General features: G+C 49.2%; 1 protein-coding gene across 2 annotated transcripts; it reads right to left on the reverse strand.

Annotated features, from left to right (window-relative positions):
- Window positions 1-7,112: 7,112 nt before the first annotated feature.
- Bdh1 (3-hydroxybutyrate dehydrogenase 1) lies at window positions 7,113-29,975 on the reverse strand. 2 transcript variants are annotated; one of them, XM_059277495.1, is made up of 6 exons: window positions 29,853-29,975; window positions 19,417-19,489; window positions 18,322-18,432; window positions 16,182-16,323; window positions 9,899-10,051; window positions 7,113-7,890 (listed from the first exon to the last, which is right to left on the reverse strand). In XM_059277495.1, the coding sequence occupies exons 1-6, from the start codon at window positions 29,936-29,938 to the stop codon at window positions 7,421-7,423; spliced, it is 1,035 nt and encodes a 344-aa protein (XP_059133478.1). In that variant the 5' UTR covers window positions 29,939-29,975; the 3' UTR covers window positions 7,113-7,420. The 2 variants fall into 2 exon arrangements, with proteins under 2 accessions (XP_059133478.1, XP_059133477.1); XM_059277494.1 differs by having other exon boundaries at window positions 18,322-18,435.
- Window positions 29,976-71,548: the final 41,573 nt, after the last annotated feature.

Below are 71,548 nucleotides of genomic sequence, written 5' to 3' on the forward strand. Positions count from 1 at the left end.
GCCTGGGCTACCAAGTGAGTCCCAGGAAAGGCACAAAGCTACACAGAGAAACCCTGTCTCGAAAAACCAAAAAAAAAAAAGATAGCCTAAGTGTCCCTAAAACTCCCCTTTACTGTGCTTAAAAGAAGCCTACAGGGACTGGAGACATGGATGGCTCAGCGGTTAAGAACACTGGCTGCTCTTCCAGAGGACCCGGGTTCAATTCCCAGGACCCACAAGGCAGCTCACAACTGTCTGTAACTCCAGTTCCAGGGGACCTGACACCCTCACACAGACATACACGCAGGCAAGACACCAATACACACAAAATAAAAATAAATAAATTATTTTTTAAAAAAAGGAGAAGAAGCCGCCTACACACTCCTCTCAGGGTTGTCGCCATTTTGTAGAAGTGAACGACCCCCACACGCATGCTGGACTATTAAATGCTTTTTGTTCTCGTGCACTGTTCGAGTCTGGGGTCTTCCTTCAGCATTTCCTCGGACCCTACACCTGATGCCATCAGACCAGGTTATAAAGCTCTCAGCTACTATTCTAGTGCTGTGCCTCTCTGCTTCCCACCATAATGAGCATGGAGGAGCCCTCCAAAACTGTGAGAAAGCCTTCAATTAAATGCTTTCTTTGTGTAAGAGTGGCTTTGGTCATGGTGTCTCTTCTCAGCAATAAAACAGTGACTAAGATAAGAGCCCACACCCTGTCCCTGCCCTGCCAAACTCCAGGGACTCTGAGGGAGTCTCGGAATGGTCTAGAGTATAGGCACTGAGTGTTTTACATCTTTTGGGCTGCCACTGCCGTAGAGCATGAGGTTTCCAGGGCGCCAAGGGTGGAGCAAGGGTTGGGTTTGAATGTCACCTCCATCCCACCCAAACACACTGCTTGGATCTTTTTTGGTTTGGGTTTCGAGACAGGGTTTCTCCATGTAGCCCTGGCTGACCTGGAACTCACTCTGTAGACCAGGCTGGCCTCGAACTCACAGAGATCCACCTGCCTCTGCCTCCTGAGTGCTGGGACTAACGGCATGCGCCGCCACCACCACCCAGCTGCACTGCTCGGTTTCCATGGCAGCCACCATTACAGCATCTCTTCTTGTCTCCAATGTTCTGTTTTCTAGCTGCGCTTTGCAGTTACCTTGAAGAACTAAGGTCCTAGGCCCACACTACGTACCGACTCGAGGTGTTGGCTTATTTCTTTGTGTCTTGTGGTGCTGGGGTGGTACCCAGGGTCTCCTGTATGCTAGGCAAGTGCTCGACCACTGGGCCACATTGCCCAGCCCTGACTCTGTTATTTTTTTTCCCCTCTTTGTTATTTGAACCAGTTTCCCAGGAGATTCGTATGTAGTTAGTCTTGGAACCAGGGACTGGGTGGCTTTAGAGATCCTACTTCAACTAAACCATCTTTGGATAGTTCACCCCACTTCCTCCACCTATTCCTGGTGTTGCAATTCAAGACTCCCCAGATGACGGTGCTTCCCTTTTAAAGATGCTGTCTCCCCAAGTTCCAACACTTGAGCTGCCAGGCTGGGCCTCTGGAAACCCAGCCTCCCCTAGGGAGCACCTGCAGCTCCATTCGCCTTCCCCTTCCCAGGTACTTCCACACACTTGGTTGGCTTGTAGCACTAGGGGTCCTGAGCCCCATAGTTCTGAAAGTGGTGTGGTCTGTCCACTCCATCCCCCACCACATCAGCCCGCGTGGCTACGAACGCCTCAGGCTGGGAATAACACCTCACCCTAGATCTCCTGCGGTCTGATGACAGGGAGCTCTTAGCTCCAGCCCCTTCACCATGAGGACTGAAGAGGCGGGGCGGGGCTTGCTCCTTCACCCCTTCCCATGAGGATGCCCTCACAGCTCCACACATTTCCTGTTTTCCCACTTAGCCTCACGCTTGCTCTTTGTTTTTCTTTTCTTCTCTTGGGGGGTCTTGCTTGGTAGCCCAGGCTGGCCCTGAACTCCTGATTACCTTTCTGCTGGGATGGCAGATACACGGCACGGAGCCTCGCTTTCCGTCTTTGTTTTCCTCCTGAGTACGACCAGTCTGACTCAGCTTAGCTTCCGAGATCAGGCGAGACTGGGCACGTTCAGGGTGGGATGGCTGTAGATCTGTCTTTGTTTCTCCTGGTGGGTCCGGCACCACTTTGGCACAACTTTGGCCAGACATCCTGAACCAAAGCTTTTTGGCCCGACACAACAAGAGGAGGAAAGAGGCAGCCGTAGAACCAGCCGTCCCTTGAGTGCTGGCCAGAGCTGACGCTGGGAAAGGCAGCCGGTCTGCTGAACTTCTGAGGAGCCCGGTGCGGCTGCTCCAGGAGTCGTAATTAAGCTCACTTCTAATTTGATAAGCGAGACTAGCCTGACATGGGAGAGAGTAATTAAGTCTCACCGAGAGCAGGACAAAGCATCTCTGGAATTCTCATTCACATTCTCTCTCTCTCCCCCTCCCTCCATCCTTCTGATACATGTCCAAGAATGTGAAGGCAGATGGCCCCCGAGTCCCGCCTCAGAATCACTCCCGTCCCCACTCTCTGCCCCCTCACATCAAGGGCATGGTCATCTGACAATACATTGGACATGGCAGATGAATGTGCCACAAGACTGAGAAGGCTGGGCCTCCCTTCCCCTCTGCCTTCTGAGAACTGTGGGCTGGGGAGATGGTTGGCTTGAACTCTTCCGCCTGGCCCACCGTTCTGTCACTGAGTTAAGTCTAGCCCGATCTAGGGTCCCAGTGGAGACTAGGGGGGTAGGAAGGAGTCCTGGAGACAGACACTAGAATGCTGGGTTTGCCTTGGCACTTTTTCTGGCTAGGACCTCCCATAAATCATATCACCTCCCCGAGGCTCTGGTTTCTTATCTGCGAAATGGGCATAATGTTTCCTCATCATTAGTGACCTGCTTCCTGTGGAAGGAGATGAGAGACCACAGTTGTGAGGGCACTTGCAAGTGAGCAGTTGTGAGCACCTCGCCAGAGGTGAAAAGTTGTTGGCCGCCTGAAGGGAACTCAGACAGCCCAGAATGTGTCATCCGGGTACATGAGGGATGGGGTAATCAGGGCTGAAATCTCCCGTTCAGATAGCAAGGTGTATGGAAGTCTTGTCAAAAGTGGGACCTGGGCTCTTGAACTTGACTTAGCCACTTCCGAATGTCAAGAGGACTGAGATTTAGGTTGTTCTGTGGAGGTCTGGGACGGAGTCAGGTGCCAACGGCGTGAAGTTAGACGGAGGAGGCAGGGTTAGCTCAGTCTCGGGATAAATCTTTCTGAACCAAGGAAAGACTTTCCCAGGTCACGAGCCCCCGGCCACTAGCAGAGTTCAAGCTCCGAGGCAGGCTCCTTTAGCCCTTGTCCAAACGACGGTCCCCGGTCCCCAGCCTCGGATACTCGCACTGTGCCTCTGAAGCTGTCACTCATGAGTCACCATCCTCTAATGACTGTGCACACCAGAAAGCCTTTTTACGCCTGAGGCTGGCTGGGTGATCTCTGCCAGAGTCCCAGAGCCCCCATCTCTCTTGGTTCGAGCTCTTTAAGCAAAACCAACCCTATCTGTCCCGAGCTCCATGCCCACGCCTCTCAAGTCCCTGGAGGTGTGGGCTCAAGGCTTTCTAGATTCTGTCCTCTGAGATGCCCACTGGGCACAGTATCCGCTCTACAAAAGCACACCGCCTGTAGCAAGGTGGTTGGAGGAGACCTCCAGCCGTCACGCCAGGAGCCACGCTCAGAATGCCAAGGGAGTGGGGGGTGGGGGAGCTGGTTTGTGTGGCCACGCTCTGCCATTACTGTGCATGAGCCTAAAGATTCCTCTCACTGTTACATAATTGAGGTATTTTTTTTTCCCCATCCTTATTTTAGATCCTGGTACCATCTGCCCCGCTTTTCACGCATCGCTGGCTCTGGGCTGGAGGTGAGCTCAGGCTTGGCCAGTCAGCTCTGTCCCTCACGTGATGAGGGACTTGGGAAAGCCTGCTACCTTATCTGTAAAATGAGATCTTGACCCCACCCCTGCCTACCTGCCAGGGCAGCTGGGAGGATCAGGTGAGAGGAGGTCTAACTGGCTGGGTAAGTAACGTCTGGCGCTGTACACTGGAGTCCGCTTGTTAACCTGGTTCCCCAGGCTTGCTCACCTGTCCCAGGAGAAGGCTCACAGCTTTGCAAAGCAGGGTGGAAATACAGGAAGTGGACAGACCTCACCATGGGAGCCTCAGGACTTCCTGCCATAGGCGGTGGCTGCGGGGGCCAGGCTGTCTTGTCACATGCTCACACGGCCTCTTGGCCTTGGGGTGGAAAGTGAAGCTCAGCACATGTTGACTTACCAGACAGAAAAGTCTTGCAAAATCCTTGTCCACTTCCAGCCATCGAAGGCGGGTTCCTGCTAGCTGCTGCAGGCCCGGGGTCCCAGCTCAAGTCCTAGGTGCAGGCTAAGCCCAGCCTGAGTTGCCATCCCTACTACCCCCCTACACCCCACCCCACCCCACCCCACCCCCGCCACACACAGGCTCAAGGGTTTGTTCAAAATGCTTTTCTCCATCTCCACGGAGTCTATTTGATGGTCAAAGGAATGTATTTGGGGGTGAACTCACAACGGGAATAAAGGAGTTGGTCGTGGAATCCTGGAGGGGTCGGGCACGGTCCAACTCAGTTCTCTGGGGAGCTCGGCCTTGATCCGCACTAGCATCCAAGACCACGAGGGTAGCCAAGAGAGGGGCGCGCATACGCGCATGGTGGCCACGCCCACGAATGGTGGCCACGCCCAGGGGCGGGACCTGCTGCCTCACTAGGGGCGGTGCTTCAGGGCAGGGCCCAGACAACCACCCACTACACCCGTGGCACTAACTGAAGTTCAAGGGCACAGCCAAAGGTTTGGCAGATGGGAGCCAGCACACACTGCTGGACCCTCTCCCTGCCTTAAAGGGCACGGGAGAAGGTGATAAGACAGAGAATACTCCGCTCCTGGCTATGCTGGTTAGCTTGGCGGTTACACAAACATGCCATCGATTGAGGATTAAGCAATAAGATACATGTTCACATAACTCTGGAGGCTGGACGTTCTGTCCCCACCCACTGATGCTGGGTGAGTCACTTTTCCCTTTGGGGCCTCAGTTATGTGACCTATAAAATGGGAACAGCCTGTGATCTGCCCACCTCACCTGTCTAGTAAAGATCAAAGGTAGTTCCTGTGTCCAAGCAGGCTGCTGGTTCCAACAAGTGAAGGTGAACTGGGAGGTTTGAATCACCATGGGGATTATATGGAGGAAAGGTACACTGGATTTTTCTTTTCTGAGACAGGGTCTCACTGTGTAATCCAGGCTGGCTTGGAACTCACTACATAGACTAAGCTTATCTTGAATTCACAGAGCTCTGCCTGCTTCTTCCTACCAAGTGCTGGGCTTTAAAGAGTGTGCCACCATGTTTGGTAGCCTGGGGCTTTTCAGTTACTAGACTAAAGATTAAAACTCAGGGCCAGCAAGATATTCAGCATATTCATAAGTAAAATAAAGTAAGAGCCTGACCAGGAAGTCCTCTTTTTGCGGCTTAAGATCCTGGTGTCGACTCTCTGGCATCCAGTTTAGTGCTGCTCAGGACTCAATGTGTCACCTCCAATTCCCTTCTAGTTCCCAGTGACGGATGGACGCCCGAGTGAAAGTCCAAGCCACTCTCCAAGTGTTACAACCAATCTCTTTATTAAGCACGAAAACAAATTCTCCCAAGATGTAAATATGCCATCTGAAAAGCTCCAGCTGGAGGCAGGCTCTGCAGGACAAAAGCATCTCGCTGTTAGGGACGCTCCAGTCATCAGGGGTCCCTCTCTGGGCCCTGAGGCCTTGCCTTCCTCTTTCCTTCCCTCCCAGGCCCTATCTGCCTTGTCTGAAGACAGAGGCTGGAACAGAGCACCCCGGGCTGAACCCAGAGGGGTCAAAAAGCCCAAAAGGCAGGCTGAATTCGCTCTCTGTGGGACGCTCTGCCTCTCAGCACAGCTGTGCTAGCTGCCCAGGTTCCTTCACTCCCTCTTGGCACTGGACTCCAGGTTCAGGCCAGACAGCTGCTTAGGAGTGTAGGATCACTGTTTCCCAAGGGGCTTTGCTTCTTTCTTTGTTCCCAGGCAGGGTCCAAGTAGGTGGTCAAACCCTGTTGGAAAGAGCTCAAGCTTGTGTGAAACAAAATGCCTGTGCAGGCTCTAGCTGAGGCGGCATGGCTCCCTCTAGTGGCAGGTGTGGACTTTGCAACACAAGGCACAAATGATGGTTTAGATGTGTAAGGCTGGCGCTTGGGACCCTGCCCAAGGCTTGACGCTCCAAATACCTAGACCCTGGACAACTGCAGGGACAAGCAGCCTTCAAATTAAACCTTCCTTGATTGGTAACACAGACTGCCTAGCAGTGTCTCAGCTTAATTAAAAAGAAGTTCACAGTAGGAAGGAGAGGTGGACCACCCTGAAGTCCTGTGGAGCAGGAGTGTGTGTGTGTGTGTGTGTGTGTGTGTGTGTGTGTGTGTGTGTGTGTGTGTGGCTGGGGATGTGACTCGGGGTGTGTGTGTGTGTGTGTGTGTGTGTGTGTGTGTGTGTGTGTGTGGCTGGGGAGGTGACTCGGGGCCCAGCCTTGGCACCACTAATCTGTCTAACTGCCCCAAGGATAGCACCAATCCTGTCCAAGGCGAAACCAAACCGCACTCGTTAGCAGAGAGCACCTCCACCCAGATCTAACCTGAGTCTTCAAAGAGGGTGGAGAAATCTCAGCTGGCAGTCTCTAGAGCCTCACCCTCGGCCAGCTGAGAGTCAGCGGCGGCTGGCCCCCAGTCACACAGTGCCGTGGACGTGCAGAGAACACACAGGGGCACCTGGTGTGACCGTCTCAGAAGACATACTGCTGGTCAGAGGATTCAAGGACTGATGGGTCCAAAGTGTCCTTGGAACTCAAATGTGATGAGTTTTTACAGACACGCCAGAACACAAGTAGGGCACACTTTGGGCACAATGGAAGGGGTATTTTGTATTCAGATCGCAGGATCTGCAAATTTTTCATGCACACAAGGAAAAAAAAAATCTGTTCTTTTTACTCGTGAGATTTGCTTAAGGATCAGATGGGATAAATATTTTGAACGGATGTTTTGGCTTAAAAATGATTTTGGATTCTATTCTAATAATCTGTTTTTAATACAAAGGCATTTCCCACAAATCTCTGTATAAAATCAACTTGAGAGAGACAGAAGCACCATGTTGGCCCTGAGGCTTAGGGCCACCCACCTGTGCCCCACCTCTGTGAAGGCCCAAACCATTCACCACGTGAACAAGTAAGGTTAGTGATAAACTAGGTCTTCCTAAGACAGCGGGTAACCCACCCCCGGGTAATCAAAAGGTAACTGTACAAACTCCCTCCCCTCAGCCTTCTCCCTCCCACCAGATTCCCTGGCAGAGGCCACAGGGACCTCTTCAGCTCTTCAGTGTATGTAGATGGCGTCCGAGACGGCTCCTGGGAAGTGGGTCATGATCTGCATCCTCAGCCACCAGTAGTAGTCCATGGGATGGTAGCGGGTGTAGGGGGTGGCGGCTGTCAGGGCGTGTGTGACGGCGTTGATGACGGAGGACGTGTCTGTGGAGCCGCTGTTACAGTAGGTCTCCATCTTGGCGATCTTCTCGTCGAAGTACTTCCTGCCGTAGTCTTGGCGCACGACCTCAGGAAGCTCATCCCACATCTTCTTGGCGATGGCCTGGATACGCTCGGGGCTATAGAGGCTGGTGGCGGCAATGAAATTGCCGGGCTCCACCACACTGACCTTCACGCCCAAAGGGTGCATCTCATAGCGTAGGCAGTCAGAGAAAGCCTCTACCCCGAACTTGGTGATGCAGTACGGCGAGCGGGCTGGGTTGGCCATGCGGCCCAGCATGCTGCTGATGTTAACAACACGGCCTGTAGAAGAAGACAGCAGACATCTGCTCAGATGGCACTGCCCTGTGACACGGTGGCCTGGCAGGGACAGCGTTAGAACCATGCAGAGGCAGGGGGCTTCTTGGACCACCCAGCTAGTCGGTATTCCCAATCTTCCTCAAGGGCTCTGCTGTGTCAGGTGGACTAGAGAAGGGGTGTACCAGGAGGGCGCAGGGGAATAGCCAACACACAGTTAACTGATAACTAGCCAACGCCTGCCTGGTGATAATACCGTGCGGTGAAAACACACTGGGCGCATGTGAGAAATGGAATGGCTAGGTCTCTCTGGACCTGTGCGTCCACTCTAAGCAAGGTCTGATGCTGGTCAGGGGAGAAACACAAACAAAAGCATCCTTCCCCTCAGGGAGCTTCGGCTCAGCTTCCTCAGTTAGATGTGCCGAAAAGCGATGTGGAGAGTCCAGGTGGGTACTGACTGCGGGCACAGCCAGGGGTGGGGATAGAGCACAGAAGCCAGAGTGCCCAGGATGAGGCTGGCAAAAGCAAGCCTCGAACACCCCAGAAGAGAGGAGGATGCTGTGGGATGGTCTGTATGTCAAATGTGTTGTTGATTGGTCAGTAAATAATTCACTGATTGGTCAGTGGCCAGGCAGGAAGTATAGGCGGGACTAACAGAGAGGAGAACTGAGAGAACAGGAAGCTAGGTGAGGGAGACACTGCCAGCCGCCACCATGACAAGCCGCATGTGAAGATCCCAGTAAGCCACGAGCCATGTGGCAAGGTACAGATTAATGGAAATGGATTAATTTAAGCTGTAAGAACAGTTAGCAAGAAGCCTGCCACGGCCATACAGTTTGTAAACAATATAAGTCCCTGTGTTTACTTGGTTGGGTCTGAGTGGCTGTGGGACTGGCGGGTGAAAGAGATTTGCCCTGACCGTGGGCCAGGCAGGAAAACTCTAGCTACAGGAGGACCGGCATTGGCCGGATTTTCCCAGCACCAGATCCAGAAAGGAGTGGGTTGGCAGGAGCAGGGGCCGGGTTCCCAAAGCTGATTTCAAGGCTGGACATGAAGCAGCATAGCCTGACTCAGGCATAGGGAGAATGGTGAGTTCAGAAGCATTGTCACAGGCCCAGTCTGGGAATGTAGGGACCCATCACAACTTCTCCCATCCCCGTAGGACTGGGGTAGACTCCACTCAACCCAGGCTGACCTGGGTCAGTTGCCTAGGGAGTGCTCCCAGGAACATACACCCCCTAAGCGTGAAGTCACTGAAAGGTTGAGCCCTCTCTTAAAGACTATAGGCTGCATCCCATTCATTCGTATGTTGCCAAGACCTTGGGACAGATCTGGGGATCTGGTACCTTCTGTCACAACGGTTTGCTATTCCAGGGGGAGAAGTCAGACGGCCTGACTTCATAGATGGCTTTGCTCACATTTGGCTATTTTATATGCTTTGGGCATTGTGTCTGTTCTCCAAGTTTCTAGTCTTGTTTGAACTGAATAACACAGTGTCTCATTTTTTAGCTATGGAGCATGCATGCTAACATTTGCTTTATATTACACTGTGATATAACAGCATGTAGACACAGCTGGTGCACGTGTGGTTACTTCTCCAGAATCGGTTCTTAGAGGGCAAGCCGCTATGATCCGTAAGCCCTGAACGCACAGACCACTGAACTACCTTTCTTATGTGTGTTTGAGACAGGGTCTCATTATGTATCCCAGGCTGACCTTAACCTCAAGATCTTCCTGCCTTAGTCTCCCGAGTGCTGGGTTTACAGATGTCCACCACCATCCCAGGTCATCTGCTCCACTTCTGAAGGCCACAGACCCCTCTCCCCTACCTGGCCACTCACTTCTGCCCATCACCATTCCCAAGCCCAGCACCGCTCTGAGACTCATGAATTCAGCCCCTTGCTATTATGGACGTTAGCTCTGGCAGGTCTGCTGTTCCCAATCTGAACAAGAATGAAAAGGTTGGGCAGGTACAGGGAGGGGCAGGCAGGAGGAATCTGTCTTCCCAACTCACCTTTGGCTCTTCGGAGAAGGGGGAGGAAGGATTTTGTTGTGCGCACGGTGCCCCAGAGGTTCACTTCCGCCACCTCCTTGTATGTCTCCATGCTGGTGAACTCCACCTCCCCAAACGTTGAGATGCCCGCATTGTTAACCAGGCCCCACATTCCTGGACAAAAGAGGACACAGCCAGTCACCACGGGGGCTCAAATGCCAACACTAGCCAGCTTCTGTCTACTTTGATCCCTTTCTCCCATGACTCCCAGCCTCTGGCCCAAGGCTCTCAGGAAACACTTCTAGAGTTGGCCAAGAATGAAATGGGGGAGAGAGACCCAGCATCTTGGCTGAACAGAATGTCCCTTTGGTAGAACGTCCAGGCTTCATGGCACTGCTGGCTGAATCAATTCTAGCCCTTCATGACTGAGCCTTGGAGGATCTTCGCCTGTGTCTTGCTTCACTCCAACACTGTACTGGTTGGTTTTTGTCAACTTGACACAACCCGAAACATATCTAGGAAGAGGTAATAGTAACTGAAAAGATGCCTCCATAAGATTGGCTTGTAGGCAGACCTATAGGGCGTTTTCTTGATTTGGAGGGGCCCAGCCCCCTGCGGGTGATACAATGCCTTGCCAGGTGGTGTGTAAAAAAAAGCAAATTGAGCAACCCAGGTAGAGCAAGCTGGTAAGCGGCCCTCCTCCATGGCTTCTGCTTCTGTTCTTGCCTCCAGGCTCCTGCTTTGAGTTCCTGCCCTGACTTCCTTCACAGTGACCAACTGTGATGTGGAAGTTTCTATGCCAAATAAACCCTTTCCCAGTGTGCTTTTGGTCATGGTGTTTACCACAGCAACAGAAAAGTAATAAAGCCAGGCACTCCCCTCTCCTGCATATGACCGCAAGTCTCCACCCTGCACCTATTCATTCAACCAGGCTATTGTTTCTAGCGACCCTCTTGCCAGCAGCCAGGGAAACCTCAGGAATTTTCCAAGCCCAGCTCATAGAAGGACACAAAACTTCAAGGTCACCCATGAAGTTATGGGCTCTGCTGCCAAGCCTTGTTCACGGTCAGGCCCCACCCCTCTCCACCTTGGGACTCAATAATTCTCTAGGCTCTCATGCTCCTGCTCTGAGCATGCTGTGATTTGCTGGTGGTCACATATTAAGGGACCTTGGCTCAGTAGCCCTTTTGCCAGGATGTCTCTTCCTGCTGTCTCCTGAGACTGTGTTTTGATGCAGCCTCTGAGAAGATGCCTACTCTCACAGCCTGCTGCAGCTGACTGTTTCGTACAAGAGCAGCTACGGGACAGCTGGCTTTTGGAGACTCAGACAATGTTGGTTCTGGAATGTTCCTGGAGTTTATTTTGTCGTTAACTATTTTTGCAGCAAGGGAAACCAAAGCCATCAAGGGAAAAGACAGATTTAAGTCTCATCATTAAGTCGGAGGCAGAGTTGAACCCGAGCCAAGGGAACATAGCCTGTTTTCCAGGGCTTGTCTGGGGTTCAGTGTTTTGGGGGTGTAAGAAGTGGATGGGTTAGAGCCCCAGCGCAGAGCAGGGTTCTTCCTCTTTGTTGTGGAGACCCTCAGGGTTTGGTCTCCATATGGCTTAAGCTCCTGGCACTAAAAGCTCTGTGCTCCTTGTAGGGGCTTCAGCAGGCATGTTGCCTGCACACCGCCTGTGAGGACGAGACTCTCTCTCCCAGTGCATCATGGGAATGAGTTTGTGTAAATGACAGAGTAATTGGTCTCCAATTGCTTTCCTTCCGTCTTGCCCAAATTAAAGCTTGGTCAGCTGACCTCTGGTGCCTTCTCCTTCAATTACTGGGAATTAAGGGCATTTATTAAGGAGAGGAAATTACTGGTTAACTAAGTGTCCAAAGAGCTCTCTCCCACCCCAGCTGCCGGCTGGGGCTTCTTACCCTCAGCTCTCAGGCTGAAATTGGGACCTTGAGTTAAACTTACACAACCGGAGGCATTCCAGAAACCCTACAGCTCCGAGGTCTGTCCTCTGACTCCCTGAGGCTTCCCTCCTGGAGCCCAAAGCCTCTCTAGCGGCCATGGCTAACCCTTAGGCCCATGCCCGTGCCCCTCTCCACCCACCATGCCAATCCTTCCCTTCCTTTGTAGACCCTCTCCCTTGCCCCACCAGCCATCCTTCAACTCAGTCTCCATTAGGAACTCAATACATGTGCGTTGGCCGATGAATGTCTACAAACACTACATTCCCACATCCTGAAGAGCCTTCTTTAACCACACCACCCGATCTTCCTTCCTTCTGCAGCCAGACTTCTGAGAACATCCAACCTCTCCATCCCGTCACACCACTCTGGACTCCAATCTCCATCTCACCATGTTCTCCTTCGGCCTCCAAGAGGCTACCAACTAAGCCCCGCCCCTATTCTCTTCTTAGATACCATCCACTAACGGCCCGGACACCAGCTTTCCCCTGGTGTTAGTGCCACCAAGCACCCCAGCTTTTCTTCTACCTGCCTCCACCCCTCACAGGCACACCCAGTGTCTCATGCTCAGCCCGACTCTCCTGAATGTTGACACAGTCTCCTCTTCTACTACACATTTGTAGAACTTTCCAGAGGCTTTTCTGATTCCGATGGGACAGTATCACAGAACCTAAAATGTACGCGTGTATGCTCAACCTAAAAAGAAAACAATTATATCTGGCGCTACAGTCCGTTAAAGATGAATTAAACTTGACCGTGAAAGTACCCTGCGGGACAGGCTGGCCAAGTTGGCAAGCAGCAGTCGACCTTGTAGCTCTCCAGAGTCCTCAGCCAGGCAGTGTTCTAAACCAACTCCAACGGCACCCCTGCCAGCCCAGAAGGCAGCTGCTTCCCCGGAACGGCCTCAACATTACCTCCATGTCCACACAAGTGCCATGCACCCTTAGGAAGAACGGATCGGATCCACAACTCCTCCTTATGGTCCCTTCCATCTGAGCTGTATGGTCCTAACTCACCCTGACCACAGGTAACATGCTGAGTCTATTCTGTTAGAGTTACCATGTTCACTCCCCCAACTCCTTCACTTCTTCCCATCCAATGTGTCACCCAGGGCTGGAAAGATGACCAATGGTCAGAGTGGCACTTGTTGATGTCACCTCACCCTCATAACTAAACCGCACAGTAGATGCTAAACCAGCCCATAGCTGAGTGAGGCTCACAGAGGCGAAGTCTGCTCAGTGTGACCAGGGACGAGGTGAGGGAAATACAGTGTGGACCCAGGACTGAGGACAAGCCTTCACGTCTGTGGACCCAGGACTGAGGACAAGCCTTCACGTCTGTGGACCCAGGACCGAGGACAAGCCTTCACGTCCGGCCCCACATAGTTGCTGGTCTCCTTTGCTGTGACAAGGAGTCAGTTCTGTTTCCGTCTGCATTAACTCAGGTCCTGGTTCGCCTCTCTTCTGTGCTGTCAGTGAAGACCCTCCAGGTCTCCCTGCCCCCATCTCTACCCAGGACCTGTAGCCAAGCTAACCGCTCTCCTTCCAGACCCTCCCATTCCTGTAGCTCTCAAATCTGCAATGCAGCACACAAGGCCTTTGCAGACTTCTCCCCGCCCCCACATACTCCACCTCTCTCAGTGTGAACAGCTTGCTTGCTCCTTTAGAAAGCCTGTCCCTTGCCTCCACAGGGGTGAGGTCTAGACTAGGCAAGGGACGGCTAGAAGTACTTCACCACTTCACAGAAGAGCAAGCTGAGGCCCGTACGGGACCCGCGTCACACTCAAGTCACACTTCTCTGGAGAGGTGAAGACCCAGGAGAGTCCAGTCCTTCCCCTCCCAGACCAAGGGATGTGTCCGATGTAAACTATTCCCTGCCCACAGCATAAGGCCCTGGGTGGTTTAACTGCTTCTCAGAGGTTTGTCCTGAGGCCACTAGGTCGATGTCCAGTTCCAGGCTCCTCCTGCCAGATTGGAGCCCTCCAGGCACCAAGGATAGTCCCAAACACACAGCAGGGACTCAGTAAATGCTTACTCATTGGTAAGTAATGACTCCGGGGTCAGGCCACACCCACAGCCTGTCAACACGTGTGTGTGCATGCTTTCCTGGGGTTGGGAGGGCTGGTCACGGCTCCAGATGTCCCATCCCTCGGAGTCCTACAAAGCAGGGGAGGTGGAGCCAGTGGAAGATGGCTGGACACTATAAGGAGAGAGTCCCCTTCACCTCAGCACCTGAGGTGGCTTCTCAGACTTTGGTAGTGACACTCCCATGGAGCCAGAGTGAAAACCAGCATCAAAAGGTGCTCAAGAGAGGAGTCCTTATCCTGTCGAGGTGGGATGTTATACATGACTGCTGAGATGCTCCGTGAGGGCGCCACCTGGAGGTCAGAGCCAGAAGTGGGAGATGTTCCTGATTTACCAGGAAAAGGACCAAAGGACCAGGGCTGGAAGGGAGAGCAGTGGGGATGGGAGTGGGGGTGAGTCACTGCCAGGGAAGAGGTAGATGGGGAGGATGGGAAAGAGTGGGGGGAGAGCCGGCATGCAAATGCTATCTCACAAGTCTTATTTTCTGGTTTTTGAACCCGAAAATTCCAAATCATTCCCCCAAACTGCAGTATGGTTAATAAGGTAGGTTACAGAGAATGGCAGAACATGGCTGTGGATCCCAGTTCTGTCAAGTCGCAAGTCCCACAAGCTGTGATCCCAGGCTGCGTGGTGCTACAGCCTTCTCACTTCCTAGTCTGTGAAGGCAACGCCCCAGCTGCCCAGGGAGGCTGTGTGGACAAAGGACGACGGCTATGTGGCTGGTAATCATCCCACCGGGACCCAGCCTGCCTTTTCTTAATGGGCCAGGGACACCAACTATCGCTGTTAATTATTAAACAGATGTTCAGTGAGTCCACAACACACAGGCTGCTCCTGGAGAACACAGGGCCCCAGAATGGCCTCTAGGAGGGTAGGGTGGCAGCCCCGAGCTGCTGAGGTGACCCCAGTGATGGCGGCATTTTTCAGCCTGGCAGTTTTGGTCAGCCACACAGCACAGGTGCGGGTCACCCGACCCCTGCACGGGACCCCACACCCAGCAGCTGTGCAGTGGGGATCTAACGGAGGCAGCCCCCCTTTTCCTGGCCTACCAAGGGGCTCTAAGACCAACAGCACAGACTGGCTTTTCCACAGGACCTGCTGCATGGTCTAGCTCCATGCTTCTGAGGTCCACTTGAATGGCACACACACACACACACCCCCGAGCTGGAGAGCAGACCTCCTCAAACTAAGGTCCTCCACACAGGCTGATCTGGGAGGACACGAGATGCTCAGGGAGCCTCCGAAACATCCGATCCTTTGACCACTGACTCTCTGAACTTTTTGCCCCTTCAGCATCGAGGCACTCACTCCATCCAACCTCTGTGACATCTGTCTCTCTCCTCCCTGGGTCCTAACTGCTTGGATCCCCTCTGGACACTCCCCGAGAGTGTTGCATGGGCACCTCCGTGCCTTCTCGCCCCTCATCTTGCTCTTGTAGCTGGGGACACCGGCTACGTAGGACAGACACCTCTTGCCTCTTCTTCATCCCCATACTCAAGTCTGCTAGTTTTGTTCTTTCAGGACCACTAGCAAGCTCCAGTACTGCCGGCGAGCTCCACCGACCACCACGTTCGGGGCTGTGCCACCCATACCCCCCTTTAACCCACTCTTCTCCACGCTAATGCAGGCTTCCTAGGGACCTCAAGACAGTTCCATCCCTCTCCAGCACCTTTCACAAAGCAGCCAGTCCCCTGCCTCATTTGCTGCCGCCTCCAGTCTCAACCTTACGATGGGACCATGTGCCACACCCCAGCACACCACAGGCTGCTTCCCATCACTGTTCATGCTCCGCCTTCCTTCTGGCATACCCTCCCTGGCTCTCTACCACATAACCCATCCCTATCATACCCCCGGCACTGGGTCCAGCCCCCTTTAGCCATGCAGCTCTGCCTCTGTCCATGTCCTGCTCCCTGATGGTGACATCAGTCCACTCACTGAACTGTAAGGTCCTCAGGGACAGAGTGTCCCCCACTCAGCCCCATGCCTGGCCCAGAGTGGGCGTTAAAAGAGCATTGGATGAACCGGCCTGAACTGGTATGTCAATCTGTCACTGTACAGGTTGTAAACTTGCCTCCAGCCATATTTTAGTACCCTGTTGCAAAGGTATGTTTAATTGAATCCACTTCCTTAGACTGAGCAGGAGGAAGGGTTTAACCAAAGGGAGAGGAGCCTCTTTCCAGGAGGCCAGCAAATGGAGGGCAGCGTTGGGCAGGATCCCTAGAATAGCGCCACGTACCAACCCCGAGTCTCACGGCGCCCTTACCCTTCTCAGGGTCCTTCAGGCCGGAGCGGATGGTCTCCACTGCTTTCTCTATCTCCTCACTGTTGCAGACATTGAGCTGGATGGTTCTCAGTCGGTCACTGTTCAAGCTGTCCAGCTCCTTAACCCCAGCATCACCTTTGTCCTGGGGGAGAGAGGGCTGCCATCACCTCTGGCCTTCCCACCCTGGGCAGGCTCCGGATTTAGGACCCAGCCTAGCGGGGGACTGACTCTAATCCCCTGCAAAGCCTGAGGCTTACACTGACATATGTATGTGAATGTTCACAGTAACGTTATTCAAGATAGCCAAAAGCCAAGCCAATTTTTATAAATATCCTGAATGCATGTTTATTTTTATTTTTATGGAAGTTTTAACAATGCAGTTGGGGGCAAGAAAGATGGCTCAGAAGTTAAGAGTCCTTGCTGCTCTTGCAGAGGACTTGGGTTCAGTTCCCAGCACCTCCATAGTGGTTCACAACCATCTATAACTTCAGTTCCAGGGGATCTGACACCCTCTTCTGGCCTCTGGGGGCACCAGGCACACATGTGATAAGCATACATGCAGGTAAAACATCCATACACATAAAAAAAAAATCTCTAAAGATTTCATCTGGTTTATCTAGAGTACAAACGAACAAAGCACTGTAGTATATCCATATAACCAAGTAATATTCTGCAGAAAAAACATGAACTATGACACATGCTACAACATAGATAGCTCTCAAAAACATGTTAAAGCTAGGTGTGTTGGGGCACGCCTTTAACCCCAGCACTTGGAAGGCGGAGACAAATGGATCTTTGTGAGTTCCTGGCCAGCCAGAGCTGCACAGTGAGACTCTGTCTAAAAACAAACAAACAAAACATTGTGCTATGCGAGAGGCACATAGTAAAAAGACCCAGTAACTTTGGGTCTAATGTGAGAAACATCCAGAGAAGGCAAGTCTAGGGGGGTGGAAATCAGTGGCTGCCCAGGGCCTGAGGGGTGTGGGGCGGGGAGGGGAGGTATAACTGAAAAGAACCGAAAGGGGGAATATTGAGCCAGGGAAATGTTCTAAAAGTGAACTGTGGAGGTTGCATAACTCTCTGAACTGGGGGACAGTCCCCTGCAGACAGTCACCTCTGTAGTCTCATGTCCTAGTACTTGCCTCCATGTTCCCTAAATGCTGCTTGATGTTCCACAGCAGCTAGCTCTACACTTCCAAGACTGCTTGGGCTGTCCCTTCTGCCTGTCAGGTCATCTCTCCCCGCAGCCCTGAACAAATGTCACCTCCCCTGTCAAGTGAGAGCCAATCTCTTTCTTCTCCGCAGCGCCCCCACCTGAGCATTCTTGAAAGTGCTAGAGAATGTTTTCATTGCAGTTCTTCGGCTGTGTCTGTGTGCGGTGTCCTCTTACCACTGGACAGAGCTCCCTGGGTGTGCTGGCTAGTTTTGTGTTAGCTTGACCCAAGCTAGAGTCATCTGAGAGGAGGGAATGCCAACTGAGGAAATGCCTCCAAAAGATCAAGCAAGCCTATAGGCCATTTTCTTAATTAGTGATAGATGTGGGAGGGCCCAGGCCATTGTGGGTGATATCACTCCTGGGCTGGTGGTCCTGGGTTCTATAAAAAAGCAGGCTGAGCAAGCCATGAGGAGCAAGCCAGTAAGCAGCACCCTTCCATGGCCTCTGCATCAGCTCCTGCCTCCAGGTCCCTGCCTTGTTTGAGTTCCAGCCCTCACTGCCTTCTACAAAGAAGTGTGATGTGGAAGTGTAAGCAAAATCAACCCTTTCTTCCCCAGCTTGCTTTTGGTCGTGGTGTTTATCACAGCAGTAGTCACCCTAACTGAGACACTGGATCTTATTCCAAGGCATCTAGCAAAGTGGCAGGCCCATCATCATCATTTGACAAGTGAATAAATGCCAAAGCAATGGATGGATGGACAGATGCATGGATATATGCATACACCCATGCAAAAAGGTATGTAGAAAAAAAATGAGACTAAAGTGGAAAAGGTTTTGGCTATTTTAGTAACACCTGTTAGGAAAGCATGTGCATGCAAGCATGCACACACGTACACAGACAGACAGACACACACACACACACACACACACACACACACAAACACAGAGTAACTGCTTGGACAACGGTAAATGGCCCAATCTTACCTTCATTAAGCAGCCAGCAAATACAAGGAAACCTTTTGAGTGTAGATGTTTGGCCAAAGAGAACCCGAATCCCGAGTCACAGCCCGTGATGAGGACAGCTTTGCCACTAGCCTGCTTTAGAGGATTAGACCTGCATTAGAATCCAGGACCCTGCGGTAGAGCAATCAGCCCTCCCCCAGCCCTGTGTGCAATAATATTAATGCACGCTGGATGGCCGAGCCTCATCCCCCCAGCTGGCTCTCGCTGTCTGGAGAACTACAAGCACCTGGGACTGGGACTCGGAATCAGGAGACCAAGCTCCAGCCTGGACTCTGCCAGCAACAGTACTGCCTGGGTGACTCCTGCCTTCAGGATCTATAATCACTGTGATGCTCACTGGCTTGTTATCTTCATCGAAGCCAGGCTTACCCAGTGCTTCCTGAGTGCAGGGCACTGGGCATATATTCTATTCACATCACCCCCCACCCCCAACCATAACCCCATAGACCAGCGGTTCTCAATCTTCCTAATACCGCGACCATTTTAATACAGTGCCTCATGTTATGGTGACCCCCAACCATAAAATTATTTTTGTTGCCACTTCATAACTGTAGTTTTGCTACTGTTACAAACTGTAATGTAAATATCTGTGTTTTCCACTGGTCTTAGGCAACCCCTGGGAAAGGGTGGTATGACCCCAATCCCTCCCCAAGGGGTCATGACCCACAGGTTGAGAACTGCTGCCATAGAGTAAGTATGATTATTCCATGTCACCAGTGAGGAAACAGAGTCACTTTCAAAATGCCCAATGCAGTTAACGATAGGTCTGTAACACAGACGGGGCTGAGAGACCCCAGAGCCTCACTCTGAACCCCAGCTCTTTGCTTCTCAGCTGGCCTCGCACAAGCTCCCTGGCTGGGAGAGGTGGAGTGCGACATTACTGCTGCCATATGCATGGGGAGAGGGTCTCCCTACTGACGGAGGGCCTCAGGGAAGGATTAAGTGACAATGTGGTTCAGAACGTCCTGACCACCATTCAGAGGGTAACTAGAGGCCTAGGGTCCCAAAAGGGCCCTCCCCAACCCAAGGGCTCCCAGGGAGCTGGCTGCCACTTACTGAATTTGCCTCACTGGCATATGTCCGACGGGTGGGTGTGGTGAAGGAGCCTGGGTAAAACCAGAGCGTGTGTCTGTGAAAAAACAGCAAGCCATGAATTCAAGGTACAAGTCCTCTCCGGATCCCACTCCTGAGCAGAAGAAACTTGCAACACCCCAGCCACCATCTAGGCTAAGGTAGCACTGATTTTCTCCCCACCTAGGCTCTGGGGACAGCGCTACTACTGCTTAGAGATCCCCTCCCCACCAGGACCAGGCAGGCGGGCAGGGCACCAGCCTTTACAGCAGCCATCTTGGCTACTGGACAAGAGATGCTTCCCGAGAAGAAAGCCAGCCCACAGGCTACTTTTCTCAGGAGGCCATGCCAACCCTTGACTGGCCCTTGGCCTACTCCAGTAATACTCATTTTCTGCTTTCCAGGACGACATGGATGGCGAGCGCTCCAGAGTAATCAGGGTGTGCATATGCTTCCAGAATGCCTTCGGCAGGCTGGTGAGAAGCCTTAGTGGGTAAAGGTCATTGCTGCCAACCCCTGACAGCCTGAGATTCATCACCAGAGCCCACACGATGCTAGGAGAGAGGACTGATTGCTGAAAGTTGTCCTCTGACCTCCACATGCGCGCGCGCACGCGCACACACACACACACACACACACACACACACACACACACACAGTGTAAAAGTAAAGCCTTCTTTAACTTCAGTGTTTTAACTTTCCATAAGCTCAATGCTGCTTTCCTGATCATTGTTTCTAAACTTTTTATTTGGAGACATTTACAGACATACACACTGTTTAGAAACAGGGCTTAGTGGAGGCAGGGAAGATAAAGCAGGAGGATCTAGGTTCAAGGCCACCCTGGGCAACTTGGTGAGACCCTACCTTATCATAAAAGATAGAAATAGGGCTGTGGATACAGTTCAGTGGCAGAGTGCTTTTCTTTTTCTTTCTTTAAGATTGATGTATTTATTATGTATATAGTGCTCTGTCTGCCTATATTTCTGCACACCAGAAGAGTGCACCAGATCTCATTATAGATGGTTGTGAGCCACCTTGTATCCCTGCAGGCCAGAAAAGGGCACCAGATCTCATTACAGATGGTGGTGAGCCACCCTGTGGTTGCTGGGAATTGAACTCAGGACCTCTAGAAGAGCTGCTGATACTCTTAACCTCTGAGCCATCTCTCCAACCCAGGTAGAGTGCTTTTCTATCACACGCAAAACCCTAGATTTAATCCCCAGTACTAGGGGAAGAGAGGGATGGGGGAGAGGGAGGAGAGAGGAAGAGAGAGGAGAGGGGGAAGGATGGGGAGAGGGAAGAGAAAAGGAAAGAAAAGTAAGCGGAGAGATGTTGGGTACCCCTTGTCCAACGTCCACTAATGGTAGCATTTCACAACTGTGTTATGTCACAGCCAGGACACTGACGAAGATACAGTGACGATGCGGAACATCCCCATCGCATCTTGCATCTCTCCTTTACCCTTTCCAGAGCCACGCCTACCCCACCCTCTTCAATCTGTTCTCTATCATATCAACAACGGTAAGCCAGGCATGGTGGCTTAATCTGTGATCCCAACACTCAAGGGGGCGGATACAGGAAGACTTCTGGGAGCTCCAGGCCAGCCCGGACCACAAAGCACAATTCTGTCTCAAAAACACAAAACAGTAACAACAAAGAGAACATGATAAAATGGATCATACAGCACACAGCCTTCTGGGTCTGGCTTTCTGCACTCAGTGTCGCCCTCTGGAAACTCATCCAGATTGTTGGAAACAAGCTTTTCTTTTTGTGTCTGAGTCCCTCTCTAACATGGGTGACTGTATAACTATTTACTGTCTGAAGGTCATCTGGATTGCTTCCTGATTGGATTTTTTTTATGAATAAAGCTGCTATGAAGATTCCTGGGCAGGGTTTTGTATAAAATATTTCTCTTGGATAATCTCCCAGGAGTGTAACCGCTGGGTCATACGGTAGGTGTGTACTTTGTTTTTATAGAAACGGGGAGCTGTTCACAGCTCTAGAGCAGTGGGGTATACTGCATTCCCAGCAGAAATGGATGAGGACCCAGTTTTCCCACAAACTCCCAAGAATTTGATAATACCACTTTTTTAAAAAATTGTATTTATTTACTATTGTTGGTTTTTGAGACAGGGTCTCATGTAGGCCAGGCTAGTATGGAACTTGTAGACTAGACTGATTCAAACTGGTGAGCATCCTCCTGTCTCAGCATCCCAAGTGCTAGGATTACATAGGATATCATGCCTGGCCACTGTTTTTTATTTTAGCCATGTTTAAAACCATACATGATTATCTCACTGTGGTTTTAATTTGCATTTCTCTAATAGCTAATGATGTTGACCATCTCTTCTGCGTTTACCTCCTCCCTGTCTCAGGTCAGACAGCTAATAAAAAACCACAGCATGGGTGACTTACAAACAAGACAGTGGATTGTAAGGGGTGAAAACGGAACAGTTTTGAAAGCTGGGGAGCTCAAGTCAAGGTGTTGGCAGACATAAGAGCCACTTCCTAGATTTTTACTGTGACTTTACTTGGCAGAAGGGGATGGGGGTGTCTTAGACCTCTGTCACAAAGGCATTAGCCCACTGATGAAGGCTTCGCTTCCATGACTCAACACCTCCTAAGGCCCGATCCTCTCACAGCAGCTGCCATGGTCCCTTTTAACTGTCAACTTGACAGGATTTGGAAACAACCTAGGAGACACAAGTCCTGTCTGTGAGGAATTCCAAAGAGGATTTACTCTGAGTAGGAGAGCTACCCTCAGAGTGGGCTGCAACTTCCAATGGAGGGCTCATATGCACAGAAGTCTGCGGGGGAAGCGGTTTTGCCGGCCTGCGCTCACCTCTTCCTGATGTGTGCACTTTACTGCTCTATCTGACCCCAGCTTCTTCTGCCTTCCAAGGCAGACTGAAAACCACTGATCAAAGGATCTCCCGGCCTCAGCACTGGCTTGAGACTGCCAGGGCATCTGGCTTAATGGTCTGAGCAGTTACTGGGCTCTCAGGCTCTCCGGTGTGTACACAGGCATTGTTGAGACTGGCCAGCATCTGCTGTGCAAGCCAACCTATACACTCCTTTTGTATTCCTCTAGAGCAGCACGTTATACCAGTAGTACGGGGAGTAGGACTTCAGCATATGCATTTGCGGGCACGTAAGCGTTCAGACTGTAGTCTGGCATACACATCCTGTGTTTGGTCACATTCTAGGTGAACTCTTTCTTCTTTCACTGCTGAATTTTGATGCTCTAGATGCCTTTGCCGCCCACAAAAAACTTCTCTCCTAATCTATACATCCTCCTCTTAGTGTTTGAGACAGAGTCTCACTAGGTAGCCTTACGTGGCTGGGAACTTTCTATGTAAATAAGGCTAGCCTTAAACTCAGAGATCAGCCTGCTTCTTCCTCCCAAGTGGGGATTAAAAGTGAGCACTACCATGCCTGCCCCCCTGTTCTCCTCTTCACAGGGGCTACTTTGAGGGAATGTGTTTCATTTCATTTTGATGACGTCTGATCAATCCACTTTTCCTCTTATGGAGCATCCGTGACTCGTTACCTAAACTTAACCTCCTATTTTTTTTCTAAAAGTTTTCCATTAAAGCTCATGATTCTTTCTGGGTTTATTCTGGCATGAGACAATGTTTAGGTCAAAGGATTTGGTTTTGCTTATGACTTTCCAGTGGCCCAGCAGCTCTGTTTGAAATGCTGTCTTCTGAATCACTGTGCTAAAAACCAGTCAAGCAAATCATGTGGCCTATTTCTGGATGCTCTTATCTGTTTAATTGGCCTATGTACCTTTACCTTAGTTCTCTTCTTGAGAAAGAAATTATTTTCTATTTCTTTTGCCTTTCCATGTAAATTTTAGAATAATTTCTATACTACAGCATGAATGGAACTTGATGAATGATATCTGAGGTTGTCCTCTGGGCTCCACTGCACCCACACATTCATATCCACCTCTATTCACATAAACATAGGTATATGCACATATGCACACATACATAACACATGCACACACACATACATGTAAAGCAAACAAGGAAAGTAAATAAAGAACTATCCTTACATCCCTGGAACACATACATCTTTTTATATTTTATACTTTAAAAAGATACTGTTGAATTCTACCTGCTAATAACTTAAGAGTATTCATAAAGGATATTGGTCTGGCCAGGCGGTGGTGGCAGATGCCTTTAATCCCAGCACTTGGGAGGCAGAGACAGGCAAATCTCTGAGTTTGAGACCAGCTTGGTCTACAGAGCAAGTTCCAGAACAGCCAGGGCTACACACACACACACACACACACACACACACACACACACACACACACACACACAAGGGATATTGGTCTGTAGTTCCCCCTCCCCACTTTTTTGGTACTGTCTTTGTCTAGAGATTAGGCTAATATTAGCTTCATAAATACACCAGTAGATGTTACTGCCCGGTGTCGTGAGACGCTCAGCCCAGCTCCAGGCCTCCACTGCTACTTCCCTGGCTGGGAGAGGTTGGTGTCTCATTACTGCTTTGCACACATGTAGGGACGTATGGCCTCATTACTGATGGGGATGGATAGAGTCTCCCAGCAACCTCCCACGACTCTTCTCCATCCTCCAAAGCAGACAAGGGTACCTAAGAATTGGCAGTCCTAGTCTCTACGTGGCTTTCTCTGACTCACTAGGATCCCCACCTCCCTGACACACCCTGCCTGTGAGGATGAAGTCTAGACTCTCTGCTGTCTGCTGACCCTTGCTGGCATACATAGGCTGAGGCCACAGATGTGAGTAGAACAATCACTGTCTAGTGGCTTTTTGCCTTGCTAGGCTGGTCCTGCAGCTGGAGAAAGTGACTTTGGTTGGGATGTTCTGTGTTTGGCTCACTGGCGTTTCCAGGCTACCAGCTTCGTCAGATCTAAGTGTGGGATACACAAAACAAACAGAAGCCTCAAGACTGTCATTCCTTTGGCCTAAGGTGCTCGCCTTGTCTGCCTTCTCTCCACCCAAATGGTCTAAGATTGCTTTATAGAATATCCAGAGATTTTCACTGTGTTCAGCGGGGGACATGGGTAGGGGAAAAAAAAAAACCACATCTACTTCATCTTTTCAGAAGTGGAAGTTCTGATTTAAAGTGACTATTGAACCAGCAATGATAAGAAGAGGCCAGCCTGGTCTACAGAGCAAGATCCAGGACAGCCAAGGCTGCACAGAGAAACCCTGTCTCAAAAAAAAAAAAAAAAGAGGAGGAGGCCAGTGCAGATAAGCGAATATTTTCTGCATTTGAACTTTGGTACCGTAAGTATATATTACCTATTTAAACTGAAGCAGTAAAATGTATTACCCAGTGATAGCTTGCTTGTCCAAGATGCTTCAGGCCCTGGTACCTAAACCTAGAAAAGGTGTTATTCATCATTCTCAAGGTGGCAGTTCACGAGATAGAAACAAGGTCCACTCGGAAAATCTGCTCTGGTGATGCTCTGTGCTTTATTGAGTTAAGTTCTCATGGACGGATGGTCTCAGGTGAGAATGGCAGGGTCAGTCTAACCAAAGCCAGCTCAAATGACGTCCCCCAAAGAGAAGCATCGTGTGCCCATGATCCCCAGCGTGACTCTACGAAAACAAACAAAAGAACCAGAAAGGTGCTTCTGGAGGTACTGAACTGTTTATCTTCTTAAGGGTCCTTGGTACTGCATGACATTTCTAAATATGTGACATTTTATTTTATTTATTAATTATTAGTATTAGTAGTGTGCGTGTGCGTGTGCGTGCGTGCGTGCGTGCGTGCGTGTGTGTGTGTGTGTGTGTGCCTGTGTATGCCATGGCACAATCAGTTCTCCCCTACCTTTACGTGGGTTTCAGGGATCAAACTGAGATCATCAGGCTACCATGGCAAGTACTTTACCCATGGACCCACCTCACTGGCCCATATGTGACATTTTAAAAAGTAACAGAAAAAGACGAAGGCTTATGTCAGGAATCTGCTGCCTGATTTGTCTGTAATCCTGTCCCATTCTCACATATATCCAGATGGAAACGTGACCATGGCTGAGAAGTAGGAGACACTGGGCTCCACCACTCACACCCAACTGTCGGTGGCACGTTTTTACGTGTGTTTTTTTTTTTTTTTTCCACAGCCCCAAAACCTCTGCACCCAGCCCTGAAAGGCAGAACCCTGCAGAGCAGTGATTCAGCCTCTGTCCCGCACAGGACAGCTCCGGCTGGCATGAGTGTCCTGCTGGGCTCTGCCAGGCTCTCAGCCACCTCCTCTCACCACCGCCAGCCACGCCTCATCTACTCTGACTTCAGTTCTCTCAGGCCTTCCAGGCTTCTACACCCGTGTGGCTGCTTCTCACTGTGGAAGGGCCTTTGCTCATGACCCGTTAAAGTGGAAAATCCCCAGGGTGAGGCAGATGGAAACACAGCCACTCCATGCCAAGGGCCTGTGGTAGACACTGCTGCTCACCGGAACACCTGCATCCAGAAACTCCAAGCCGCATAGAAGAGACTCTTCAGAGCAGCCAAGGTACCTGTTCTGGTTCTCGCCCTTTCTTGCTGGTCAGAGTTCCTAACTGCGCTGTCGCTCCTGCCGTGAACCAGCACTGGTAACAGGAACTCAACTGTCCTCCGAGGGAGCCGCAAGTCAGTGCAGCGGGCTGAATCTAGTAAGATTAGGTTTAGAAGGCAGGGTGCCCCAAGTATGGTCTCACAATGGCCTCTGGGGGGAAAAATTCATTCAGGAGTCTCCAGGGTCCCACAGTTGCCTAAAGTGGGTATGTAAACCCAGGGAGGATTTAAAGAATCAGGTGAAATCGGCAGCAGCCACTTCTACACCGTTGGATCGGAGCTACGGGCTATTAACTTTCCTACCCTCCTGGGGCGGATCATTAGCACAGGGAATATGTGCCAGTGTCCTGGGAGGAGCACATCAGCAAGCAATCTGCCGGAGGTCTGTACCAGTGTCTTCTGGCAGAGCCAGATACTCCTAAAATCAAAGGCTACTGGGGCCATTAAGTGGAGTAGATTGTCAGGTGTCACGGCAGGGGCCATAACCAGCCACTCCTTGGGAAGTTTGCACTTGAATGTGTCCTGTGAGATTCTTGCTGAGGCCTAATGACCAATACTGGCTGTGCTGCCTGGGCATCACACTTTAAAAGGGACACAGGCCAAGGAAAGACCACTCAGGAGGGAACCATAGAGACAGAATAAAAGGTGACAAGCAGCCGGGCTCGGGTGGCGCACGCCTTTAATCCCAGCACTCGGGAGGCAGAGCCAGGCGGATCTCTGTGAGATCGAGGCCAGCCTGGTCTACAGAGCGAGATCCAAGATAGGCACCAAAATAAAACTACACAGAGAAACCCTGTCTGGGGGAAAAAAAAAAAAAGTGACAAGCAGATGGGTACTGGATGGCATGGTGTCCCAAGAGAGATGTGACAGTGTGAATACAGAGGTGGACCCAGGAACAAAGGGTGGCATTTACAGGAGAGAGCATTTCCCCTCACTATAAAGAAGGACTGTATATAAAGCTGTCCAAAGACACAAGGCTTGCTGTGGGAGGTAATGACCTTCCCATCAATGGACACATTCAAATACATCAAGGCTAGAAGGGCACACATCAAGGACACTAGATCACAGGATTCATCCTCAGGGATCACTGGAACATGAAACCCTTGGCAACTGAGACTTAAGCAAACTAGTCAGGTCAATGATTTTTCCCTACCGACCTTGTGCCTGATCTTTAGCACAGTGTCTGTCTCCCTTTGCATGTGCTCTGCCTCTGGGCCTCTACTGATACCCCATCCTGTGGACATGTAATTCATTAATTCATTCTGATTCCGCTCCCCCACCACCATCCCCGCCACACACACACTGTGCCCTTTGAAATACCAGGTAACTCTTCATTTACCCACATGTCAAAAATGTCCCTGGAGTAGGGATTTTTTCCTCCTCAAACGAACCAGAAGGCTACTAATGCCCCACTTCCCTTTAAAGACAAATCTTTGGTAGAAGTAGTTTAATTTCCTTTGGGGTTGTTTTTGATATAAGAAAATTTCAGAAATCTCTGAATGCCACGTTGGAGACAGGTTTTTCTATATTTCATTTTATGGGCATGAATGTTTTGTCTGCACTTATGCATGTATACCATGTGTGTGCAGTGCCTGCTGAGGCCAGAAGAGGGCGTCGGATCCCCTCCAGCTGGAGCTAGACTGTCATAAGCACCATGTGGCTGCTCCCCCAGGAACATCTGGGTCCTTTGGAAGAGCAGCTAATCCTCTTAATCATTGAGCCAGCTCTCCAGGCCCAGGTTTTTCTATTTTTATGAATCACTTGCTTTAAAAAACAGAGGCAGGTAAATGACTGGGCAGTTTCACTCTCCCTCAACAAGGCACTAGTATGGCCTGGAGACTCTGCTGGTCAGTCATTTCTATTGATTCCAGAGGGAAATGGACAGGAGGGAGGAGCCACAAGACTGAAGGTGCTGGGTCCCTGATGCCTGGAGAATGGGGGTGTCCTGGTCTGCTGGGAAGAGGGCATCTAAGAGACAAGAATGTCTAGAAGCCTGTGGTACAAGCCATTTTCCCTGGCAGCAGGCATGGTCTGCAGAGGGAACTCGGTTCTTCCTAAATGTACAGTGCTTATGCCAGAGACGAAGGTGAATTCTCCTTGGGCAAGGGTTGCGCTTACATGCAACAAAGCAGAAGCCACGCAGAGTCCGGACTGCAAACTGGATGGAAGCAGTCATGTAAGACAGGCCATTTGTGCCCGTGTAAACAGTGGCCTGGCTCCTGCCAGATTCCCAGGCAACTTCCCGCTTAAGCTATTGGTCACGGAATTTCTGATGTTGTAACATTCAAGGATTTGAACAAATAAGAAGAATGGAGTAAGGAAAAAAAAAAGGCAGAAAGACACTTTCTCTCTAAAACCTTTCAACAGTCAGGACCCATGTCCCCTTCGACTCTGCATGAAGGCGCGTGTTAAGTCCGTCACACATGGAGAGCTGAAGTCCTCTTTGTACCTGAGCCTCTGGCTCTGGACCCCACACACATGGGTTTTAGCAAATGCTGAGAAAATTCTCAGTGTCTGTTCTCTCTCTCTCTCTCTCTCTCTCTCTCTCTCTCTCTCTCTCTCTCTCTCTCTCTCTTAAGGTTTATTTATTATGTACAGAGTGTTCTGCCTGCAGGCCAGAAGAGGGCACCAGAGCTCATTACAGATGGCTGTGAACCACTGCTGGGGATTGAACTCAGGACCTCTGGAAGACCTGCTCTTAACCACTGAGCCATCTCTCCAGCCCTCAATGTCTGCTGGAAAGAAAAATACTAGCACAGAAAAGACCAAGCGTCTTGCTGCAGGGACTTAGCATTTAACTCGACAATCATTCCGCTTCCCTCAAATATAACCAGGGGAAGTTGATCTTGTTTTGTAGCAGCAGAGCCCACGGATTCCCCAGGGAACAGGCAAGATCTGCTGAGTGTGGCCACACGCACCTAGACCCAGCACTCACAGGCTACAGTGGGAGGACCCTTGAAGCAAGGAGTTGGAAACCAGCCCGGGCAACCTGGTATGATGGTGTCTCCCAAATACCAAAGATCTGCTTGTTTAGTCTGCATGTTTAATAATTCTTCTACGTCACACAAGCAGCTCAGGGATGTCTAGTTCCTTAAAGTGTAAATGTAAAAAGACCAAAGAAAAGAGTCACAAGGACAGGTGGTGTGCTAAGGAGGACACACCTCGCTTCTGCAAGCTCCCGGCCAAACATACTAATCTGTATTTAACCATCACACACACACACACACACACACACACACACACACACACACACACACAAACTCAACACTGGGAGAGACATTCTTCAGACGAGCTGGCGAGTGGTCTTCCAGGGTCAAGATGACGACTAAGGTGATGAAGGATTGGGGCTGATGGGACTAAGGAGATACATCAACTAAATGCAATGGTGGTGGCAGGGGCTAACCATGTACCGTATAAAAGACCCATTCGGTGAAGGCCGGACCAGGTCTGTACCTTGGTTATCAGCATCATCTCCATGGCAACGCTGATGCTCATCCCTATACTACGACTCTATATGATGTGAATGGCTAAGGAGGCTGAGTGTGGAGGATCTGGGTGTCCTTTCCTTTTGCAACTTTTATGTAATTCTAAAAGTATTTCAAACAAAGGGTGTATGTCTTTATTTTTTGCAGCCATTAGGGATCGTGTGGACACCAGGCGAGTGCTCTACCCCTGAGCTACACCCCCAGCACATGCAAAGGGGGGGGTTACAAAATAGGAAGCTGTTCTTCTTTGCCCTGTGAGCCCTGGGAAGGCCTGACTGCCGAGCACTTCATGCTGCTGTCCTGGGGCTGGCAGGTACTGAGGACAGTCAGGAGCCACCTGTGAAGAGTGTGGTCCTCAAGGCCACCTCTTCCTTTACTTGCTTACCTCGTCCCATCCTCTCGATCACAGACACTTAGAGTTCTTCCTGGGAGCTGCGACAAGGGTCTGGAGAGACGGGCTACCAGCATCATGTCAGCAAGTTGTAGGACGAGCTGCTTCCTTCTGGGGGTTCTGAAACACAAAACGCATGCTCAGCCTCTTGCGCTTGGAAGTTTAGTCAAGAACGGCCATTTTCTTCGGGTTATTGAAGTTAACCAACAAGGCTCTGCTCAAGCTAAAGCCTCGTGAGATGGAAAATCGGGAGCCAGGCTGTACCATCAGCTCACAGGACAAGCATGGATGAGCGGTCACCTATGCGTGACAGACAGCATTGATGTAGACCAGCGATACTCCAGGCAGGCTGTAAAGTAACTCCTGGGGGAACTGACTTGGGGACATGACCAGGGGAAGGAATGGATAACCTTGTGACATGGTAAGATGGCGTCATCTGTAAAGTTCATGCTCAAGAACTGTGCAATTGAGTTTTGTTGTTACTCTTGCTGTTTTTCGAGACAGGATCTCTCTCTGTGTAGTCCTGGCTGTCCTGGAACTCACAGAGATCCGCCTGCCTCTGCCTCCTGAGTTCTGGATTAAAGATGTACGCCACTATTGCCCATGAGTTTTAGCAGTCACACACACAAAAAAAATGTTTTAAGTGAGTTTATAACTTTGTGTTGGCCCACATTCGTAGCTGTCCTCAGCTGTGTGTCACCTGCAGACCACAGCTCTGACACACCTGTTGAGGAGTCCTCTGGGAGAGCAGCAAGTACTCTTAACCACTGAGCCACCCAGCCAGGGCAGGTCTAACTCAGCTAGGCCTGTTCCCTTGTCCAGGTTTCTGAAGCTGGCAAAACATCCATCTGTGGTGATCAGGACACCGGCCTTCACTCACAGTGTGTCCCCATCCTCTGAGGGTGGCTTTTGCGGCCCCACACCACGAATCACTTGGCTCGGTACTCCACCTCCCTCTACCTCAGCAAACCAGAGGCTCTGGGACTGAATTAAGCAGTAACCCCTAGACCCTAGGGCCTAGAGCATGCAGTCTGGAGCTACAAAATGAGAGGCGAGACTTTTCACATTAAAACACACACATGGGCTGGAGAGATGGCTCAGCAGTTAAGAGCACTGGCTACTCTTCCAGAGGTCCTGAGTTCGATTCCCAGCAACCACATGGTGGCTCACAACCACCCGTAGTGAGATCTGGTACCCTCTTCTGGCCTGCAGGCATACATGCAGGCAGAACACCATACACATAAACAAATCTAAACACATACACACACATACACAAACACATACACATAATCCAGGCAGGGTAGTACATGCCTATAATCCTAGCACTTGGGAGGCTGAGGCAGGAGAATTGCAAGTTGGAAGTCAGCCTAGACTATACAGCAAGTTCCCCACCAGCCTGGGCTATAAGACTCTGCAATAAACAAACAAACAAACATCAACAACTAAACCTGCACACAGAGCAAACAAAAGACCACACATATATCCAATTAAGGTTAAATCAAACTGCTGCATCTAGGTCATATGTCACATGGTGTCACCTGAGGCCTGCCCAGCACCATGATGATTAAATGGCACATATACAAACCAGACCCAGATCAGGCTAGCACAAAGACGGCCGACTAATCAGCCAAAGCAATGCTCCTCACAGGGGGCAGCAGTGGGAATTTAGTTCCTTCAAACTTCAGAAAAGGAAGAGAAGCAGAAACCTCCTCAGCTACATTGTTTCCATCAGTAACTGTTGCTCAGCATGTGTGTTAGCGCCTTCCTGTTCCGGGTAACAGTGACAGCTTCTGGCCAAAGGGCCAGGAGGGGAAGCTGAGAGGACCCATGAGGCTGGAGCCCAGGGGATCTGCTTTTTTCCTGACCTCTCCTTTGTGTAACTTGTTAGAATTCCTAGCCACTACCCAGCTACATGACCGCGTGTGCACTGGCAAGATGCTTAGTCATCCTAGAGCATCTTGTAATGTCCTATGTAATCCGTGTGCTGCGTGATCACGTCATCTGTGCACATGCATGGCATAGCTATGCACATGTATGGGGGGATCTATTAAAGCAGTTTCCACTTATTCCCTCCCTCTCTTCCTCCATGATCATTCCATAGGCCTGTGCACATCTTTCCTATTCCCTCCCCTTAATAAACTCTTATAGTGGGTTTTGTTGTACTTCATGGTTTTTCTCAAATGGTAAGCAGCACCACGTAATAAATAACATTGGTGCCAAGATGAAGCAGGACCCTGTACTGAGGTTCACTCTATCTACGACTGCCCACTTTTCCATTTGCCTGGCCACTGGACTGCTTTGCACAACACTGGCTGCTTCCATTGGTGAGTTTTCCCTTTCCAGCCAGCGTAAATAGTCCCCTGGACCCATGGGAACGACCGTAGATTGTCCAGTGTCCTTCTGGTGTCCCCAGGATCGGGGAAACCCTCGTTCACGGCCTTCATCAGCTACGGCTGGCCCCCATGGCAGGCTTCAATCTCTAGCCATTTCCCATGACTGCAGTCTGAGATATCGTTCTCACTGTCAGACCCTCGTCCTCAGGCTGTGTACACCCCACCCACATTCTCTCCTTGACGAAGCATTAAATGACTTGTGCCAATCGCCAATCCTCACTTGATCTCAGGACGCCTGAGATTATAGTCTTGGATCACGTTTGGTTTTTTTTTATTTTTTATTTTTTATTTTTTTCTCTCTGCCATGGTCATGGGAAATTAGGCTTCCTCCTCTTAGTCCCACTCCTCCTCTGAGAAATGCCTTAACTATCCCTTAGATAAAAATAAAAAATGGCCATCTAATGGCTCCTTGGACCCCGATAAATTATGAGAATTATCTAACTTGTCAGAGAACAGGCAAATGGAAAGAGTTACCTTATATCCAAGCTTTTTTTTTTAACCTCAGCTCCAATCCCTCCCTTCTTGATTCCTTCTCTCCTGCCCACGTGCTCTGATACTTGCTAATAACCTATTTCCTAAGGAGCGCAGATGAGTTTGGGAGCAGGCTAGGATACATGCGGATGAGGTTCATCAAACAATGCTGCCCATCCACCTGGGGCTGAGGCGGTTGCCGATCAGGACCCACACTGGGATCATAATACCCCAGGTGGCTCTCTAGCTAGGGATCGATTTATAACCTGCCTGCTGGCAGGTCTGGGTAAGGCTGCCCTCAAACCAGTAAACTATGAAAAGCTTAGAAAAATATAATTCAAGATAAGGAAGAAAATCCATCTCATTTTTTAGAATGGCTTACAAAGGCTCTCTTACAATATATTAGCCTAGATCCTGAGAGCCCAGAGGGCAGATAGCTCCTTATGACCCACTTTGTCTCCCAGAGCTTCCCCAACATCAGGGCTAAACTTAAGCATCTGGAGAGAGGGTCCCTGATGCCACAGGCAGAAGTTTAGCTGTGGCATTTAAGGTGTGCCATGGGAGAGATGAGAAAGCCTGTAAACAGAGCTGCCAAATGCTGGCACACGCTATCTGACCAGTTGCCCGAAGGCTTCCAGGTCCCTGTTTGAAGTGTGGTAGAGAAGGCCACTGGGCTCGTGCCTGCTCTGCCCCACGCGGGCCACCATCTGGGCCTTGTCCAAAGTGCCACCAAGAGGGACACTGGTCAGCTGACTGCCCCCATGCACCTCGTGTGGCATGGGGACATCAAACGAAGACCACCTTCCAGCCGATCTCCTACACTTGGCGATGGATGATTGAAGGTGCCATCTCTCAGACGGAACCCAGGGTAGCCATTACAGTATCGGGGTGATCCATTTCCTTCCTTTTGGACACTGGAGCCACTTACTCAGTCCTGAGGGAGTTCTGGGGTCCCACCGCTCCTTGTTGTTTTGTCAGGGTAGGGGAACAGCCTTACCTACCTCACCATATCCCACCACTTAATTGTATTTTCAGTGGTATCCCTCTCACCCACACATTTTTAGTTGTGCCAGCCTGCCCTGTGCCCCTAATGGGAAGAGATTTTCTAGCTAAGGTAGGAGTTTTTATTTCATCCTCCCCCCATTTGCCTTACTCCAGACTCGTTAGCTTCAAGACACCCTCCTGTCTGTGCTGACCATATTCTGCTACATCAGCTTCCCTCTGTCTCTAATAACATATTCAAATCTCTAATTACCTACTCAGCAAATTGTTACAGGATCACCATAGAGGTGAAGGCCAAGGACCATCAAGCATACCCAGGCAGTAAGGAGCAGTAACAGTCCAGAGGTATTTACACCCCCAGACTCAAAAGAAAACATATACCTTGAAGTTTGTCTCAGATAAAGCTTATCTCGGGTGAAAATTAAAAGCATGTTCCAAATTTCTCTCTCTCTCCTCTCCTCTTCTCTCTCTCTCTCTCTCTCTCTCTCTCTCTCTCTCTCTCTCTCTCTCTCTCGTGCGCGCACGCTAACACTAACCAATAAAATTCTGATAGTAGAGTACTAAACATAATATCATGGCTACCAGTTCAAGATTTTAAATTCCCTGTGGCTGCTTCTTAATATGTTTAAAAATTCTTCCAAGCTCCAGAGCCAGCTTGAATCCACCTAGACAGCACCTTGTCAGACCCAGTCACAGAGCCCAAAGCAGCGGAAGGCGATGGACGATTCCCCAAAGCAGCAGAGGACAATCCACTACCTCAGGACATCTGGCTACCCCAAAAGCCCCCCAAGTCAATCAGACTAATATCTGACTGTCACTGTGGCAGTGATGCATGGGGTACTTAGGAACTGGACACAGTGGAAGGAGGATCACCTTCAGAAAACTCAAGCCCCAAAAGTTAAGCACCCACCAAGTCAGCTCAAGTAGTTTCTTCACCCGCCATTTTTTATAAAGAATAGAGTCTGAAATGTTAGAATTCCTAGCCACTCTCCCAGTTACATGACCGTGTGCGTGTACTGGCAAGATGCTTAGTCATCCCAGGTGCTTAGTCATCCCAGGGCCTTATGTCCTATGTAATCCTGTGCTTCGTGATCACATAATCTATGCACATGCGTGGCGTAGCTACGTAAACCCATATGTGCATTGCGGGGGGGGGGGGGACCCCTATAAAAGCGGGTTCCACGTATCCCTCCTCCCTCTTCCTCCATGATCATTCCATAGGCCTGTGCACATCTTTCCTATTCCCTCCCCTTAATAAACTCTTACAGTGGGTTTTGTTGTACTTCATGGTTTTTCTCAAACGGTAAGCAGCACCACTTAATGAATAACATTGCGCTGCGTAATAACATAACTGGCTGTAGCTTGTCACATCTTGTTAATGATAAGATCTCAGCAGGGAGAAATCTCTCTCTAGCCCACCCAAACATAACTGACAATCAGCCATGAAGCCAGTGTATTAGTCAATTTTCTATGACTATTAATAAGTACCTGATACTGGGTAACTTTATAAAGAAAACATGTAAGCCAAGTGGTGGTGGCCCACGCCTTTAATCCCAGCACTTGGGAGGCAGAGGCAGGTGGATCTCTGTGAGTTCGAGGCCAGCCTGGTCTACAGAGCGAGATCCAGGAAAGGCTCCGAAACTACACAGAGAAACCCTGTCTCAAAAAAAAAAAAAAAAAAAGATATGGAGAGGTGGTCCAGTGGTTAAGACCACTGGCTGCTCTTTCAGAGGACCCAAGTTTGATTCCCAGCACCCACATGGCACTCACAATCATCTCTAACTCCAGTTTTAAAGGATCCAACACCCTCTTCTGACCTCTTCTGGCACCAGGCATACATGTGGTGCAGAGACATGCACTCAGGCAAAAAAAAAAAAACAAAAACAAACAAAAAAAAATCACCCATACACATAAAGTAAAAAAAATTTAAAAATAGTTTACTAATGTCCATAGTGAATAAGGACAGCCAGTTAAATTTCTACCCCTTCCAAAGAGTCAAGGCTCAAACCATATCTAGCTCATGGCAGCCTTAGGCTAGTCAGCAAGCCTGCCTAGACAGTGCTTGCTGAAGAAGTCAGGCAGAAGCGTTGAGCTGGTGAACTCCTGGGACAGGCAGACAGAGCCCCTTGACTTGTGTTACTACGTTCTTGAACTTGGTGGTGGTCTCTTCTGTACTCTTGTTCCCTTTCTGAGAACTTCAGCTAGAAAGAGCAACAGCCTTTTAACAGCCGGAGGCAAGTCCTGCGTCCTTCCTTGCCCGTCTACGCCTGCGCTGCTGGCCTCTACCTCCCTTTCTACCCTGCCAAATTTGCTCACTTTCCAACAGTATCTCGTGCGTGTCTGGTGAGGCGGCTCCCTCCACTCTCAGAGCCCTTGACCTCTGCTCTCCCTCTTACTGGCTGGCTGAGGCTGGGAGGGGTCTTCTATCCCTTCCATCTTTGGAGTGGCTGCTATTCGTTACCTGTTGTGACTTGAATATGGTTGTTCCCTGGAAAGCTCATGTCGAAATGAAGCGGGGAAGGGGCTGGCGATGGAATCTAGATCTTCACACGTGAAAGCGAACGTTCTACTGAGCTACCCCCCAAGTCAATCAGACTAATATCTGACTGTCACTGTGGCAGTGATGCATGGGGTAATTAGGAACTGGACACAGCGGAAGGAGGATCACCTTCAGCTACAGAGAAAACTCAAGGCCAGATTGAGTTTCAGGAGAGTATATAGAAAATGAGACCAAAACTGAAATAACAAACAGGTGACTAGGAGCCAGGTGCGGCAGTACCCACAATCTCAACACTTGGGAGACTGAGGCAGGAGGAACACACGTTTGAGCAAGCAGCCTGGGCTTCACATGAAGCCATTTCTGTCTTTGCATAACAAAAAAGTGGTTTAGTTGTGGAGGCCCACAAAGGTGAGATCTGAGCTTGCTTTACCCAGCAGGGCTGCATTAGAGGATTGCTTGACCATGTGCTTGGTTACCAGGTGATTGGAAGGGTCTGCACTTGGCTGTGCTGGGGGGAGGTCTTTTGCTCCACCCCTTGGCATTCCTATAAAAAGCCCTTTAGAAGAGACAGAAGGGGCCAGTGGATAAGGATCCAGGCCCTTCTGAGGCTGTCCTGTGTTTCTGTGTCTCTCCCCTCTATCCTAAGTCTCTTATCCCTCACTCTTCAAGAGTATCCTGGGGTAAAATGTGGGAGCCAGTCTCCCAGCTGGCCTCCCACATTTAGTAATGAGGAGGAATTAGTGCTGGTCCCCAGGGAGATGTCCCTCTCTTGGGGCTGGATGAGTGACTGTAAGGGACGTTGTTATAGAGCAACCCTTCTGCTACATTCTGCCACATTCAAACCAGCCCTCACCCCATCCCTAACCCCACCCCCGTTGTGCTAAGAACAGCAGGGGGCCCTCACCTAAAGGGGAGCACAAGTCAAACTAAACCTCTTTTATTTAAAAGTATCAGTCTCAGCTGTTGTTATAGCAACAGAACTATGCAAAGTCACTCCCCCTTTTAAGAAGCTCCAAAAAGCAACACACAGCGTGACCTTGTGGGTCCATTTTCTTTAATGCTCAAGCTGCCCTGATTATTTACTTAATCTCCCTCTATGAGACAAAATCTTGTGAGATCAGAGGACTTGTCCCTCTTCTCGGCCACTTTCAGTAACCATCAGCGCCGGGACAACCAGAGGAGGTACCAAGCAAGCCTCTGCTGAATGAGTGGAGATAATTAACCAAGGAGCACCTTGTGGGTAGAAAGGCACCATGTGGCCCATACTGAAGTTCCCATGGGAGGTGCCTGCAGGCGGCAGATGAGCAGAGCCCAACTTGGCCCCCTGTGGAAGACCCAGGTCAGAACTGGTCTCATTCTTTACAGGAGGATATCATGTGCTGAACACACACACACATCTCCACCTCCTCCCACCACAACTGAAGCCTGGTTGCTGTTCCTGGGAGACTTCAAATACAGTCTGTAATTAAAGACCTTCCCCAGCCCTGGGCTCAATGCCCATGAAAGAAAATGTCTCTAATATGGTCTCCAAATAGAGGATTGCTTTCAACTTAGTTTTCCTTAGAGTCAGCAAAATGTCAAGTGTTACAGTCAAAATAGTTTAAAGCGCATAAAAACTCAGGCCTTTGCATTACGCCTGTTTACAATATGGTCTCTCATACACAGAGTGGTAGACATTTACACCTGAAGGCAGGGCCTCATACTAAGCAGGTGCTTTGTCACTGAGCTGCCCCCCCACCCCAGCCTGGACCAGGCTTATGGAGCACAGTGCTATATCGTGGCATACCTAAGGACTTTTCCCAGTGGCTGTTGCTATCTTAATGACTCTGGCTGGATTTCACTCTCTGAAAAAGAACAGGAAGTCCTCTCTCAGATCTGCCTTTAGATTTGAGAACAGAAATGGTTACAGGAAGTAGGTGGTGCCAGAAAAAGGAAGATCTCCTAAGGGCTGGGGGTTCCGCTGGCCTTGAAACTCAAGTGCCACAGTAAAAGGGCACAAGGGTCTGACCTGGGGGGACCAAATCCATAGCATGCTGTCACAAAATAAAGATGCCAGGAAAACTTGGGTCTCCTCTCAAGAGCAGCCCCCTTGGCAATCAATGCATAATCCATGGGAAACCCAACATGAACCCCATTTCTCCTCTCATTTCAAAGGAGTTCAAATCAGGAGCCAGGTATGGTAGCACCTTTAATCCCAGCACTCGGCGGGAGGCAGAGGCAAGAGGATCTCTGTGAGTTCGAGGCCAGCCTGGTCTACAGAGCAAGTTCCAGACAGCCAAAGCTACACAAAGAAACTCTGTCTAAAAATAAAAAAAAAAAAAAGAAAGAAGAGGAAGAGGAAGAGGAGGAGGAGGAGGAGAAGGAGGACGAGGGGGAGGAGGGGGAGGAGGGGGAGGAGGGGTACAAATCAGCCTCAAGGGCTGGTGACCTGTGACATGGCCATGAGGAGGGCAGCTAAGCAAGAACTGTCTCTGAAACATATGCATGCATCTCTGTCGGGCTACTGGGCTAGCCATGTTGCACTGGAAAGCAGGTGTCTCGAAGAGGCCATAGCCCACCTACTTTCCAGCGGGTCAGTAGGTCTCCCCTCACCCCACCAGGGTAAGTCATTCTTAGAAGAGGAGGGGCATCTGCAGGGCCAGGAATACGGAGGCAGACATTCAGCAGGAAAGGACTCAATGTTCTGGGTAGGATGTGTAGACGGGTCTTCCGCACCCCAACACGGGAGAGGAGAGCCCTGCCCCACAGAGGAGGGCAAGCTGCATCCTCTGCAGGCACCCCACACTGAAGTACCCAAGACAGCTAACACTGGCAGCTCACTGCTAAATTTGGCCACCAAGAGCTTTAACTTGCCTTACATTTTCTTTTTATTAGTCCCTTCAGTGCAGTGGTTTGCTGTGTCTTGTTTCATTTTGTTTGGGGTACTAGAGACTGAAGCCAGAGCCCCGCATACACTATGCACATGCTCTGTCACTGAGCCACACCCCTCAGCCCAGTTTAACATTTTAAAAGCTAACATAATGAGGTAGGGGAGCTATGCTTGAACCCAATAAGAACATTTTGCAAGTTCTATCTTAACACTACTGATGCGCTTTTTTTTTTTTTTCTTTTTCTTTTTTTGGCCTGGATACTACAGGAGTTTGAGTTATAAGATCTGGAACCAGGAAGACATAAATATGTTCTGGACGTTTTCCTTCTAATTATTTATTAGTTTTGTGTGGTCTGGCCACAGGTAAAAGAGTTTCCCAGAAGTCATGCCAAAGGAGCAGGCAGAGGGAGGCGGATCTCTGTGAGTTCGAGGCCAGCCTGGTGTACAGGGAGAGTTCCAGGACAGCCAGGGCAACACAGAAAACCCTGTCTCGAAAAACCAAAAAATAAAAAATTAAAAACCTTTGTTTAAAGAGACACCTACCAGTCCTTTGAGAGAGAATCTGGACAGGAACGTCAGATGGTACACACACATTCTCACCATACTTCCAGCACAAATGCAGGCACAACTCATAGCAAATCTCAATGGAGTCAATAAAGCTAAGGATTTAGCTGCACAGCTCTGTCTGCAGAGACACACTTAACGCTGGCACCCCAATCTGCCCAGGAGATGAACTACCGAATGGCAGTCACTGCAGTGTATCTATTCTGTCAATCCCCTCTGTTACACTTGCTCCAGCCCACAGGATTCAGTCTCCACAGCTGGAGCTGCACAGGGAGATGGCCTGTCTCTTGACCCTGATAACTTAGATGACCCCTAGGAAAGAATGAACTGGAGACGTAAGACTTGCTAAGGGTAGGTAGCCAAAGGTAGATTCTGCTGAACGCTATCATTAATTCTTCATCTGCTTTACATTCAGAGAATGCCTCACGGTTGACCTTATAATGACAAAGTGACATATGCCTTCCTTGCTCCATCACCCAACTGCGCTTCCCCAAGAGAAAATGTTACAAGAGATGTCAAAGTCACTATAACGATAACAGCCAGACTAAGAGAATATTCTATGCCCAGGAGAACAAGGCTTGCCTGTCAAGGGCAGGACCAACTACTGAGGATATCCCAGGACTCCATTCCCCGTGTTATTACTGTATGGTGAGATTTCATAGCTGTGTTATTTACATACTATCAGCACACTAAGGTTTATTTCCAGCTCAGCCTTTGCCCCCAACTCCAGCCTCAGGTATACAGCTGTTCCTTTGAAGGTTTTACTGGGTATGCCAAGTTCACCTTGTCCCAAGTGTGCTTGTGTCCCGATTTCCTGCACATTCCACAGCAATTTCTCTGTCCCCTTCCCTGCTTCCATTTTTTGCTTTCCTTCTTGGTATCACACTACGACCTTCTACACATGGTTTTTATTATCTTACCTGCATCTGTGAGTCTTATTCAACTGCAAGCTCTTGGAGTAAGGGGATTCCTAAGCAGTGCCCTGCACACCAGAGACTCATAGCTCAGCGAATCAAGAGGGTGTTAAGCCAGGCGTGGTGGCCCATGCCTTTAATCCCAGCACAAGGGAGGCATACTAGTCCTCTTCTCAGATCCATACCTTTTGGTTTTGTTCTGTGACCCACCTAGTTTAACCAGGGCCGTCTGACTGACCACTGCCCTGGAACTGTCCATGGGAGCCTGGTGGGGTCATCGGTGAACACACAATTTTAGCCAATGACTCCCCCTCTCCCTGAACCAATAGCAAATAGTTCAGCTGTGAGGGGTGGGGCCCGAGCCCCTCCTCCATCCAGGCCTGACTTTGGAGGAGCTGATTTTGTAGCCTACCTGTGTAGCTATCCACGGCATCTGTGTTCTTACCAGCTCTTACGAAATCATTTGCTACAGCATCGCTCTTAATTTCTGTGCCTCACTTATCCTAGACCTACTTCACACCTAACTGGTACAAGTAACGCCTCCTCCAAGCTACCCTTTCTAATTGCCTATAGCAAAAATCAGTCTCCCAACAGGGACTGTAATCCCAGCTACTCAGGAAGCTGAGACAGGGGCTCAAGGCCTTCCTGGGCTATATGAAGTCCAAGGTCAGCCTAGGTAACTTAGTGGGACATCATCTCAAAATAACAAAAATCAGGTTGAGGATATAGCTGGGTGGTAAACACTTACCATATCATGCGTGAAGCTCTCGCTTCAACCCTCCTCACAGGAAAAAGCCAGCCAACCAACCAACCAACTCTCTCCCTCTCTTTCCCCAGTCTCCCTCTGGACTTCTGTAATTGCAGTGACCCAGTGGGGGTATATTGGAGAGATTTCTGTTCATGACTACTCACAAGCCCTAGCTAACTAACCATCGGTCCCACCTGCACTGTGAGCACCCCACGAACAGGATTCAGGTGGTGGTGAATCACTGACTTCCAGGTTTCCTCTATAAGGATGTGTTGTTTAGAAATCATGAACGACACGTGAATGTCTCCGTTCAGCTTCCTTGCCTGCTTAGGGTGTGCATGCCTAGTGCTTCAGGACGAATCTGATGTCGAAAGAAAGGCGTTTGCTGCTGCGTCACAAAGGATCCTGGCAAGAGGAAGCCCTCTGCAACTCTTCCAAGTGGGAACCTCTGGGCTAGACAGTGACTCTGCACCTGCTGACTATGGGCCGACTTTGGCTCACGGGCTGGAAAAACATGCGATGGGTGTTATGCTGCCTCCTCCTCCTCCTCCTCCTCCTCCTCCTCCTCCTCCTCCTCCTCCTCCTCCTCCTCCTGGAAAGGGCAGCCACACGTGTAGGGAAAAGGACGTCGGAGCCCCACCCAGATGCGCGGGCCCACGTAATCTCGGCGCCCTCCAGCATGCAATGGGTACGGTGGAGTCGCGCAGGCACCTCCTCCTCCACGCCGCACCCGACGTCGCTCTGGCCCTCACAGCCAATCCCAGAGCCGCGGTCCCTTCCAGCCGGCAAGAGGGCGGGGACCAAGGGGGCTCGGCCAAAGCCGCGCTCCCATTGGCTGAGGCGGCACCACCTAGACAAAGCCGCACTGTCCTCCAGACGCTGCGCTGGGGTGGCTTCGGGCCTGGCCCTGCCAGGGCCCCCGCCGCTCTGCCATGCCCAGCCGACCCCCGCGGCGCCGCCACCTTGCCTGGACCCCCTCCTCCCCCTGCACCGAGGCCCATCTGCTCTCTGCTAACCCCTGCTCCGCTCGCGCTCAGGCGGCCTCACCGCTGTCCAGCATCCTTTCGGAGCGCAGCAGGCATGGAGGAGGCGCTGCCAAAACCCCCGAGAACAGAGCCTAGTGGAGGCCACAGGATGACGGGGGTGGACGTAGGGCAAGGTCGGGAGATGGTTCGGGACCGCGCAGTGCCTACAGCTGAGGCTGGAAGGCTGGATGAGTGGCTTCGATCCAGGCTCGGTCTTAGACTACGCGAAGTGACCTTGGGCCAGTCCCTTCTATTCCTGGGGCCTCGGTTCCCTTCTGTGAAATCGCGCGGGTAGTGAATGATGAGTGCCAAGGGTTTCACCTAGGGGCCACGAGGCCGCGTGATCAACCCTGGGCCTCCCGTTGCGATAATAAGGGACCTTGTTCCTGGAGGCGCGCACGCAGGAAGAGGGAAGCCAGGAGAGGGTGGCGGGTGCAGACCACCGGGGCCCGAGACAGGGAGATCAATCGTCCCATCTCTGATTCCTCTTTGGCCGAAGGGTTGTCTAGAGGACACGATGTCCCTTCCCCACCCGCATTCCAAGGACCCGGCTCAGGGGCCGCGCCGGGCCAACCCAAACCGAGCAAATGGCGCTGGCGTGCAGCACCCTTGTTGCGGCGATGGAGACCCTCCCTCTTACCCCAAAGCGACCCGGCAGGGGGCTCCGCAGCGAGGGTTGGGCTGGTGGGCTCGTCTCAATCCGGTGCTGTGCAGGTGCTCAGCTTCTGGCTTGGAGTTGGCACCCTGCCCCAGTTTCTCAGGACACTCTCCCGACCCCTAAAAACCGCGGCCTCCTGCTTCTGACACCCGGATGTGCCTTACACACTCCGGTTCGTGCGTTAGAGCTGCGCCGGGCGGGGCCCGACGGCAGACAGCGCGGAGGCGGGGAGAGCTCGGGCGCAGCCTCCTTAGCCCTCCTTAGCCCGGGCTGGCTCTGCTCCAGTCCAGGGTGCCCCTAGTCTCTAGGCACCCCAGAGATAAACGTGCTCTCACCCGTCCATCCCAACCCAAGCCTGGTACAGATCCCTGCAGCCATCTGATTCCTTCCTGGACCCTGGGTGGAGCGGGGAGGCAGAAGGTGCGAGAAGGTTTTCAGCTCCCACCCCACCCCCAAACCAGGGGAGAAAGTGCCGCTCCAGGAGTTGAAGAAACCCCCCGCAGAGGACAAGACTAGGTCCTTCGTGTGTTTGCTGTCTTTAAAGCTCACCGGAGCTAATGGTTATTTGGTTGACTTTTAAATGCCATTTAACCAAATGACATTGAATTTTTTTTTCTCCTGAGGTTCTTTAACGTAGTATCGCAGCTTCCCAAGGTTTCACCAATAGGACCCATCTGCGTGTGGTCGGCAGGGATAGATGAACTCTACACACACACACACACACACACACACACACACACCCGCGACCACGAGACACCCGTTTCCAGGATGAGAAACAAGCCGATGGAGCTATGTTTAGATAAGTTACATAAGGACTGAATATAAAGGGACTAGGAAGGTGAACACCCCAGGGAAGTACCCTGGAGACGGTGGGGGGGGGGAGTGGAGGGGCCACGAGGCTTTGAGGAAACCTGCTAGCTCCATCCCTGGATCCTGAGGGCTGGGGCTGTGTTCCCTTTTTATGCAGCCCCCCCCTTCAGTGCACTCAGAGCACTGAAGACCGGGTGCTGTGCCCGTTTCACAGACTCAAACCAGAGCGCTTATTTCAGTGACTGCGAAAGGCGCTCCGTAGATGGTGCATAACCCATAACAACAAATCCCTATACTATAAATCAGGCGTGGTTGTCCACGCCTTTAATCCCAGCACTCAGGAGAGAGGGGCAGATCCATAGAGTGAGTTACAGGACAGCCAGGGCTACACAGGGAAACGAAACATAAAAAGAAGGAATAATCATTATAAAATCCTATAATCATTATAGTATAATGTGTCACCAAGTTACACTTTGAGGGTTATGTCATGCTGGAAGAGAGTTAATTTTCCCATCTAGGAGAACCATAGATCCTAACTTGGGGACTTGGGACTCAGAATTATGTACAAAGATTTATAGAAGACTCGATAGAGACCTCTTTGATGTTACCTCGGACACCCCTAGCAGCTGGCTTCAGAATTTTTCCAGCTCAGCTTTGCTGGTGTAACCCCTGAAGCCCCTGCCTCAGCTGTACCGACCTCCTGGCTTCAGTGTGTCCCTGTCACGGCACTCTGGGACTCCTCCGGCAACCCACTGCTCTCTGACACTGGGAAAGCCTGCACTGTGGAAGAGCCAACACCTTCTGGGACGTGTCTCTGATCAGTCTTACCCCTTGAGACACAATCTGCCCCTCATTATCCCCCCAGCAGTACTGAAGCGAGTCTAGTGTACTTCCTGAAATAATGACAATGCCCATGGGGTCAGTGGTAGTGAGTGCTGTGACCGACTCAATAGCACATCCTTTCTCGCTCCATCCTCCCCATTTGACTAAACCAGCCACACCTGTTCCTGGAGATTCATTAGGGAGCTTTGGAATGATCCCCGTGGTTGACTAGGCGAGTGTCCTGTTTTGCTGTGGTAATGACATGCAGAGCAATCCTCTTCCCAGTGGGAATGCTCTGCCACAGATTCTCAGACCACACGCATGAGTTACTGACCTCAGCTATTGGGTTCCAAACCCCCCAAGAGCCCCCAAGTATTGTTGGTATCCATGGACAGATCACCAGCACAAGGCTACTCTGAGAAGCCTCATCCACCAGGACACTGTCATCTAGTAAGCAGGGCCATCCTGTGCCATCTCTCCTAAGAACTTATAGAAAGGTATGCTCTGAGTTCTTGTTAGACTTTGTGTGCGCAGAGGCCACCTCCATCCCAAGGAAACTGCTTGACTCTCAAAGCTGGGATCTAAATTAAACAGAAACACAGTGTGGTTCATCTATCTTGTCTATGGAGTGTATTTTCTGTGAGATTTTCTTCTCCCAACTTTATATATATGTATATATAATATATATATTATATATATTATATGACGGGGTCTCATTGTGTGGTCCTGCCTGGCATGGAACACTCTTTGTAGACCAGACTGGCCTCGAACTCACAGAGATCTGTCTGCCTCTGTCTCCCGAGTGCTGGAATTAAAGGAGTGCACCACCACACCTGGCTCTTCTTCCCCTTTTTAAACATTGTTAAAAAAAAAAAAAACATACAAAAAAAAAACCCCCTCTGTATAGCAGCAAGCCATGTGATTAGTGAAAACATTCTTTCATCACCCCGTTAACCGTATAAAGGAGATTCGCTCCCCAAATAAGCTGTCTGTATACACATCCTCTTCATGTTCTGCTTAGGGTGGGGTTTGGGGGTGGGGAGCACAGAGGAAGAATATGGTAGCTCCGAAGAGGCATTCCAGCCCGCTTCAGGCCTCTTTCAACAGACCGTTCCCAAGCCTGCTAATGAAGAACTGGTTTGTTGGGTTTGAGATTTCATGCCTTCATTTCCCAAATGCCTTGCCTCGAGGGCATCACTAACAACTCAGAGACAGGCAGGAAATGGTGACTCCCAGGAGAAAAAACGGAGCGTGAGCCCCATCTCAAATCACTCTCTCCCCACTACAGTTCTGTCTTCCAGTTTGGGAACTGGAGAAAAGGCTTGGCTGTGAGTCTGAACACATGAAACAGAAACTGTGGGAACCGGGTCACTCTAGACAAGACATGTGCCAAGATTCCATCTCGGTCCTGCACCTCACTGCCCAGACGCAGGGCCTGGGGCCCGGGCTCTTTAGCAGCTGTGCATTTCACCTGAACCCCCAGAGGGCGCTGTTGCAAATAACCAACATAGGTTTGGGGGGGGGAATCTTTGCCATTTAGGGGTTATGAGATGTGTGCATGAGCTGAGTCGTCAGGAGTTCAGCTGTAAGTCTTCTGAAAAAGGGACAGAGACATGCAGTGAGGAGTGTGGTGCTTAGGAGAAGTTTCACGGAAGAATAAGCTTCCTGAAAAATTCAGAAAAACTGCGACTCCCAAGTCCCCTGCTTAGTCGGGATCTCATCATCTGGTACGTCACACTTTGTCCCATGCTGGCCCTTAGTTAATATCCCATGTAGAGACCCACAGGGGTTTCCTAGTGAGAACTTACTCAGGGTCAGAGAATCTGAGCTTGCTTTACCCAGCAGGGCTGCATAAGGGGATGATTTGACCATCATGATTTACCAGGATGGTAACCTGGCATGGTTACCAGGTGTTTGGAAGGGTCTGCATTTGGCTGTGTGGCTTGCTTTGATCTAGCAAGGGGGAGGTCTTTTACCCCACTCCTTGGCAAAAGTCCTTTTGAAGAGGCAGAAGGGGCCGTTGGGTTTTGATCCAGGTCCTCCCGAAGCTATCCTGTGTTTCTGTCTGTCTCCTCTCCTCTATCTTTCTATCTAAAAGTTTCTTATCCCTCTCTCCTCCTCATAGGAACCCTGGAAAAGGTGGGAGCTGGCCTCCCACAATCCCTCCCCTTTCTGGACCCTGACCTACGCAGACTACACCTGGCCCTGCGTGCCCCTGTTCCCTGCTGGTAGTGGAGAGTGCAGCATCTGGTTGGTGTAGACTAAACCCTGTCCTTAAGCCCCTCCAAGTCCTGCACCGTGTCTGTGATGAGATCTGATGGGGCCAGAAAACATGGGTGCCATCTGCTACCCCAGACCTCCCAGACTTTCTGTTTTGATGCAATTGAGTTTTTCTTTTAAACTGAAGGCCTGGGAAGAAGGCACCAGAGGACCAAGGCCAAAGCCATGGGAACATGAGTTCAAACCCCCGCCCAACCCACATAAAAAGTCAAATGTGGTTGCACATCTGTAATCCCAGCACTCCTCTATCGAGATGGATGACAGAGCCAGGAGAATTTTCCAGAAGCTCATGGACCAGCTAGGCAGAAATATGCTGCTCAGAAACAGAAATGAAACAGTGACTGTGCCTCATGGAGGAGGGCAAGATGCCTGAAAGTTGACATCTGACCTCTATGCAAGTGTAGAAGTACTCAAATGCCTGGACACACACACACACACACACACACACACACACACACACAGAGAGAGAGAGAGAGAGAGAGAGAGAGAGAGAGAGAGAGAGAGAGAGAGAGAGAGAGAGAGAGAGAGAGATTAATTAAAAACAAACAACAACAACAAAAAAAAAACCCTTGCCGGGCAGTGGTGGTGCACACCTTTAATCCCAGCACTTGTGAGGCAGAGACAGGTGGATCTCTGTGAGTTCCGGGCCAGCCTGGTCTACAGAGTGAGTTCCAGGACAGGCTCCAAAACTACACAGAGAAACCCTGTCTTGAAAAACCAAAAAAATAAAAAGACCCTTAATCTAAGGAATTTTGTGAGTATCAAGTAGCCTGATGAGTCTGTTTCTGAATCAAGGTGTGGGATTCAGCAGGTAGGATGCTGGGGAGCGACCTTGACAGTTGATTCTAATGTGGCTGTTATCAGAGAGAGCTGGAGGGGACTTTCCATCCCAAGTGAGAGCAAACAGTGAGTGGCTAAACAGTGAGTGGCTGATGGGTGAGGAGTAGGGGCGGGAAGGAGAGAAGGTAGAATCAAGCAAGGTACACACACATCCACCTCTTTTCTGTCTCAGGTTTGAGTAGCTGGGCTTTTAAAAGGATTTCAGTTGTGGGAATTGAGCCCAAGGCCTTGTGCACATAAGGCATGGCTCTCCCACCGAGATACACCCCCAGTCCTTTCCTGTCTCCTGACAGGCGTTTTGTGGAGTTGGGGGTGAACAGTCTTTAAATCTAAGCAAGGTTCTTTTGGAGTCATTGAATTTTTTTTTTCTTGAGTGCTAACTCCAGAGCCCAGGCTGGCCTCGAACCAGCATTCCTTTGGTCTTAGTCTTGTGAGTGCTGGGGTGACAGGTGTGTGCCATCATGCCGGGCTTTATCGGAATCTTTGAAAAGGCACACGTGCAAGCAGATAACACAAACAGTTCCACATCCGAGCCCCTCCAACCACACCCCAAACAGCAAACCGTAAAATTCCTTCAGCCTGCAGACACTGAGCTCTTAAGCCCTCAGAACTGTGCAGTTTTTGAAATTCGATAAACCAGTGAGGAGAGCCCACTTTCAATGCTACTTAGCATTTTCAATCAACAATAGCACTTAGTGGTTTCTCACCGTCCAAACACTGTGCCAAACTCCTCCTGTGCATCTCACCCCTCCTTGCCACCATCCCGAAAGCAATCTGAGGTCTTTCCTGGTTTACAGCTGGAAGGAGGATGCTGGGTAATGAACTCAGAGCCTTGTACATACTGAGCACATCTTACTACTGACCCCCACCTCAACCCTATAATCCCCATTTATGAGGCATTTAGAAGAGAGACTCCTTTCTATAGCAAGTTCAGGCGTGTCTCTGAGGTTGCTTGGTTACATGGAAATGCCTTACAGTGATTCTGATAAAGTAGCCAACTTTGGTACTAACTGACCATATTAACTTTTTTTCTTCTGAGACAAAATCTCACTGTATAATACAGGCTGCCCTTGAACTCACGATCTTCCTGCTTCAGCCTCTGATTTCAGGAACTACAGGTATATACCACCGTAGCTGGCCCATAGAAACCTTAAATTGTAGGACACAGGACATGATTCTAGTGCTTAAATCTGATTTAATTTTCTGTACGTCTGCGTCTGTTTTTAAAAAGAATATTGAATAGACTACAGTAAAATTTAAAAGCAAATACAAAGTTATATGTTTATTTCAGTTAATTTTTTTTTTTCTAAATGAGAGCACATTCCTTTCCTTTCTGCTGTTGGCACCAGAGTTAGAACCTGGTTTTTCCATCTATCAAATTGCCAAGCTGTGGAGCTTTTCTCCTGGAGCTCTAGGACCTCTTTCTAACAGCCTGTTTACTTGTCCCAAACCTTGTTCCCCTCCTCTCCGCAGCCCTGAAGGCTCGGGGGTATTTCTCTTACCTTAGCCAGTGGCCAGGCGTCTGCAGCACTACCAGGACCCGGAGCCCTCTCCAGACAGTGAACAAGTGGATGCCCCAGACTCCCCTAACTTCCCAGCAGGGTCTAATAACCACCCAGGAAAATCTCTTCCAGGCTTAACGTGTTTCCTTCTGATGCTCTACCTGGGAATGAAAGTGCCCACACAAGTGTGACAGGAAAGCCACCCACTGATAAAATGCAGTAAGCTTCTGAGCCTGCCTGTTTGTCATTGGATGGGCAAAGTTCAGCTTTGGTGCTGTTTGTTTTAAGCTTAAACTGTCTGTGAATTTCACCCTCTGGCAAGCAGAGGATCAAGGGTAGATACTGCCGCTAAGGCATATACTTAAAAAAAAAATATGTGGCAAAGGACATCTCTGAAACTCACCCTTCCAGACAGGCATACGTGGACACAAGTTAGCACAGGAACTAGCCTGAACAGAAGGGAAACCAGCCAGGGTACCCTGAGCATGACCAGGAAACACAGCCTGAGGAAGAGTTTTAAATGTCTCAGGAGCCTTGCACAGCCTGCCTGGAATTCTGAGAATCCCTTGGTTAAACTCAGTGGGAAATGAAGGTGGATTAAATTAGTGACCCGGGTTGGTCTCTTCAGAAAAGGAGGTTTGGTCACCTCCCCTGGAGAGACCTGAGACAGCAGACAAGCTTCCTGAGGTCAGAGATAGGACAGGCTGGTAGCAGATGATGGTCACTAATGTGACCAGTTGCTGTCTGTAGTTGTCATGAGCATTTACTTCTTGTTTCCTCACAACCGTGTTGTGTGTGTACAGTGATGCCTGGGTTCCCTTCATCCTTTGTCATACTGTAGCACACGGTGCGCGGACTTGAGTCAACATGTTCTACGAGTGCATAGCGCTCTTGCAGGGGGCCAGAGTTTCATTCCCAGCATGCATGTCGGGTAACTCACAACGGTCTGTAGTGCCAGTTTCGGAGGATCTGACGCCCTCTTCCGGCCTCTGAGGGCACTCCCACTCATGTGCCTCCCCACTACTCGCCTCTCCCCTGTAATTCAAAATAAAAAATAGATCCCGTTGTGGGGGTACACACATTTAATCCCAACATTCAGAAGGCAGAGGCAAGTGGATCTCCGTGAGTTCCAGACCAGCCTGGTCTATATAGTGAGACCATGTCTCAAAAGACCAAAATTTAAATAAATAGTAAGTAAAATCTTAGAAAAGTCTGTGTTGGGGCTGGAGAGATGGCTCAGAGGTTAAGAGCACTGACTGTTCTTCCAGAGGTCCTGAGTTCAATTCCCAGCACCCACATGGTGGCTCACAACCATCTGTAATGAGATCTGGTGCCCTCTTCTGTATACATAATAAATAAATAAATCTTTAAAAAAATTAATCCATAAAAAAAAGAAAAGTCTGTGTTGATTTTAGTCCCCTATTAGTTAAGGACTGTTACCATCTGGCCTCCTCTACAGAGAGGACCTGTTGAGATGTCGCAGGCACGTGATCCAATCCGTAAAATTTCTCCACTGGACTGAAGGTGTAGCTCAGAGGGAGAGGGCTCACCCAGAACATCTGGGGGTGTGGCTCAGTGGGAGAGGGCTCACCCAGAACATCTGGGGGTGTGGCTCAGTGGGAGAGGGCTCACCCAGAACATCTGGGGGTGTAGCTCAGTGGGAGAGGGCTCACCCAGAACATCTGGGGGTGTGGCTCAGAGGGAGAGGGCTCACCCAGAACATCTGGGGGTGTGGCTCAGTGGGAAAGGGCTCACCCAGAACATCTGGGGGTGTGGCTCAGAGGGAGAGGGCTCACCCAGAACATCTGGGGGTGTGGCTCAGTGGGAAAGGGCTCACCCAGAACATCTGGGGGTGTGGCTCAGAGGGAGAGGGCTCACCCAGAACATCTAGGGGTTGAGTTCAATCTCCAGCAATGGAAAAAAATAATAATAAAGCTTCTTGGGCCCAGTGAGATGGCTCAGCAGGTAAGGGCACTTGCCTCCAAATATAGCAGGCTGAGTTCAGTCCCTGGGATTCACATAGTGAAAGGAGAGAACTGATTCTCACAAGCTGTTCTGACCTCAAACATGTACATGAGTGTGCATGCACGTGCACACACACACACACACACACACAAATAAATACATACATAAATAAATGTTTTAAATTTCTCCCCTGTATGGGCCATTTCACATTCAAACCATAGTTTTTTGGTTTTTTTTTGTTTTTGTTTTTGTTTTTTTGTTTTTTTTTTTTTGTTTTTTTTTTTTGTTTTTTTTTTTTTGTAGTGGGGAGGTTGGGATACATGGGAAGGCCGTTCTTAATACTGGTAGTTTGATGAGTTTTGTTGTATCAGGTGTGTACACATAGTATATATTTTACGTATTTGGACAACCCTATTAAAATACCCACCCGAAGTGACCTGACTCCCCAACTGGACCCTGAGGTAAACGTGAAACAGGTTCTTCTCGGGAACTGTCGCTCTTTTGGAGAGTGGCGGTGAAGGACCTTATCCCAGGGCCTGAAAGAGGGGTCAAAGGTAGGAGTGCTGGCCTCAAGCCAAGCCCAGACGGGACGTGGCAGCGCTTACTTTCCACGCCGCCGCCGTCAGTGCCCTGAAGGCTCTGCGGTCACTGCCCTCCAGGTTCTCACTGCCGTGGAGGGACAAACACAAGGCTTTCGAGCCTTGCGTGCTTCCTGTGTGCTGACTCCAAAACGTAACTTTCCCTCTTTTCGGACACTGCTAAAATTCTAAGCCAGCTTGCCCCAACACTCCGGGTTTTCTCTCCCTCCTTCCCCCTCCCCCTCCCCCTCCAGTTCCCGTCCCTCTCTTTCCTGTCTACCCCCACGAAGCTGCTCACAGGCAGCTCGTGTACATGTTTGAGGTCAGAACAGCTTGTGAGAGTCGGCTCTCTCCTTTTACTACGTGGGTCCCAGGGACTGAACTCAGCCTGCTGTGCTTGGTGGCAAGCGCCCTTACCGGCTGAGCCATTTCACTGGGTCCAAGAAATTTATTTATTTTTCCATAGCTAGAGATTGAACTCAACCCTCCAAACCTCACCCCTGTCTTTGCCTCTGACTCAGAAGGCCTAACCTCTCTACCTCTTCCCCTGCTGTTTCCACTGTCGAACACCAATAGTGTTGGCCTTGAACTTCCTGCTGAGTCCATTTGAAAATTCTTTCATCTGCAAGATCTTTTTTGTTTTAAAGAGATTTATTTATTATGTATACAGTGTTCTGCCTGCATGTATGCCTGCAGGCCAGAAGGGGACACCAGACTTCATTATAGATGGTTGTGAGCTACCCTGTGGTTGCTGGGAATTGAACTTAGGACCTCTGGAAGAGCAGCCAGTGCTCTTAACCTCTGAGCTATCTCCCCAGCCCCTCATCTGCAAGATTTTTCATCTGCAGGAGAGTCTTGTGTCCTCAGTAGCAGGGCAATGGAGAGGGAGCTATCTTCAGGTTGAGGCCAAGGAGTGCCCTCTGCAGAAACAGGTCGCCTTAGAGCCCAAATGCGGAGATGACAGGTCACCTCGTGAACTTGAAATGAAGTTGAGGTGAGTGATAGAGCTCTGTGGTAGAGCATGTGCTTAGCGTGCACTTAAAGTTGTATGTGTGTGCATGAGAGAGAGAGAGAGAGTGTGTGTGTGTGTGTGTGTGTGTGTGTGTGAACCAGAGTACAACATTAGGTATTGTTCCTCGGGAACTTTCTACCTTGTGTTTTGGGACAGAGTCTCTCGCAAGCGTGGAACTCACCAAGCGGACTAGACATGCTATCCCGTGATTCCCCAGGTATCCACCTGTCTCTGGCTCCCCATTGCTGAGACAAGTGTGCACCGCCCCCATTTAGCTTTTTCACATGGTTGCTGGGGTTCTCTCAGGGCACGGAAAGCACCTTACTAACTGAGCTGTCTCCCCAGACCCTCTCAAAGTTTACATTTACATAAAAGACAAGAGAGGAGCATAATGAAGCCTCAAGCACCTATAACCAAGTCACCAGTCATTAATAATTTGCCACACTTACTTTAGACACATTCAGAGTATATGTGTGTGCATGTATGGAGACAGATGCATATTGCTGAATCAGTTGAAGCTAGTTGTAGAAATGATGCATCATTCTCTCCAGATTCCACTCCGTGAGCATGACTTGCACTTAGTTGGCATGATTGTTCTGTTTCCTTAGTCTAGACTTCTGAGTGTGCCACTGTATTGGTTTCGTGTCATTGACAACATACCTTACAGAATCAACTTCAGACAGGTGGGATCCGCTTTGGCACACAGTTTAGGGGATTTCAATCCGTCGTGGTGGAGAAGGCCAAGTGGGATTGGCACAGTGGAGTTCGTGGAGGTAGGAACATGGCGCCTCCTCCTGTCTTTGTGGGTCAGAAACAGGGACCTGGGGCTAGAATAGGGCCAGGTGTAACAATGCCTAAGGCTGACTCCCCAGGAGCTCCCTTCCTTCAGCCAGGATCCACCTCTTGAAGGTCCCACAGCCTCCCAAAACAGTGCCATCCGCGTGTGATGCCCTGAAGTGCACGCGGGCAAAACATAAAGTGATTCTGTTTTTGAAGGCCCCAAATCTAGGTTTGTCTGATCAGTTCCTCCTGACTGAATATCCAGGTTAGGTATGTTGTCTGGGAATACCACCTGCACGCCTCTGCGGTGGGATTGAGCCTGGAGTGGGGGGAAGTATGTTTCTTTGTTTCTTTCTTTCTTTTTTTTTTTTTTTTTTTGGTTTTCCGAGACAGGGTTTCTCAGTGTAGCTTTGTGCCTTTCCTGGATCTCGCTCTGTAGACCAGGCTGGCCTCGAACTCACAGAGATCTGCCTGCCTCTGCCTCCCTAGTGCTGGGATTAAAGGCGTGTGCCACCATTGCCTGGCGAAGTATGTTTCTTATGTGACCAAGGAGCTCCAGTTTCTCCTGAGGTCTGAAGAGGAAGATAAGCTGTAGAAGATGAGAAATCCAGGCAAATGTGTCTCATGCTTGTTGACTGTTGTCCAGCAGTCGTCAGAGGCAGAGTAATGACTCAGCCGTTTGGAATACTTGGTGCTCTTCCACAGGACCAGATTTTAGCTCCCAGCACCCAGATAGGGTGACTCACAACCACCTGTAACTCCAGTTCCAAGTATCCAGTGCCTTCTTTCAGGCCTCCATGGGTACTTGCACCTACCTGTGCACACACATAAACACATAAATTAAAATAAAATCTTTTTTTAAAAAAGGCTTCAAGATACTAAGAAACAAGTCTCAAATGGCCACATTTCAGCCCCTGGATGAGATGTTTTGAACTATTTCCCAAGCTCCCCCCCCTGCTCCAGACTCCTGTAGAAGGACGAATCTCTCCTGCCCACCTGTTCCTGAATAACCAGTCAGAGGCTTAATATTAATGTTTGGTCTGTGGCTCAGGCTTATTACCGGCTAGTTCTTATATCTTAAATGAACCCATTCCTATTAATCTGTGTATCACCACATGTCTCATGGCTTTACCTGTGTGCTATCACATTTTGCTCCCCTGGCAGCTTGCAGCGTCCCCCGACTCTATTGGTGAAATTATTAAGGCCACTCCACGTAGTTAAAAGGGAGGTTTATTTTGTGGGGTGACTTACAAGTGAAGGGATAGGTTACAGAGTCTGGGAAAGGTGTAGCACAGTCCAGTGGTGTTCTCTGGAGAACTCTGCTCGGTCTACCTCCAGCGTCCAGGGTCCAGGAACCAAAAGAGCCTGTGCATCCAGATCTCGGGTCTTCAGGGTCCTCTCTTGGCCCCGCCTTGTAGGCGTGACAGTTACCGAAGCCTCAATGGGGGTTGGAACTTCCAGATCAAGGCTGGAATGGCTACCCACTACACGACTCCACCTTTCTTCTCCCTGTATCTTTGTTTGGATTTCCTGCCTGGCTATAACCTGTCTTGCCATAGGCCAAGGCAGCTTCTTTATTAACCAGTGGTAGCAACACACATTCACAGCGTATGGAAAGACCATCCCACAACACACTCCAATATATTTTTAGCTAGCATAAAGAAGGAAAGACAATCTCAAATAAAAAGAATGATTGTGTCCTCTCCCTTTTCTTCAGTCAGCTTTGCATGAGCCATTTTACTCAGAAATCCTTTCCCTCCCTCTCCTCCTGCTCACCAGATGACCTCACTTGACTCCAGGCATCCAGCTGCCTGGTCCAGCCCTCAGGAACCAGCACTGCCGGGGATCATAGGGAGGCAGGCAAGGGCCAGGTCACCAGGTGGTGGCTGTTGGGACCATCCTCTTGGGCAGCTCAGAAGGGGGCCTTGGGACATAGACAGAGGCAGTCTCTTGAAAAGGTCCCGACTCAGGAGGAGGGTGTCAGCTGTGAGCTGGAAGTGGGCCAGAGCCCAGGCTAGCGGGCAAATTAGAATGAGGGGTTAGTAGAGACAAGAGAGTCTGAAGAGAAACTGGGGACCTCTGTCCTGAATTTTATGTGCCTGTGATGGCATCTGTCTCACTCAATGGCAGTTTGACTAGGTGATGGGTGTGTTCTGTTTGTGTGTGTTTGTTTTGAGACAGGATTTCACGTCGCCCATGCGACTATGTAGCCGGGGGTGAATTTGGACTTCTGTTTTTCCTGATTTTATCCCTCAACTGCTAGATTATGGTATGCGCCATCATGCTCAGCTAAGTGCATCCTCAAGATGACAAAACCACACCAACAACATGTATCTTTGCAGAGGTCCGCCCAGCCAAAGCACCTCTGGGTTACCCCGTTTAATACGGTGGCTGGTCACTTCCTGAGGCAGAATGAAGGTTCTAGGAAGCTCTCCTTGCTTTTTTTTTTTTTAATTTATTATTACTTATGTGCACATGCGTGTATATGTCTGTATATGTGCACATATAAGGTTAGGGCCATCCCCCGGATGCTGGAGTTACAATTGCTTATAACTCCTGATGTGCGTGCTGGGAATTGAACTCAGGTCCTCGGCAAGAACAATACAAGTTCTTAACCACTGAGCCATCTCTCCGGCCCCCTCGCCTTGCTCCTTTATCCCTACTGTTTCACCAGGTGCAGCAGTCTGTCTTCAGAGCAGGAGGAATGTGGCTAACCTCTCTCAATGTCTTATCCCCTCTCTCTAGTCTCTTGGTTGGATCTGTGGTGATGGAGGACACAGGACACAAGCTGAGATCTTAGCAGGTCAGTTAGACAAGGGCCAAGGAAAGCGAGAGGCCCTGGGGGTAGTGAGTAGAAACGGAAGAGTACCGGGTTGACTAGCCCAGTCTTCCAGCAGTGGCAGAGCCAGGAGGGCAGTGTGGAAAGATGTAGGCTGGGATGGTCTCAAATGTTTGCTGACATTCAGGGCATGTCAGGTCATCCCCAGAGGGGTTTCCTGGAATCACTGTCTGTTTGCCTCATGATGGGAGACTGAAGGGCATGAGAAATTTGAAAGCTACACTTGAGGAAGACCATATTCTGGCAAGTAGAGGCAGCCTCGAGAAATCACTGCCCTGAATCCCCACAAAATGGCAAAGCTACACCCATGATCAAGAAGCATCCAGCTGGAAGGCAGAGTCAAGTCGTGTCTCAGAGAGTACCAAAGAGAAAGATCACCTCCAGACACTACAGTGATGAGGCCCAAGTCAAGGGAAAAAGTATTAATAAGTCAAAATAACCCTTATTGTAGGTCTTTCATTAATTAGTAACCTAGAATATTTATGATAATTAGCATCAAGCTATTAAAATAATCATGGAGTTCAGTAAGTTGGTTGACTACAAGACAACATTAAAAGCTTATAAAACCCAATGGTAAAGAAATCATAATACAACGGTGACAAAATGATGAAGGAGCTGGAGGTGGAAAACAGGTTTCACAGATGGCTCTGTCCCCCACAGCCATGTGCTGTCAGCCATAGTCAACCCCACTGTGTTCCTTGACATTGCAGGGTTTCCTTCATGATGCCTGCAGAGTTCCAAAGAGAGCAGAACGTTTCTGCACTGAGCTCTGGAGACAAAGGATTTGGTTATAAGCGTTTCTCCTTCCATAGAATTATTCCAGATTTTTCTGCCAGGGCGGTAACTTCACACACCGTGGGCACTGGTGCCAAGTCCATCTATGGGGAGAAGTAGAAGGATGGGAACTTCATCCAGGTCCTGGTGTCTTGGCTATGGAAAATGCTGGACCCAACACAAATGGTTCCTAGTTTTTTTGTCTACACTGCCAAGCCTGAGTGGTTGGATGGCAAGCCTGGGCCTTTGGGGAAATGAACCAGGGCAGGAGCATTGTGGAAGCCACGAAGCACTTTGGGTCCAGGAACAGCAAGACCAGAAAGAAAGTCACCATTGCTGACCATGGGCAGGTCTAATACTTCTGACGTGTGTGTGTGTGTGTGTGTGTGTGTGTGTGTGTGTGTGTCTCAACTAGCAGACCATTCCTTCAGGAGAGTACCCTCCACCCCATTTGCTCCCAATACCCCATAATCTCTGACCTCTCATGGCATTTCTTTAGGGTCCATATTTCCCTCCAAGTCTATCTGGATTGCAGAGTTAAGTTTATGATTATAAATAAAAACTAAATGAAAAAGAAAACAGAGTTATTATAATGGAAACTATCTTTATTGAGAGACATGATAGATGGATTGAAGAATAAGGTGGTATACAGCCCTAGAAAGGAAGCCAACATTATAAAAGATTTTTTTCCCACCCAATTTATCTAGAATTCAGTGCAACTTGGAGAGATAAGGAAGAGAAACTTGACCAGTTGAATCCAAAGGAAAAAACAAGCAAAATTAAGCAGGGGTGGAAGAAGAAACAGAGCCTGAGAGCTAGTGGGGAAATGGTGCACTTCAGGTTCAGTGAGAGACCCTGCCTCAAGGGAATACACTGGGGAGTATTAAGGGAGGAGGATACCCAACATCCTCCTCTGAGCTCCACTGATACACACCCCCTATACATCCAAGTGTGCACACATGCATACCACTCATACATAACACACACACACACACACACACACATAAATAAAAAATAAACTAGAGAATAATAGAGCGAGACAATCAATAACAACATCTGGCCTACACAGGTACATACATGGGTATACACAGACACACACACATACACACACACACACACACACACACACACACATGCACATTTTAAACTTTTATATCAAATCATTGACTAGGGGAAAACATTTGCAACATGTATAAAAGACAAGGGATAAAAATCCACAGAATTCAAAGTTCCTACATATGAGTGATGAAAAGAAAAGGCATCTTATTGAAAACAGTTACACGGGGGTTAGGGAAATCACAAAAAAAGAAAAAAAATGAGTGGCTAAGAAATATAAGAAAAATATGCTCAATTACCATGATGAAACATTTTAAAAACACAAACCAACATCTTTTTTCAACCAGATCATTGAAAATTAAAGACCACCGGAGAGAAAACGAAGCGGTGGTGCCCTCCCCTCACACAGCTGGCAAGAGTGAACACTGTAATCACCTTGTAAACTTGGCAGCAAGCACAGTTCTTGTGGGCTCAGCAACTGCGTTCTAGGACTCCAGCCTACCAAACATTAACTCTTTAACAATGGTGTGTGCAGGTGGCTGTGTGAGGCAACTTGATTTAAGAGTAAAGAGCTGAAAGTCACCCAATACTGCAATGATTAAATTAGGTATGGTTCATGCATACCCCAAACACCACCTGCCCAGCACAGATCCTTTTCTGGGGCCATCTTACATGTAGCCCCCAACCCTCTTTGTATGACTCTTGCCGGAAGCCTGCCTTCCTGGCCCACAGCTGGTGGATTCAGTGTGTCCACTGGTCCCACGGCAGGCCACTCAGAGCCTTTCTAAAAGTTTGCAACTAGAATTGAGATACTGAGCTGTGATGATTTGAAAGAAAATGACCCCGAAAGAGAGTGGCACTATTGGTAGGTCTGGCTTTGTTGGAGTAGGTGTGGTCTTGTTGGAGGAAATATGTCACTGTGGAGGCAAGCTTTGAGGTCTCATATATGCTCAAGCCATGCCCGGTGTCTGAGACTACTTCCTGTTGCCTGTGAGTCAAGATGGAAGAACTCTCAGCTACCTCTCCAGCACCATGTCTGCCTGCATGCTGCCTTGCTTCCCACCATGATGATAATGGACTAAACCTCTGAACTGTAAGCCAGCCCAGTTAAATATCTTCCTTTATAAGAGTTGCCAATGGTCATAGTGTCTCTTCACAGCAATAGAAGCCCTAAGACAAGAGCCAATCTAAACATGTGATGTAGGCCCAGAGGCCACGATTCCTGCCCTGTGGACTCAAACACAGCTGACTGAGCTGCAGGGAGAGCTGGCAGTGGCAGAGGCCGAGAGGCACAGAAGACCTGCAGATAGAGAACATGGGAATCAGTCGTCCCCCGGGCCCAACCCCCTGCCTTCCCACTCATCTTTATGCTCAGGTCCCCTTCTTGCCTGTACTTGATCAAGTTAGCATTCGGTTTCAAACAAGCACAGGCTAATAAGACATCCACTATGGGACACTGAGCAGCCATTGCAGACTGATGTCAGAAGTGTGCAGGAAAGTCGTCGGCGATACACTTGATGTGGAAACATATCAAGCCACAGAACAACGGATGAGGGGTGGCACCACACTGTGATTATGAAAATTGTGCTCTTTCATTTTTACGTTTAAAATATTTTCTTTTATTTTGGCAGTGTTGGGGATCAAACCCAGGGCCTCATCTCTGCCAGGCAAGTGTTCGCCCACTAATGTATACCTCTACTTCCAATTTTATTTTCAGTTTTAAGAAAAAATGGGGGGAGTGAGAGGAGGGATGAGAGGGGGAATCTGTGTTTTGTATGTAAAATGAATAAAAAAATTTCTTAAAAAATTTCTAAAAATGGTATAACATCCAAAATTATAAGCTTTTAAACATGAAAAGGATGAGTAATACTAGGTACCAAGCTCCCAGAAGCTAATATTTCTGAATAGGGTGACAGAATATATTATATCATGTATACTTTAAAAAGTATTTTTGGGGCTTGGCCTCAGACATACTAAGCATGTGATCTGCTGCTGAGACGAACCACTGGCTCCTTTTTTATTCTTGATATAGTTTTATATTTGTAGGAAATTTACAGAGATGGGGGTTGGGGTGTGACTCAGTTGATAGAGTGCTTGCCAACAAGCATGACGGCCAGCTTCTGTCCCCAAGGCTCCACAAAACCTGGTGTGGTGGCATACACCTGACACCTGCAGGTGAAGGGGAGAGCATGAGAAGTTCAGGGCTAGCCTTGGCTGTGTAGCAACTTTGAGACCAGCCTGTAACACTGGAAAGTGTAGCTAGAGTTTTCCTGCCTGGCCCACGGTCAGGATAAATCTCTCTCACCTGCCAGTCCCACAGCCCCTCAGACCCGACCAAGTAAACACAGAGACTTATATTGCTTACAAACTGTATGGCCGTGGCAGGCTTCTTGCTAACTGTTCTTACAGCTTAAATTAATCCATTTCCATTAATCTATACCTTGCCATGTGGCTCGTGGCTTACCGGCATCTTCACATGCTGTTTCTCATCGTGGCAGCTGGCAGTGTCTCTTTGACTCAGCCTTCCACTTCCCAGCTTTATTCTCCTCCTTGTCCTGCCTACACTTCCTGCCTAGCCAACAGCCAATCAGTGTTTTATTTATTGACCAATCAGCAACACACTTGACATACAGACCATCCCACAGCACTCCCCCCCCCTTTTTTTTTTTCAAAAAGGAAGGTTTTAACCTTAACAAAGTAAAATTACATATAATTTGGGAATTTGGGCGTAGCTTCTCTTACTACTTCCTGCTGGAAGGGGGCGCTGTATCTTATGGGGACACAAAGAAAATTTTAGGATCATGGAGTAGTCCATGAGGCTGTATCGTCTGAGCCAGATGCCTTCAAACCATTCTGGATGTTGGATCATCTGGGCCATGGTGTCATAGGAGACCTTTCAGGGGGTCTTGGCTGGTCAAACCTGATGTATCTTTTTTTTTTTTTTTTTTTTTTTGGTTTTTCGAGACAGGGTTTCTCTGTGTAGCTTTGCGCCTTTCCTGGAACTCGCTTTGGAGACCAGGCTGGCCTCGAACTCACAGAGATCCGCCTGGCTCTGCCTCCCAAGTGCTGGGATTAAAGGCGTGCGCCGCCGCCGCCGCCGCCGCCGCCGCCGCCGCCGCCGCCGCCGCCGCCACCACCACCACCGCCCGGCCAACCTGATGTATCTTAATCTGGAACAATTCCATAGCCTCTTGCTTTCTGTGGGAACAAAAGCAGAGTCTCCTTTCCAAAGCAACATATCTTTATATTCAAATTTTGAAGTCAAGGTACCTTTAAAATATACATTTTGGCATAACTCAACAGCTTTTACAATCAAATGTTTTTCTGCAGTTAAAAATCCCAAAGACAACACAATCCAGATTCTCTGTGTAATATCCATTTTTACGTGGCTTATTTTTTATACTACCTTTACTGTCTCTTTAAAGACTTTATTTTTAAAAACTATTTATTTCTTTATATAACTGTATATATTCCTTTTTCTCTCTTTCAAGCCTACATACATTTTTACACACATTGAAAACTATTACATCTGAATCTGTCTTATTGTGAATCTATTGCTTTAAACTGCAGCAGCTGTGGCTGCTGGCTCCACCCACCTCAGCTTCCCAACATAGCGGTGGTAGTTTACCGCCAGCTCTGGGAGCTATCGTGGGTCTATGCTTTTATCTAAGCAGAGTGTAGCCCAGAAACCTCTCTTCTTGTTTTGTGCTAGCAAAGGCTAAATCCACCATGCAGCTTAATGTGCCACTTGCAGAGGCCTCATTCCCGCCATACTGCAGGTCGAGCGTGCACGCTAGGAACCCACCAGCAGCTCAAACCAGCAGCTGCCACTCATTTGAGAGAGACAATTAGGAAGCTGTTTTTAGCTCCGTTTTAAAATCTTTTTTCTCAGTTTTTAGGTGGAAACTCTTGCCACCACGTTGGACGCCATTTGTAGCTAAAGTTTTCCTGCCTGGCCCACAGTCAGGACAAATCTCTCTGACCTGCCAGCCCCACAGCCACTCAGACCCAACCAAGTAAACACAGAGACTTATATTGGTTTCAAACTGTATGGCCGTGGCAGGCTTCTTGCTAACTTTTCTTACAGCTTAAATTAATCCATTTCCATTAATCTATACCTTGCCACGTGGCTCATGGCTTATCGGCATCTTCACATGCTGTTTCTCATCGTGGCGGCTGGCGGTGTCTCTCTGACTCAGCCTTCCACTTCCCAGCATTATTCTCCTCCTTGTCCTGCCTACACTTCCTGCCTAGCCAATGGCCAATCAGTGTTTTATTTATTGACTAATCACCAACACATTTGACATACAGACCATCCCACAGCAGGAAACCCTATCTTTTTTTTTTTTTTTTTTGGTTTTTCGAGACAGGGTTTCTCTGTGTAGTTTTGGTGCCTGTCCTGGATCTCCCTCTGTAGACCAGGCTGGCCTCAAACTCACAGAGATCTGCTTGTGCTGGGATTAAAGGTGTGTACCACCACTGCCCAGCCAGGAGACCCTATCTTAACAACCAACCAACCTTAGGAAGGAGGAAAGGAAAGGTGGGGGAAGGTGGCAGAGATGAGTTCCCGCATGCTCCTTACTCAGCTTCTCCTCATGGTGACATTCTGTATAACCATTCTGTACCTGTCAAAGGTGGGATGCGAACTCTGGCCCGCCACTGGTAACGGAATTCCAGGCTCCATTTAGACTCCATCAGTTTCTCATTGATAGCCCTGTCCCGTCCCAGGATCCACCACAGGATACCACACTGCCTTTAGTCACACTGCCTGCCAGAGTCCTCTGTCTGAGGCAGTTCCTCGCGCTTGCTTTGGTTTTGAAGAATAACATCAAGTATTCTGTGACTGTCCCTCAACTGGCTCTTCTGATGTCCTCACGACCAAACTGCAACGTCTTCTCTCTCTCTCTCTCTCTCTCTCTCTCTCTCTCTCTCTCTCTCTCTCTCTCTCTCACCATTTGCTTAAGGGCGCATCTGCCAGGTGAAGGCACTGGGAATCCCCTCCTCTTTCCTCTCTTCCTCCCTTCTCCCCCCCACTTTTTTTTCAGGGCTGAGGATACAATTCCAGCCCTTGAACATGGGAAAGAACTCTGCTGCCAACCCATATCCCAGCCCAGAAGTTTCTGTTTGAAACACTCCTGTTCTGTTCATTGGAAGCAAGCCAGTGTCCAGCCACTTCCAAAGGCGGGGGAGGGGCCTAGGCTGTGCTTCTTGGCGGATTACCTTTTAATTAAAAATCGATTTGAGGCTGGTGAGATGGCTGAGTGGGCAAGGGTGCTTGCCTCCAAGCCTAGTGACCTGAGTTTGATCCCTGGAACCCATGAAGAGGAAGGAAAAAACCTGCCAGCTGTCCTCTGACCTCCGTAGTAGAGCTGTGGCACACATGCGCATGCACGCGCGCGTGCACACACACTAAAGTAATTAAAAAGAGATTTGAAGGACTTTTGAAGGCAGGGCTATTGCTCAATACATTTTAAAACCCTAACATTTACATATGCATTCTTTCAACAAATCTGTATTGAGTACCTCGGTGGGGGGTTCTCGCTACTGATCTCAGGTGCTGAAAACAGAAAAAAAAATTTTTATATTTAGGAAACAGACTGTCGCCAGCATTGAATACATAGCAGATTGAAAAACAGCTACAGACAAACCAAAGCCCTCAAGCCCATAGTTCTAAAGAGCTAAGAAATGGAACCTGAAGTAGAGGTGGGGTGAGCAGGACACAGTCCCCAAGCAGAAGGAGGGCCCGAAGCAGAGAGCAGAGCAATCTGCAGATGTGGCCAGGGCCTCCCCAGTTGGTTTTGGGCTCCTGCCTGAACAGGCAGGCTGGAATTATAGGAAGGGCGTGATCTAACCAGACGGCATCTGAGAAGACAGTCTTAGCAACCGGGGCACAGCAGGCACTTTTGTGGATAATTGTTAAATACATCTATGAAATCATGACTACACTGAGCAGATCTGCAGCCCCTGCCCTTCAGCACTCTACCATCCTCCATGAGGCAGGGCATGGACAAGTTTACCACTGGGGGTTATGACTTCCCTTGGACACTGCTCTGTCCCTGCTGACACCCTCAGGCTCCATTACACTCCCAACAAGACACTGTATTGGTTTGAAAAAAAAAATGGCTCCCCAAGGAAGTGGTCCTATTAGGAGTTGTGGCCTTGTTGGAGGAAGGGTGTCACTGTGGGGGCAGATTTTAAGAGGTTTTTTTGCTCAAGCTTGTCTCACACTTTTTTTTGCTCACACTTTTGTCTCAGTGTGACAACCAGTTGACTTCCTGTTGCCTCTGAGTCAAGATGTAGGACTCTCAGCTCCACACCAAGTCTGCCTGCATGCCACCATGTTCTCCGCCATGATGATAATGGGCTGAACTTCTAAAACTATAAGCAGGCCCCTTCAATTAAATGTTTTCCTTTATAAGAGTTGTCGTGGTCATGATGTCTCTTCACAGCCATGAAAACCCAAACTAAGACAGACGCACTTTACCCTTAATTTGAATGGAATATAACAGGGCAAAGTTGTCCTGTGAGCAAACCAAAGTATCTGCCCAGGTCTTAGCCAAAGCCAGAGATAATTAAAGGGATTTTTCACCCAGGAGCCAACAGGCAGACCTAAGGCAACAGCTTGTGGCCACCCAAGGAACATAATTGATCCTGTGAGTGCTTAGGGTCAAAGCCAGGGCCCAAACAAGCTACACTCAGCTACCTGCTCCCAGTGAACCAGTTACAGAGATAAATAATAGTGACAAGTGTAGTGGGTAGCCATTCCAGCTTTGATCTGGAAGTTCCAACCCCCATTGAGGCTTCCGTAACTGTCACGCCTACAAGGCGGGGCCAAGAGAGGACCCTGAAGACCTGAGATCCGGATGTGCCGGCTCTCTTGGTTCCTAGACCCTGGACGCTGGAGGTAGACTGAGCAGAGTTCTCCAGAGAACACCACTGGACTGCGCTACACCTTTCCCAGACCCTGTTACCTATCCCTTCACTTGTAAGTCACCCCACAAAATAAACCTCCCCTTTAACTACGCGGAGTGGCCTTAATAATTTTACCAATAGACAAGCAGGGAAAAATCTATTCAGCTTGACCACATTGGGAAGGACAAATGAAGATCCAGTGATGCCCTTGTACAAGTCTGCCATCTTTGGGTATTGACTTGAGGTATAGCTTGAAATAGAGAGCAAGGGATAAACATAAATAAGCAGTTCTGAACGAGGTGAGGTCTGTACACATCACTGACCATTGCTGTGGTTCCAAACTGTCTTGTAAGGTGCTCTGACAAGTTGACAGAACGGTGTAAAACCTCTTCTCAGGAAATGTTCCTTTAACAACACAGTGGCTTTATATCTTGGTGGGTCACAACGGAAGTAAACAAAGCCAAGACACAAAAGAGTGAAGAAAACAGCCGGCAAGGAGAACATGGAAGACATTTCTAACTCAGTGCTCTCTCAGAAGAAATGAAGTGTGGGGATTTTATTTGGGGGGCACTCTGCATATTCACGTGGGATGAGACAATGTCAAGAGTACATTCCTGAGCATGCTCAGTTTGTACCCTAAAGTTTTAGCTGAGAATAAAGGGGTTTTAAGGTGTATCAGCTCAGGAAGGTGTCCCTGAAAGTTCCTGTCTTGTTTCATTACTGTGAGTAAGAATGGCCTCCATGTTTGAATGCTTAGTCATCAGGGAATGGCACTGTTTGAAAGGATTAAAAGAGTTAGGAGGCGTGGCCTTGTTGGAGGAAGTGTGTCACTGGGGGCAGGCTCTGGGGTTTGAAAAGCCCACGCCAGGCCCAGTGTCTCTCTCTTCTTATAGATTAGGATGTAGTTCTCAGCAACTTCTCCAGCATCTGTCTGCATGCCACCATGCTTCCTGCCATGATGATCATGGACTAAACCTCTGAAACTATAAGCAAGCCCCCAATTAAATGCTCTCTTTTATAAGAGTTGCCTTGGTCATGGTGTCTCTTCACAGCAATAGAAGAGTGACCACGACAGTCACTAATAGTTCCTCCTCTGGCTGGCACCAAAGTTCTAGCCTTCCCTTCTTCCAGCATGAGATTTCTATGGGAATTTTTGACTCTTTGAGGACCATTGTTTCTGCAGTCTTATAGCATAAGTAACTGGCTTTAAAATGCCTTTTCTCACTTGGAAAAGTAGGACCCTCTTGCTGAAGACACCACACACTGACCACAGAACATTGAGAAATTAAGTTGGCACTAACCGTGAAGCTTCCTCCCTGTTGATTACATTCACAGTAGTGGAAGGTGCCTTCCGAGCTGCTTGGAGTGGGGGAGCCATGCAGTATTACAGCTGTGACTACTGTGAGCTGCAATAATGACTGGAACGACAAGACTTACCCATGGACACAACAGTAGAACTAACATTATTGGGGTCACCAGCTGCTTTCTGATAAGACTTGAGGCCTGCTGCACAGCAGGAAACACATGCTTCATACTGTAAACCTAGCCAAGAACAAGTGATTGAGGAGTTCATAGTCCTCCACCTCAAAGGCAAACCTACTGCTATTATTTTGCTGAATGGGCATAGTATCAAAGTGCTGTCTGGATTTTTATCTCTGTACCCATAGATTAGTGTAGCTCTCAGACTTCTTCAGAGACGCTTCTTCCACTTGGATGGCAGCTAACACAGAAGCTCTCAATCGATCAAAGTGCAAGGATAAGAGTCTGTGGAGTACGGCCACACATGGAGCATCTGAACCACATTCCTTCTGCGCAAGGCTCAGGGACCATTTTAGAAGAGGAGGAAGAAAGATCGTAAGAGCCAGAGGACATGAAGTGGGAGGGAGGGGCTGAAGCTGGAGAAGTAGAGGAGGAATGGGAGAGTTGAGTATGCTCAAAATACACTGTGTGTATGTATAAAATTCTCAAAGAGTAAACAGGAGTATCATGTGAAAGCTACCTTCTCTCTGCCTGAGGATGCAGCTCGGTTGGTAGAGTTGGTGCCTAGTATTCACAAACTCCCATGACCAGTACTGCATAAAACCAGGTGTGGTAGCCGGGCAGTGGTGGCGCATGCCTTTAATCCCAGCACTCGGGAGGCAGAGCCAGGCGGATCTCTGTGAGTTCAAGGCCAGCCTGGTCTACAGAGTGAGATCCAGGAAAGGCACAAAGCTACACAGAGAAACCCTGTCTTGGGGGAAAAAAAAAAAAACAACAAACAAAACAAAATAAAACAAACAAACAAACAAACAAAAACCAAGTGTGGTGGTACATGCCTGTAATCCCAGCTCAAGAGGTGGAAGCAAGATTAGAAATTCAAGGTCATCTTCAGCTCTATAGTAAATTTGAGACCAACCTATGTTACTCCATGAAACTCTGTCTCAAAAACTAATTGAGTAAGTAAAACATCTTCCCTCCTGCTACAACAGTCATGCTACCATAGGTCCCTGGGGAGAGCAGATAGGTCCCTGGGGAGAGCCGCTTCGAGAGACATCCAGGTGCTCAATCTTTTGAGTTCTTCCCAGTGTTTCTTCTTCTTGAGGTAAACGGGATAAAAGCCTATGTTCCCTTTGTTGGACCCCAAAGGTTAGGGTCTCAAGTGGGCGCCCCAAGAACCCAGACTCCAGTCCAGTTGATGCAATAGCAAGAGGTTTATTAGCGACTGTACAGACGGGCAAACTCTGCTCCTAAGTGCAAGAGTCGCATCTTACTGCAGCCCCATGGGGGCTTTTAAAGGAAAACCCCACAAAAGCCATAAGATTACAATTCCCATACAATTTCGTTTCACAAGATCATGGTCTGATCACAGAGTGGGTACAGTCACGTCCGCATGCACATTCTTCCTGAAACCTCAAAGGGGGTATCAGGGCGGGAATGGAGTTTACACAAAGGTCACAGTGGTCCTTCCTGGAACACTTGCAACTATCCCAGTCACAGCTGAGCCCATCTCTTAACAGAAATCTTTTTACATTGTTACATTGTTACAGGGGAGGTTGAGTAATGATTGAGTCAGGTGGCCCTTGGAACTAGTTTTCTTTTTAGTTCCTTATTTCCTGGGGCTTGGGGGTGTAAGCCTGAAGGGTTAGGGTCTTTAACCTTCTCGCCCTTAGTCCTGAGGGCATGGGTGTGGAGTGGGGAGAGGGGGGACTGTGGATCCCAGTCTTCCCATTCTCTTCCACACTGCTCTTAAGTTCTCTAAGGGAAATGATTTACCCCCTGCACCTACATCAGAGGGACAAGACCCTGAGGATCTCCATCCTCCTCCTTGGGTGCAGGTGACCTGACCTTCCCTGGGTCAAGGAAGACAGCACCCAGTGGTGTGAGGATCTTATCCTAACTCTTTCCCCTGTACTTCCATACTGGTGACAGAGGACCACATGGTTGACGTGAGTAATACTGAAGATTGCTTACAGTTATGATTTTCTCTCTCTCTCTCTCTCTCTCTCTCTCTCTCTCTCTCTCTCTCTCTCTCTCTCTCTCTCTCTCTCTCTCTCTCTCTCTCTCTCTCTTTTGAACCCAGTCTGGTGCCTCTTCAGGTTCTGAAGATCTGCATACCCAGGGTCTGTTGACAGCAGAGTCTGGAAGGAGCCCAGCATCCCTTCCCAGAAGGTTCCCACACTCCAGAGAAACTGCAATGAACTAAACTGGCCAGAGGGTGGAGCTCTCCATTAACTGAGAAATAATCAGGTTACATACCAAGCTAATAGCCTAATTAAATATCAGTGTATGCTGAACATTTTAGACAAATAACGTATGTTGTTTGGGGCGGGGGGTTACTCTTTTGGGGGGCCTGCTGCCCAGCTCCCAAATAAATTAACACATGGAGGCCTATTATTATTTATGAATGCCTGGCCTTTGCTTGGCTTAGTTTCTAGCCAGCTTTCCTTAACTTAAATTATCCCGTCTACCTTTTGCCTCTGAACTTTTCCCATTCTCTTACTTCTGTATCTTACCCTTATTCCATGGCTTGCTGTGTAGCTGGGTGGCTGGCCCCTGATGTCTTCCTCCTTCTTTGGCTCCTAGATTTTTCCTTCTCTCTCTTCCCAGATTTCTCCTTCTATTTATTCTCTCTGCCTGCCAGCCCCGCCTATCCTTTCTCCTGCCTTGCTATTGGTCGTTCAGCTCTTTATTAGACCTTCAGGTGTTTTAGACAGGCACAGTAACACAGCTTCACAGAGTTAAACAAATGCAACATAAACAAAAGTGACACACCTTAAAATATTCTACTACAAATATATCCTCAAGTACCAGTAGTCACTACATCTATAGTGAACTTCCATGGGAGCACTCACTATCACCTTGCCCCTCTTCTAGGAGAAATGAATCTGAGTAGCAACTTTGTTTGGATCTGAAACAGTAAGATAACTCCAGTTCTAGGGGATCCAATTCCCTCTCCTGACCTCTGTATGTACCAGGTACGCACAGGGGGAACGTACATCCAGGCAAACACTCATATACATTTTTTTTAAAAGATAGAAGTGTGTACTTCTGTCGCAAAGGACCTAAGTCTGGTTCCTAAGGAACATAGAGGCCAGAAAGGAGCATCAGATCACCTGGAATTGGAGTTACAGATGATGATGAGCTACTGTGTGGGTCTAGGAATTGAACCTGGATCGTCTGCAAGAACAGCACGAACTCTTAATCAGTGAGTCAGGTCTTCAGTCCCTCCAAGCTAAGTTTTAAAAATCTTTGAGTGGTTCAGTCGGTCGGTAGAGTGCTTGCCTAGCATGCACAGGGCCCTGAGTTCAACCCCCAGTACCCCACAAACTAGGCATGTAGTGCATGCCTGTAATCCATTACTCAAGCCTTCATGGAGGTGAGGCAGGAGGATAAGAAATTCAGCTATGTTGTGAGTTTGAGGCAACCTAAGCTAGAGATCTTGTCAAAAAAGAAAAAAAAAAGCAAAAAGAAAGAAAACAGAAGAGCAGGCCTGGAGCTAAGAGGCAAGAGCACGTTTCATGTGACTGTCATTAGATAGCAAGGAGAACTGATGGTAAAGAAATGCTCACACACACACACACACACACACACACACACACACACACACCACAGACAAACATCCACATGTGTATACACCCACACACCACAGGCAAACACACATATGTGTGCACACAATACACATATGTACACACACGTACATGTACGCATACATACATACACACACATACACATGCACACACAGCCCTTTAAAGTCTTTGAGATACAGGCCAAAAGAATTGCTCTGGAAAGGCAGGGAAACTTAGAGTTTCAGGTCAGCTGATGACTGCAGGCCTTGTTGGCAGGGCCAGCTGGTAGGAGACTCGGGCCTTTACAGCCCCTTCAGTGAGACATATCTGCACGTCGACTTGTCGCCAAGCCACCGGGTCCCTAGAACCATGCAGTCTGTACCGTTTACCAGTGAGCTCTGAGTGCCCTCGAACACGGCTTGTGGCACTGTCTAGAGTGATACATCTGTCTATCTGTTTGTTTTGAGTTGTCTGGAGCGGGTCTCCTATGTAGCCCAGGCTGGCCCTGAACTCCTGGGCTCAAGTGACTCTCTGCCTCTCCCTTCCAGGTAGCAAGAATTACAGGTATGAGCCGGGTGATGGTGGTACACGCCTTTAATCCCAGCACTTGTCAGGCAGAGGCAGGCGAATCTCTGTGAGTTCGAGCCAGCCTGGGCTACAGAGTGAGTTCCAGGAATGGTGCAAAGCTACACGGAGAAACTCTGTCTTGGAAAACAAAACAAAACAAACAAAGAAACAAAAGAATTACAGGTATGAACCACTATGCTCAGTAGATCATAAATCTTGGTGCAATTGGAAGTCACCTCTGATCTACTCTGCAATTCCCAGTTCCTGCCTTACTCTGCATGTATTTGGTGGAATCTAGCCCATGCTTTAAAGCCAATGCTTAGTGATCTCAGTTGCCCATTTCTGGGTATCCATGCTCTACCAGCAGAATGTGCTCTTGGCCAAAGCTAACCGTGGACTTGCCAGCTTATGCTAGGAGCCCTTGGTGAATGTACGGCCACCTGCTCTATCTGTTTCTACTATCTTGGTCTCCAACCATCCTGCTATCCTTTTGGGCTCTACAAATACAAATTCTCTTATTTCATCCAAAGTGGAGCTTCACCCAGTCCACAGCAATTCATTGCTCACTTGCCAATTTGCCGGCATGACTTCAAATGCTGATGATACAGCGGGAGGGAACACTCAAAGCCCCTGCCCCCTGCAACCAAAACTCCAGTGAAGGAGACAGAAATAAACACAATAAACAGAGAAGGAAAATACCACAGCAAATTCTTTACAGTTATCAATTCTGCTGGGCATGGTGGCGCACGCCTTCAATACCAGCA

The sequence above is a fragment of the Peromyscus eremicus genome, chromosome 12 (assembly GCF_949786415.1).
Source record: "Peromyscus eremicus chromosome 12, PerEre_H2_v1, whole genome shotgun sequence".
Classification (NCBI taxonomy): Eukaryota; Metazoa; Chordata; class Mammalia; order Rodentia; family Cricetidae; genus Peromyscus; species Peromyscus eremicus.

What these genes read in the sequence shown, in the direction of transcription:
- Bdh1 (XM_059277494.1), bottom strand. Translation starts at nt 29,938, where the DNA reads ATGATGCTGGTAGCCCGTCTCTCCAGACCCTTGTCGCAGCTCCCAGGA. An exon ending in CCTGAAGGACCCTGAGAAGG is followed by an intron (nt 10,052 to 16,181) that starts GTAAGGGCGCCG and finishes TCTTTTGTCCAG; the next exon opens with GAATGTGGGGCCTGGTTAAC. An exon ending in CCTTCTCCGAAGAGCCAAAG is followed by an intron (nt 7,891 to 9,898) that starts GTGAGTTGGGAA and finishes CTTCTTCTACAG; the next exon opens with GCCGTGTTGTTAACATCAGC.